At 39.9% G+C, this 72089-nt stretch overlaps 5 protein-coding genes across 7 annotated transcripts in view; 3 read left to right on the top strand and 2 right to left on the bottom strand.

The window, feature by feature from the left end:
* Positions 1 to 1763, top strand: part of LOC125273167 (interferon-induced protein 44-like) — a 3254-nt gene extending 1491 nt beyond the window's left edge. Inside the window, exon 5 of the mRNA XM_048198432.1 lies at positions 678 to 1763. Coding sequence (XP_048054389.1) covers positions 678 to 866 — 189 coding nt within the window. The 3' untranslated portion in view covers positions 867 to 1763. The remainder of the gene's footprint in view (positions 1 to 677) is intronic.
* A 27469-nt stretch (positions 1764 to 29232) lies between these two features.
* Positions 29233 to 33144, top strand: LOC125272816 (interferon-induced protein 44-like). Its single transcript, XM_048197953.1, has 7 exons — positions 29233 to 29392; positions 29649 to 29682; positions 30815 to 31016; positions 31124 to 31270; positions 31359 to 31530; positions 31877 to 31977; positions 32095 to 33144. The coding sequence occupies exons 1-7, from the start codon at positions 29350 to 29352 to the stop codon at positions 32263 to 32265; spliced, it is 870 nt and encodes a 289-aa protein (XP_048053910.1). The 5' UTR covers positions 29233 to 29349; the 3' UTR covers positions 32266 to 33144.
* Positions 33145 to 36550: 3406 nt separating this feature from the next.
* LOC125272815 lies at positions 36551 to 45069 on the bottom strand. 2 transcript variants are annotated; one of them, XM_048197951.1, is made up of 3 exons: positions 44931 to 45069; positions 37730 to 44843; positions 36551 to 37642 (listed from the first exon to the last, which is right to left on the bottom strand). In XM_048197951.1, exon 2 carries the CDS (start codon positions 44217 to 44219, stop codon positions 38418 to 38420), a length of 5802 nt encoding a protein of 1933 aa, XP_048053908.1. In that variant the 5' UTR covers positions 44220 to 44843; positions 44931 to 45069; the 3' UTR covers positions 36551 to 37642; positions 37730 to 38417. The 2 variants fall into 2 exon arrangements, with proteins under 2 accessions (XP_048053908.1, XP_048053909.1); XM_048197952.1 differs by having other exon boundaries at positions 36584 to 37642; positions 37730 to 44812; positions 44931 to 45030.
* A 4892-nt stretch (positions 45070 to 49961) lies between these two features.
* Positions 49962 to 64715, top strand: LOC125272814 (interferon-induced protein 44-like). Of its 2 annotated transcripts, none has more exons than XM_048197950.1 (7): positions 49962 to 50190; positions 55211 to 55244; positions 57172 to 57373; positions 61548 to 61694; positions 61818 to 61989; positions 62258 to 62358; positions 64318 to 64715. In XM_048197950.1, the coding sequence occupies exons 1-7, from the start codon at positions 50076 to 50078 to the stop codon at positions 64411 to 64413; spliced, it is 867 nt and encodes a 288-aa protein (XP_048053907.1). In that variant the 5' UTR covers positions 49962 to 50075; the 3' UTR covers positions 64414 to 64715. The 2 variants fall into 2 exon arrangements, with proteins under 2 accessions (XP_048053907.1, XP_048053906.1); XM_048197949.1 differs by lacking the exon at positions 64318 to 64715 and adding an exon at positions 62559 to 63071 and having other exon boundaries at positions 49964 to 50190.
* Positions 64716 to 64717: 2 nt separating this feature from the next.
* LOC125273166 (uncharacterized protein K02A2.6-like) lies at positions 64718 to 68652 on the bottom strand. Its single transcript, XM_048198431.1, has one exon. It carries the CDS (start codon positions 68537 to 68539, stop codon positions 64718 to 64720), a length of 3822 nt encoding a protein of 1273 aa, XP_048054388.1. The 5' UTR covers positions 68540 to 68652.
* Between the last annotated feature and the right edge of the window lie 3437 nt (positions 68653 to 72089).

Raw genomic sequence — 72089 nt, 5'->3', positions numbered from 1 at the left:
CACAAGGCTATTGCTCCGACATAACAGCTTATTTTTATCAGTTCTTTTGTATTTGGTTTGTTATATTTCTCACAGGTTTCTGCTTGTTCTAAATCAGATACAGATAAAGTAGTAAAGATTACATTTATATGAATGCATTAGCGAGAGAGTGATTGTGTGTGTGAATTAATTCTACCTGGGAGCATCTCTCTACTAATAGTGAAACAGTGGGTTTTAGTTACTAAAAAATGTGTGCTAGAACTTTTCAGTTTCTAAGCTATTTTATTGATAAATCAGAACAGTGTTGACAATACATTTCTGCGCTACTGAATGTTTCTGTGTGCATGCAATCTGCACATGATGTGCAAACTATTAGTTCAGAACATTGATAAACTTACATGTACATTAAGCTGTTTAAAACGTGCATTCACCTAATCAATTTTGAGCATCCAGATGGTAAAATAAAACATATCTTGTGGGGTGCTCTTGGATTATGCATTTATTTGTCATTTTAACTGTTGGAAACAGAGCATAAAAGTGGACTTCAAAGATATCTTATCCTGTTGCAATGTCGACGATAAGCTTAAAGTGTTATGGCAGAGCATTAAAGTTGACTAGTCTGTGCAACCCCATTACAAGTGCAGTTTTGTCTAATAGCCACATCTAATTTTCTGACCTAACATTCTATTCCTGTCCAGATGGAGACGTGCAGCGCCGAAACAGGTGTGCCATTGACAAACATCTTCCCAGTGAAGAACTACCATGAGGAGATTGACACAGAGGATGACATTGATGTTCTGATACTGAAGGCACTTGAACAGATTGTTCAGATTGCCAATGTTAGATTGAAGGACAGCAATGATAAAAATGATTCTGTGGTGAAGTAAATTCTACAGAAAAAAAACAAATGTATTTTCTAACTGAATAACTTAGTTCAGGCAAGAATTAAAAAAAGGGAAAATTCTATAATAGTACTCAATTTAAGCCTGTAGAAATTAAAGTGTAAATATCAACATTATCAAATAAAGTAAAACTACTAAATGTTCTGATAATGGTGTTCCCATCATGCACTCGGCCATGACTAATTAATAAGGTTGCATTTTTCACTGTTTTCCTGTATTTATGCTGTTTTATAATTGCTTTTGTTGTTAGGTTTAGCAACTTTTTGTTTTGTGCATCTAGAGTTCATTTTCTACTCAAAATGACACATTCATATTCAAATGATCCATCGAATGTTATTGTTATTGTGTACCAAGTATTGAGGTCTCTGTGTTCAGGTGGGTAACACATTCTGTTATGTAGATATGTTGTCTACACAATATCTACTGTATTATTTATTTAGATGTTTTAAGTGTTATATTGTTTGAGTAAAATGTACTTGAGTATTGCAAAGTAAACTTCAACTACTCAAGTAGAAATTACTTAAACTTTAATTGGCCTAGTTCCATTTCGATACTACACTCGTACTACGCAATGAAAGAAAACTCCTTTTCTCAGATTTCTGAAGCCTTTTTCAATCACACAGTGAAATTGCACTGCCATTGGTTCGTGAAGTTGAACAAAAACGAACCAATGACGACTCACTATGGTGAGCGAGCTCGTCCGTGCCCGCCAAAAGGGGCAGGGTATTAGGCTATATAAGTGAGCGTCTCACCTAGGCAGACAGATTCATTCTCCTTCAGCGACGGTGATCACTTCTCTTCACTGGATCTTAGGACTTGAAGCCGTCTTCACCTGCAAGCAGCCAAAAGCTTAATCAGCATAGTGAAGCCTCTCATCCATTGACATCCATTCAAAAAACAGCCTCTGGTCTCCTTCCCTGCGTACAGCCAGGGGCGGGGTGTTAGCATTAGCCATTACGTTTTTAGGCTGAAAGTTGCAGGATTGCCTTCCAGTGGCTTTGCTTACGTCACGCTTCAAGTTACGTCAAGCATGAACTCTCAACACTCTCATGCACGCGCAGGAGACAGTTGGTTGAAAGTTTAAAATTCTAAAATATTTGGTATTTTTCTTACAAATACGCATTGTTTCACTTCAGAAGACATTGATTCATCCATTGGGGTCGTATGGATTACCGTGTTTGTGGATTACTTTAAAAAAAAAAAAAAAAAAAAAAAGTGTTTACTTTCCAGTAGATGGCAGCAATCGTCCACTAAACCCAGGCACATTTTTCATGTCTATCACTTTGAATGAAATTGAGAAATGTAGATCTTTTTTGAAGTGGTTTTAACATAAACATTTTCCTATTTTATATAAATATATACTTACTATATACAATTATTACAAATTGAGGCAAATGAATAACAAAAAAATACCATAAATCCCCCAAAACTGCACATCTTTACAGTAAAAATATTAAAGTGAGTGATATCACATTTGGTTAAAAAAGTTACATTATGTTACAAAAATCACATTTTACTGTCTGGTTATGTAAGCTAGTTGGACAGAAAAATGAATATTGTTTCCCAATGTGTAGCATATTAGCAAGAAACATAGCATAACATAAATGATAGGCCCTATATTTTATTATTTGCCTACTATTACGATATGAGAAATAGCTGCATACATGCCTTTATCTTTTACATGTTTCCCTTCTTCCTTTTTATATATTTAGGCAACCTAAATCGGCCTCCGGTGGCTTAGACCATTTTTCTTACCATAATTTAGTGTTGATTTAGAACTTGTCCCGCTCCCCTCCCGCTCTCCCTACAGACGTCAACTCGATACTTTTGAGTGAGAGTTCTTCTCCGGGCACATACTCCGAGTCCCTCCCGACCTGGTTAACTGACCCACAAGGTGACATGATATCATTGATGTTATGTGCAAATGAACGGTAAAAACCCGAGCGCGCATTCGTTTTTTTTTTTCTTGCGCGGGTGCCCCGTGCCGCCCCCGGCAAGATGCCGCCCTGGGCCGTTGCCCATGTTGCCCATGCATAAATCCGCCACTGACTGGTTTTAAGGAAAAAGGTACTCAGCTTAGTACATTTTCAGTGCGTTGACAGTTTCTAGAGCATCCATATTTCAACCCAGTGCCATGACAACACCTGCCCTTATGGCCAAAAAAACAGACCAGCCCACCGGGAATTCTCCCGGTGCTCCCGATTAGCCAATCCGGACCTGTACAAGGAGCACACTCGGGCCTTAAAGGTATCAGCCAGAAAAATGGATCACAGCTGGAAGAAAACAAAACTAGAAGTTTTTCGTATTTCATAGAGAGAGAGAGAATGATTGAGTTGAGAAAGGCTTTAAAAATGGCTAGATCTGCCTATTTTTCAAAACTTTTAGAAGAAAATAAGCACAACCCTAGGTATTTGATACAGTGGCTAAATTAACAAGAAATAAAGCGTCAACTTCTGATTAGCGTTCCAGTAGTCGAACGTAAGCGAACGTAAAAATTACCAGCATGTGTGAAACGCGCTATACAAATAAACTTGACGTGCCTTATAAAGTCTAATAACAATCACAAACTGTGTTAAATAGAAATTGACGTGCAAGCAAAAAGGTTTCTGTCCTACGGTGTTTTTTCTACTTTACCACAGTAAATAATGCGCCTATAATAGGCCTAAATGCGAATGAAAGAAATGTTTATAATCCCCTGCATGAGTGAAGATTTGGGAAAAGAAACAGATTCCATGTTCAGTGGAATAACTAATGAAATATTGTTAAATTCTCTGCTAATCAGGTGACCAGATCGCGATTCGCAAAACAGAATACAAAGCTTAAATTTATGGACTCACGTCTCGGCATGAAACCAAAATGTTTCCATGGCTGCGATGTCACATTTAATTGCTAACCTATTATTTATTTTGTAAACAAAGCTTTGTGCTTCACTCGTGTCATATTAAAGTAAATACTGCCACAGTCCTATCAGTGGGTACCGAATATACCCGGATTCTCTGTACTACCGGTACTACAGAAATGCGGGTATCGTCACATGTTCAAAATTTCAGTACCGACTTGGTACCGAAGTACCGATACTTTTGACAACACAACTTCTGATGTTTCCAAAGAGCACAGCAGTAATGACTTTATGAACTTCTTTACTTGCAAGATTGGCAATATTAGAGAAAAAATTATAACCATGCAACCGTCTACTACAGTATCACGTCAGACAGTGCATTGTAGTGTCCCTTAGGAAAAATTAAATTCATTTACTGTTTTAGGAGAGGAAGAATTGTCTAAACTTGTTAAATCATCAAAATCAACAACATGTATGTTAGACCCTATATACTGACTAAGCTATTGAAAGAGATGCTTCCAGAGGTCATAGATCCTCTTCTTAATATAGTTAATTCGTCTTTATCACTAGGATACGTACCAAAAACTTTTAAGCTGGCTATTATTAAACCTCTGAATAAAAAAACACAACTTGATCCTAGAGAATTAGTCAATTACAGGCTGATTTCAAATCTCACTTTTCTGTCAAAAATACTAGAAAAGGCAGTTTCATCACAACTATGTTCTTTTTTAGAAAGAAATAGTATCTGTGAGGATTTCCAGTCAGGATTTAGACCGTACCATAGTACTGAGACTGCTCTCATTAGAGTTACTAATGATTTGCTCTTATCATCTGATCGTGGTTGTATCTCTCTATTAGTGTTACTGGATCTTAGTGCTGCTTTTGACACTATCGATCACAACATTCTTTTAAATAGACTTGAAAATGATGTTGGCATTAGTGGAACTGCATTGTCATGGTTCAAATCATACTTATCTGACTGTTATCAGTTTGTAGTAGTAAACGAAGAGATGACATATTGATCACAAGTTCAATATGGAGTACCGCAAGGTTCAGTACTAGGAATGTTGCTTTTCACTCTGTACATGCTACCCTTGGGAAATATCATTAGGAAGCATGGCGTTAGTTTTCCCATTACCTGCACTTTGTGAATGAATCCTTTTACACATCCAATCACACTTGATGTTTCTTTATCCGTTTCATACACTGGAGCAGGTGGTATGGTACCCACCGTTCTTCCCACAAACCGGTAATTTAGAGCCTTTACTAAGTCCAAGCCTAATAGCGCAGAGCCTGCCTGAACAATATAAAATGTAGCAGAAGTGGTCACTTTGCCTAGCGTCACTAAAGTGGGCATACAGCCAAGTACTGAGATGTTATCCTTCAAATAGGTGGGCTTTCGGTTCCGTCAAGGGGCATTCAAGTCAAGTCACCTTTATTTATATAGCGCTTTTTACATTGCAGAATGTGTCAATGCAGCTTTACTGTGATAACTGGTATATAATTTTGGGTGATGGGAAATCCTGGAACACTGTGAATTTAGCTGTTTGTCCAGAAAAAAAAAAAAAACAGATGCCTACTAGAAATGAGTAGTCCCAGAAAAACAAGACATAAGAAGACTCCTGGATGGCTGAAGGATTTTGTAACAGTTTAGGCGAGGAGTATGGGGATTAAAAATTGGTAGGCTATTAGTCTATGAAACCATATATGTTGCGTGGTTACTATTTAACTGTTGTTGATTATTATTTCTTTGATGTAAGATTGTTTGAATATCAAGAAGGTTACAGATTTGCAGAATCCTATTATGTTATTGATATGGAGGATATGGGGTTATTCTAGCTTGATTGTTAAATCATTATTATACACTGTGTTTTCTATTGCTTTGCTTATAGTGTGTGTACACCCTATATAATGACTGCTTGAGTTTTAGTTAATTCTAACGCAAGTGTAAATGCTTTCCAGGAAAATAGAATATGTTGTGTTGAGTGTTCTGAAATACTGTATGTGGCCAGAAGGGGGAGTTGTAAGATAATAGGCTAAAAATTTTAAAATAAAGAAGAAGAAGAGTAAGTAAGGCTGTGTCCACATGTTCTTGGCTGATGTAGGTAAAAATATAACAGCCAGCCTGAAAAGCTTCTGTTGAAAATTCACTTGTTGGTGTGGTGGTATTTTCAATTTTCTGAGGTAGCTTTAACAACATCAGTAGTGTAATACTTTGTTTCAATCAGAATATCGTCAGTTAAATAGTCAGGCATAGATTAAATGAGAAGAAAAAGAAGTTTAAATTTCAGCATAGTGACTCAATGTTCAGTACACAGAGTTGTTATAAAACGACGTGACTTACCTGTCATTATCAGGCTGCAGCTTCTTTCTGTTGTCTTTCACTGGACCATTAAAATTTGAACTGTTGCTGTGGGAATGGTATTTAACCCAACAATTAAAAAAATTACCCAAATATTAGGACATAACCCAACACAGTGACCCAATATGTGTAACCCAGAGGTGAAAATATCAATAATAATAATTTACTGATGCAGTGATTTTAATCAGAAAATCTGATAAAATGTCTTTCATAAAACTTGATAACTTATTGTTTGAGTGGATTGTAATTTATATAAGGTTTTAATGGAATGAGAATATGAATGCAGATTTAAGTCAATGTTTAAAGAACAGTTTATATAGGCTATAATATAAAAGAGCTTCAGAAATGGTAGATTTGGTATAGAAATAAAAGTACATATTGCAAAAATACACTTAAAAAAGTTATGCGTGAGGCATGAAATATATTTTCACATATGTGCATATTTACACATGCAACATGAAGATCAATTTTTAAGTATTGTTTTATGCATTTTCAAAATATATATTTCAGTATATTCAACAGTGTTTCATATATATGTGAATATAATACATTTCTGGAAGGGGACAACAGCTGCATCCCTCAGTGTTCTTCCTCAGAAAAATACAATGAATATGAAATATAGTACATATGTTTATCAAAATGTTCTCTCTAGAGTTCATTTTTGAACTTGAATGACCGCGATCTGTCATGCCACATTAAATAATTGAAAAATTTGTTAAAAAGAGCGAAAAAAGATAAATGCTGCTAGTTATTTGTTGTGTAGTTCCCTTTCAGTCGGTCACGTTCGACGTACGTCAGTAGTGACCGACGAATTGGGATATCGCTAGAGAGCCCCTATCAGCTTCGAGAAGACTAAAACAAGCCAATGAACATTGGCGTGCGATATTTGCATAACGCACCCCTCCCCATCCGGGGCATATAAAAGGGGGAGGAGATGCAATCGCACTCTGTCTTTCGCTTCGGAGCCAAGCTTTGGTGTCCTACGGCTGAGAAGATCTTTATAAAAGGAAAAACAGCACACTCTTACCGTGTTTGGCGCTACGACACTGCAGCGAGTCCATGAGTTCCGGGTCCGGGCAGCAACATCGGCTGTGAGACAGCGTTCCGCTGTAATTCCAACATTGTTTGGTCTGCGATTTGGCCGGGTCCCGTGTGTGTGTGTTTACACACTTCGTGACACTCCCTGTGTGTCTCATTCACAAGAGAGCTGTGAGTTTCCCCCTCTATTAGACTTTACAGACGAACTCTGCATCTGGGGAGATGGCATTTCGTCTGTGCGCTACTGGATGTGGTCGTTCCCTGGTCCCTGCTGATGGGCACAATCGCTGTATCACGTGCTTGGGCGTTCAGCACGCTGAGGCCGCGTTTGTAGATGGTTCATGTTCTCATTGTGGGAACATGACTATCGCGGTGCTGAGGTCGAGACTTTCGTTCCTTGGTTCTCAGGGAGCGGGGGTCCCCTCCCCTATGCCCCGTGCGGCTGTTTTCTCTGGCTCCGGTCGGAGTGACGGTTCGTCGGCGTGTAGGCAGGGTGACTTGAGGGTCACAGTTAGGGCTTCCCCGCCGAGCGTTGCTCCGCGGGCCCCTGCCGCCTCTACAGCACCGCAGCCAGTGGTGTTACCGCCGTGTCATGCCGGGCCCTCTTCGGAGCGTCCGGTATTGTCCTTCGGTGCACCTGCGGAGGACCAGATGTCGATCACGGTATCGGAAGGCGAGCATGAGTCCTCGGGAGAGGATGACTCGGCTGAGCCCCCGTCTCATGGCGTGGCGGCTGTGGCCGAGTCGGATCCTGAGTTGATGGCTGTGCTTTCCCGGGCAGCCGAGAGCGTCGGGCTCACGTGGAACCCTCCACCCTGTCCCGGCCCCTCTCGGCTTGACGATTGGTACCTCGGGGCGGGCCGCGCTGGTCCTCAGCGTCCCGCCCCGATGCCTTTCTTCCCGGAGGTGCACGACGAGGTGACCAGGTCTTGGCGGACGCCGTATAGTGTTCGTTCGAGACCAGGCCCCTCGTCCGCCTTCACCACCCTGGATGGCGGAGAGGCTAAAGGCTATACGGGGATCCCTCCAGTCGAACGGTCTGTAGCGATGCAGTTGTGCCCTACGGCCGCCGGCTGGCGTGGTGACCCGCGCCTTCCGTCCCGGGCCTGTAAGTTTTCTTCCTCTCTGACGGAGAAGGCTTATAGAGCTTGTGGGCAGGCCGCCTCCGCCCTGCATGCCATGGCCCTTTTGCAAGTATACCAGGCAAAAGCGTTATCGGAGATGCCGCAGGGTGGTCTTGACCAACATCTGTTGGGGAGTTGCGCGCTGCCACCGATCTCGCCCTCCGGGCGACTAAAGTGACAGCACGCTCCGTTGGTCAAGCGATGGCTACTATGGTAGTCCAGCAGCGCCATCTATGGCTAAACCTGGCTGACATGAGGGAAGCCGATAAATATCGGTTCCTGGACTCCCCCGTGTCCCAGGCTGGCCTATTCGGCGACGCGGTGGAGAGCTTCGCCCAACAGTTCTCCGCTGCCCAGAAGCAGGCTGAGGCGATTAAACACGTCTTGCCCCGCCGGCCCGCTGCTGCCTCCACCCCGCCGGCGGCGCAACCTCAGCCTGCTCGTCGCCGAGGGCGCCCACCCGCGTCGTCCTCCACCCCTGCTAAGTTGGCCAAGCAGCAGCCTCCACCAGCCAAACAGCAGGGAGCCGGCGCCGGCCGGGGCGCCCAGCCCGCTCAAGCCAAGCCAGGTGGCAAGAGGTCGAGGAAGTCGCAATCCTGAAGCGGGCGACCTGGAGGAGGAAGTTGCAGCTCTTCGGGGGGGGATTCCATCTGCCCCTCCACTCCCGGGGGAGGGCCGGGAGAAACTTGTTGTGTCTGTCCCGCCGCTGGCTCTCCGGAGTCCAGCGGTACCCACCTTTTCACAGAAAGAGCTGTTTCCCTTCCATCCTCCAGGTCACAAGAGGGCGCGGTTGTCAGGACCCGGGGCTCTGCCTCGGTGTCCGCAGCCCCCTCTCATTTCGCCAGTGGGGGGCGCCCCGATGGTGCAGGCCGTACCACGTGTACTGTCTCCCATCGGTGCTGTCACCCCGCAGAATCTGACTCCACTTCGGGCCGCTGCGCTGTCCGAGTCGAGTCCCAGTATTCTGCCTCGCTGCCCCACTTCCGGTGCACCTGTGGTGCCCTTGGTCCCGCTCGTTCGGTGTCTGGAAGCCTGGTTAGCGCTTCCCAGCCCGTCCCGCTGGCTCATCCGCACTATCAGGCTCGGCTATGCGATTCAGTTCGCCCGGCGTCCCCCGGTGTTCAGAGGTGTCCACTACACTCAGGTGTCACTGGACAGCGCTCCTGTTCTTCGGGCGGAGATTGCTGTCCTCCTGGCGAAGGGTACAATCGAGCCGGTCCCTCCAGCCGATATGAAGTCAGGGTTTTACAGTCCCTACTTCATTGTACCGAAGAAAGGAGGTGGGTTACGGCCAATCTTGGATCTGCGAGTCCTGAATCGGTCCCTTCACAGGCTGCCGTTCAAGATGTTGACGCAGAAACGCATTTTTCAATGCATCCGTCCCCAAGATTGGTTCGCAGCAATAGACCTGAAGGACGCATACTTTCATGTCTCGATTCTGCCTCGTCACAGACCCTTCCTACGGTTTGCGTTCGAGGGTCGGGCATATCAGTACAAAGTCCTGCCCTTCGGGCTGGCCCTGTCTCCCCGCGTCTTTACGAAGGTTGCGGAGGCGGCCATTGTTCCCCTCAAGGAACAAGGCGTTCGTATTCTCAACTATCTCGACGACTGGCTTATTCTAGCCAGTTCGCGGGAGCAGTTGTGCGAACACAGGGATCTGGTGTTGGCTCACCTCAGCCGGTTGGGTCTTCGGGTCAACTGGGACAAGAGCAAACTCTCCCCCGGGCAGAGGATCTCTTATCTCGGTATGGAACTGGACTCGGTCGCCCTGACTGCGCAACTCACAGAGGAGCGCGTCCAGTCGGTGTTGAACTGCCTGAGTGCGCTCAAGTGCAGGACAGCGGCCCCACTGAAAATGTTTCAGAGGCTCCTGGGGCATATGGCATCCGCAGCCGCAGTCACGCCGCTCGGATTGCTTCATATGAGGCCGCTCCAACACTGGCTCCACGGCCGGGTCCCGAGATGGGCGTGGCAACGCGGCACGTTCCGTGTTTCTGTGACACTGAGCTGCCGCCGTGCCCTCACTCGATGGTCAGACCCCTCGTTCCTGCGGGCAGGAGTTCCCCTCGAACAGGTGTCCAGGCACGCTGTGGTTCACACAGACGCCTCGACCTCAGGGTGGGGCGCCACGTACAACGGGCATGCAGCCTCAGGTCTTTGGACGGGGCCTCAGCTGCATTGGCATATCAATTGCCTCGAGTTGCTGGCAGTTCGTCTTGCGCTGGGCCGCTTCAAGGAGCTGTTGTCAGGCAAGCACGTTCTAGTCCGCTCAGACAACATCGCGACCGTAGCGTACATCAATCATCAAGGTGGTCTACGCTCCCGCCGCATGTCGCAACTCGCCCGCCATCTCTTGTTATGGGGTCAGAAGCATCTGAGGTCGCTTCGTGCCATTCATGTCCCGGGTGTGCTCAACCGTGCAGCCGACGAGCTCTCACGGCAGCCTCCACTTGCGGGCGAATGGATACTCCATCCCCAGGTGGTCCAGCTGATTTGGCATTACTTCGGCGAGGCTCAGATAGATCTGTTTGCCTCCCAGGAGAATGCTCAGTGCCAGTGGTTCTATTCCCTGACCGCAGGTACCCTCGGCACGGATGCACTGGCACACAGTTGGCCCCGGGGTCTTCGCAAGTATGCGTTTCCCCCAGTGAGCCTTCTTACTCAACTCTTGTGCAAGCTCAGGGAGGATGGGGAGCAGGTCTTGCTGGTGGCCCCTTATTGGCCCACCCGGACTTGGTTTTCGGACCTGATGCTCCTCACGACAGCCCTTCCTGGCCCATTCCTCTGAGGAAGGATCTTCTGACTCAGAGAGGGGGCACCCTGTGGCACCCGCGTCCCGACCTGTGGAACCTCCACGTGTGGTCCCTGGACGGGATGCGGAGGTTCTAAGTGATCTCCCGCAAGCGGTTGTAGACACTATCACTTCCGCAAGAGCTCCTTCCACTAGGAGTCTCTATGCGTTGAAGTGGAACCTGTTCGTTGACTGGTGCTCTTCTCACCGAGAAGACCCCCGATCATGCTCGGTCAGATCCGTGCTTTCCTTCCTGCAGGAGGGTCTGGAGCGAAGGCTGTCTCCCTCCACCCTCAAAGTGTATGTTGCCGCCATTGCCGCACATCACGATGCAGTTGATGGGAAGTCCTTGGGGAAGCACGATCTGGTCGTCAGGTTCCTGAGGGGAGCGAGGAGACTGAATCCGCCTCGTCCCCCCTCCATACCCTCTTGGGATCTCTCCTTAGTTCTTTCATCCCTTCGGCGTCATCCCTTCGAGCCCTTGCAATCAGTCGAGTTAAAAGTACTGTCCCTTAAGACCGTCCTCCTGGTTGCATTGGCCTCGCTCAAGAGGGTAGGGGACCTGCATGCATTTTCGGTCGACGAATCGTGCCTGGAATTCGGGCCTGGTGATTCTCACGTTATCTTGAGACCCCGGCCTGGATATGTGCCCAAGGTTCCTACCACTCCCTTCAGAGATCAGGTAGTGAACCTGCAAGCGCTGCCTTCGGAGGAGGCAGACCCAGCCCTGGCTTTGCTCTGTCCAGTCCGCGCTCTGCGCGTTTACGTGGATAGAACTCGAAGCTTCAGGACCTCAGAGCAGCTCTTTGTCTGTTACGGAGGCCAGCAGAAAGGGAAGGCTGTCTCCAAGCAGAGGATGGCCCACTGGATTGTGGATGCCATCGCCCTGGCTTATGATTCCCAGGGCGTGCCTTGCCCGTTCGGGTTGAGAGCCCACACCACCAGAGGAGTGGCCTCTTCCTGGGCGTTGGCGCAGGGCGCCTCGCTGACAGATATCTGTAGAGCTGCGGGCTGGGTGACACCAAACACGTTTGCTAGGTTTTATAGCTTACGTGTGGAACCGGTTTCTTCCCGTGTACTCGCTTCCACGAGCCGGTAGACGCGTTGAACCTGTTCTATGTGTCGGCTTGCAATGCCATTCCCGCCCTCTGGGCTGGATACGTGCATCTTTGACTCCAGTCGTGTTCCCCGATCGGTGAACCCTGTCGAGTTCCTCCGCCTCCCCTTTCGGCTCGGACATTGCGGAGTGTCTGATGCCAGACCAACATCCATCTTCGATGTTGTCTGTTGGTTGGGTTCCATATGTTGCAATCCCTCTAAGTGAGTGACTCCATATGTGTATTGTCCACGATTACTCCCTACGGTGAGCCCGTGTCTTCCCCTTAGCAGAGTTTCTGCTGTCACCTGCCAGATGAGTCTCCCCCTACTCAGGTGGAGCCATCCCAGGGACTCATATGCGTTCTGCCCTTCAGGCCAGGCCATATGTTCCACGTAAATTCCTTCCCCACTGGGTGGGTAGTGGCTCCGCAGCGCCCCCCTACGGGTTCGCTTCCCCAGTGTAGTCTAGTTTTACTTAGTGGGTATATCGGAACAGCAGTAGACTTCCCGGCGTAAGCTCGCCCCCTTCACCGTCCCAATTGGTGCGACGGGCGGCTGAGCTTGCGCTGGGCACTGGAAGGGGTTCGTAACTGTGGCGTTGTATTTGGGATCCCAATTCGTCGGTCACTACTGACGTACGTTGAACGTGACCGACTGAAAGGGTCTCGGTTACGTATGTAACCCTCGTTCCCTGAAGGAGGGAACGGAGACGTACGTCCCGTCGCCACAGTTTCTGTACCCTCGCTGTTGTGCGGACACCAGTTGTCTCCTCAGCGAAAAACAGAGTGCGATTGCATCTCCTCCCCCTTTTATATGCCCCGGATGGGGAGGGGTGCGTTATGCAAATATCGCACGCCAATGTTCATTGGCTTGTTTTAGTCTTCTCGAAGCTGATAGGGGCTCTCTAGCGATATCCCAATTCGTCGGTCACTACTGACGTACGTCTCCGTTCCCTCCTTCAGGGAACGAGGGTTACATACGTAACCGAGACGTTATTTGTATAAAGAAGCTCTTTATTTTTTTTCCTCAGTTTTTGCTGTGGCAATGTATACATGTATTGTGAATTATGAAAATTTAAAAAAGGTTTTTTTTTTTTTTTCAAATAAACATTACAAACTGGAATATTTTTATGTGCACTTTGGTGTACTCATTTTATAATTTGATTATTGTTTATTATTTGGATATTACCTTCTCTTAACTATTTTTCTTATAAACCTTAAATGTTTTGAATTAAATCATACTGGGATGTTTGCTGAAATAGATCTTCAGCCGCCACATTCTTGCATATTCAGTAAAATCGGGACTGGGCACATTTCTTATTTTTTTATTTCTTATTCTTATTCTCATTTCTTATTCTTTTTTTTTTTTTTTTTTTTATGTTTTTGACACAATAGCTAGGACACATTTCTCAGTAATTTCTCTTTAATATGTCGTAACAGATTGCTGTAGTGCTTTGTTTGACAAAATGGTGGATTCAGCAATATGATTGGTTAGATCGGTTGTCAATCAGACTCCCGGCGAAGGGTCAACTGGCAGAATTCCACCACGAGAGATAAAGTCAAAAGATGTAGACTAGTTGGCAGTCGGCCACCCTTACAAAGAGAATGATCTCTTACATAAGCAACACCTGCAGTTTAATTGGTGAAGTGATCATTGCGCCTGCTGCACCCATGATATGGCAGCAAAGTTTCTTGGTTATTATTACGGCGGAATGAGAGTATAGTTCCTAGCCATATCGGCCTAGAAAATCGCAACTTTTCATTTTCCGTCAGTCTTAGTACACGATGTAACTACAGAAGAGTCAAGTTTTAAATAGGAAAAATATCAAAACTCTTTGGTCATTTTTGAGCAAGATGCTAACGGTCTAATCAGATTCAATGAACTATGCTAAGCTATGCTAAAAGTGGTTCCGCCAGACCTGGAGATTGCCTGAATAGATTCGAAAACGGTAAAACTCAACTGTGTAACTGTAGGGGAGTTGGAAAATTAGCCTATTTTCAAAAAAAGTGGTGTGTTCCTGTAAGACAGGAACACACCATGCCGACGGTCAGGCAGTTTTTGTTCGTCAGCCGACTAAGTTTTCTCAGTGTGTTCCGCGCTGTCGGCTGAAGTTGGTTCTCATCGCTTTTTTTCAGCTGGTTCGACATGTCGGCGTCGGCTTTGTGTATTCCTGCCTTTATGAAAAGGAAAGGAAGGTTATCACTGTTGTTCCATAATATCTGTTTAATTAATCTAATTATATTAGCCATCTATATTGTTAAAGGAAATATATTGATGTTAACAAGTTTTCTAAAGTGTGTGTACAATTATTTTTGATAAATTGTTTTGAATTTCTGATATTATTTGCACGTTATATATGTTTCATGTGGCTGAGTATATTTTTTTGTATTTTATGTTGTGTTTAAGATTTATTTGTGTATTTTATTGTTTTTTTTGTTCCTATTTTGAATACATCTCGCATTTATTTTTGTCTGTTACATGAGTTTGTAAGCAATGAGCATACTATTGAGTTAGCTATGGTTTTAACTTTGTTGTTTCCCATTATGGATTCTTCTGTATTGTAATTTTGAAGTTAATTTGAAATGAACACAGTCTTATTTCATTTATGAAAAGGCTGTCATCCTGTTTTCCTTTGAGAGTGGCTGAACTGGAAAAGAAGCCTAATAAAAGAAAGCTGCTCAGCATTGACTCTACCAGCGACTTTGGTGTCCAGCGATCTGCCATCGTTTAAAGTCCTGTAGTGTAAACTTGGCTTGACATGTCATGATGGGTTTTGTCTGAGGAGAAAAAGCTAGTGAAATATTTTTATTTGGAAGAGCTTGAGAGTTAAGATAAGATCCATCCGATCTGCTGAGCACCATCTAGGGCTGCGTTCCACTCCAGTTTTAGACACGCACTTGCGAACTTCCCTAAGCACTTCCTATGGGAATCCCTGCCTCCATTTTGAAGTGTGTTCCACTTCGTGAAGTGGATGAGGAAAGTTTATATGTACAGACCCTCGCTCCCTCGATTTTGACAGAGGGAGCGAGTCTACTTCATATGTACACTTCAGGCAGCTCCATAACCCACAATGAAACACAATTGTGACATCACCGCATATCACGTTTAATTTACCCCACCACAAACAACTCTATGATATAATAATTATTTTTTTAATATTTAACAATTTTGTAAGGGGAAAAAAAAATTAATAATAAATAATCTCCATAGCGGATTCCAAGTGATCAAGGGCTTAGGACGTTCCAATTCAGCCCATTTCAAAGGTTCCACCAGCAGTGGGCACTCATGCAATGTAAGCAATGATGTACATTCAAGTCAACGAGACCTAGAACATGCCTTCCTGTTTGAAAAAAAAAAAAAAAAAGTTGCTTTCTTGTGTGAAAAAAAAGTTGCCTCCCACATCCTGTGCTGTTTGCTCTCAGTAAGTGTGGTCTGTAGAAACAGCTGTAATTTTTTCAAACAAAGCTCCCAGTGTATTTTTATATAAATGTTGTCTGCTTCTGATTAGTTGGATGGCAGAATGTTTGCCAGTGATTGGCTTTTGGGTTTGTTCTGAGTATCTCAGTGATTTTCCAATAAGTATGATTAACATGCTGTCCTTTGCAACAATATACTGTAGATAGCCTTTTTCTTCACTTAAAATAATGTAATAAGCCAGTCTCATTTTCATTGTTGTTGTTGGAAGCCTGTGCATAAAGCCCTGTCCATACATACATAACTTAACCCTAACCTTATCAGAAGAAGTTCTGCATTTTTACCTTAACAGTTTTTTTTTTTTTTAAACTATTTATTTTATTTTGATGTTTTTACAAATGAGGATGTCTGCAAAAAGAGATTTTGGGAGTTTTTGTCATACAAATTTGTCCTCAAAATATGGTTAAGTAGGTACACACATGCATATGCAATCAAAGAAAGTTGTTGCATGTGTGAAAAGGACTTGAAATCTATACATTACCTCAGAACAATTAGGACATCACATGCAGTTTTGCTTTCATTTACCATTTAATGATTACAGTTATTCAAATAATGCCATATAAGGAGAACAAGAAGGAACCGCACACAAACACCAGCTTCTTGCATGTCTCTTTATCTGGTTTGAAGATAACCCTATTTATTTCCGACCTAAAACAGGATGCTGCTTGCTGAATAACACACACTGAAGAAAGTAATATATCAGTCAATTTACAGGGTGATGGAACATTTTCTCTTAACAGTGCTGTGAGACTGCAAATTGAAATGACACAATTTGTCATGTTATTGTTAGATTTGATATTGCATTTCATTCCATTCATTTTTTACACAATATATGCATTTTAATGTGCGACAATAACAGCTTGCATAACTGAAAGTGAAATTATTCTTCAATTATTCTTTGTGTTGTGCCTAACAACACCCTTCAGCTGTGACTTATTCACCATACAGCACAACCTCTCACACTTTATTGCTTCTAAGTGTGAATGCTGAAGGATGATGGTGGCAGCATCATGCAGGTCAGTGTCGATGGAAAGCTGAATGCTACAAAATACAGAGATAACCTTAATGAAATCCTTGTCAAGACTGCTTAGGACTTAAAACTGTGTTGAATGTTCACAACAGGACAATAGGGTTTGAAGCAAAGCTCTCTGTAGTGTTTTATTTGATGTACAGTTGTCTGATTGGTTGGATGGTAGAATGATTGTCTGGAGCTAAGAACTGATGACGGCTTGGTTGACCAATCAGCAGAAAGGGGCGTTTTATTCCCGCCCATGTAGAGACTGAATATTCAAGCTGTTTGTCCATTTTGGTTTTATTGTTTTTCAATTTGCTGGATTAGAACAAAGTGTGATTAAAACAAAGATAAAAATATGAAAAAACAATTTGTTATGCTCATGAGGAGGGTCGAATATGTGATAAATGAATGGTTTATTCGTTTTTCCGTTTAGGGGACATAAACGAGAAAACAAAGGTACACTGACCCAGAGAGTATAAACCAACAGATTTATTAATTTTAATTAAACAATTAATTAATGAGAATGCCAGCACTTACTAAATTTTCTTCCACTTTTAGCAATAATTTAGTGTAACAGTCTGAAACACAGGAAAACAACTTGTTTGTCATTCCAGTGTTTAACCCTAAGAGACCTATATACTGTATGCATCATATGGAATACTCATTTGCTATAAGTCACTTAACCCTTTGAGCGATATGGTCCAACATATGGGATTTAGAATGTTCAGTGACGTCACATAACTGCCAGATTCAAACTGTGCTTTCGCGTCATATATCACAGCAATGCAGTGTTTTCAGCCACATATTGTTGTTATTAAGGTTTCAGACATTTAAATACACATAAGCACCAGTAAAACAATATATTTAGAGTTTATAAAATACACACTGATGTCAGACATCAGTGGAAGCAGCAATAACAATCCATTCAAATATAATTAGCCTACATTTATTCATATCAGACACACATAATGGGCCTATTATTCTTCCAGTTCACCAGCCACTTGCTTGTATTTCGGGAGAAACTGATGAATTCACCTGCTGTAAATCCAACTGACAGGACTCTGAGAACTTAAAGTTTATTGAAAGTATGTTTTTTATACATATTAAAAGTTTGTTTCTTAGCAAAAGCAAATAACTATAACAGCCATGTTTTGGCAAAAGCATATAACTCCACATTTCAGTTAAACAAAACCAAGTAGGCTAATTGCTTTGTAATTGCATTTAAAACACACTTAAACAAACGTTTGCACACAAATGCACACACACAATAACAGATCGGCACACACATACACACACACACAGGCATGCATGCACGTACGTGCACACACACAAATGCAAAAGAGCAAACAAGGTTTCAGCATGTAAGACATGTATGGTGTAAATGTACTTGCAGGTGTCGAAATTATAAATCCTCAATCACTTTTAGTCAGCTTTGATGAAACTTCCCTTAGCTAGCGTGTCTGAAGTGACTAGAAGCCTTGTCACCTGACCTGAATACTGAGTGCTGATTCGCTAAAACAGACTTATCAGTTTCTGTACACAAACAACAAGGGCACTTGTCGGCTTCTGTAAAATGTGAATTCGCGATGCTTTGACAGTGGACAATACCGGCTTTTCTGACAAAACGGATTTATAGTTCAGAACATGCTATATGTGGAGAATAATGCACAGCAGTTAGTTCATTTTTTAAAAAAGTGCCGTTTATCATTTTTTGCAAATGAACACTTCACTTGCTATAAGATAGTAGGCCTTAGCAGGCCTCCCTTCAGAGTGAGTCCCCACCATGTTGGGCTCAGGAGCTGTCAGGTAGCTGGCCTTAGTAGGCCTCCCTGTGAACAACCCCAGTAAATGGGTTTCTGGTTGCTATTTTAATTGCCTTCATATAGTAGGCCTTAGCAGGCCTCTCTGTGGCGAGCCCCATCAGTGTGAATGTTGTAGCAACAAGACATGCTCTGGGTAGCTGGCCTTAACAGACCTCCCAGTGAGCGAGTCCCCAGCACTTTAGGTACCCCTATGGTTTGGGGCTCTTAGCAGCTAGCAATGACTTGCTTTCGGATAAGTAGGCCTTAGGAGGCCTTTTTGTGAGCGAGTTCCCTATTGTGTGGGTACTTTTTAGTGTATTTAGCCACATAGAACTGGTTACCAGGCAGCTGGCCTTAACGGGCCACCCTGAAGGCTAGTCCCCCAGCAGTATTGGGGTTTCTGGAAGAGGTGCATGGGCTTGCTTCAGAATGTAGGCCTTAGCCTTAGCAGTTGCTGGCTTGGCTAACCTATTTCACCTTCACATTCTAGCCTATGGGCTGTGAGCATTCCCCTCGTGAGGGTACTATTTTTAGAGTGCACGGCCTCCTTAGCGCCTTAAGATAGGTGCTTTGTAGATCCTAGAATCGAGCAGATATACTCCCCTCGCTTGCAATGGTCAATAGCACTTCACTGAGTCCTGCTCTCCAGGATGCCCATCTCTAAGATCCTTTCTGCAGTCTGTTTTTCTGGATGTCTCTTCGTGAGAATTCTGTGTCTAGAGACTCTGTTTCTGAGGAAACAGACAAGTTGTTGGCAGACTAGGTTACTAGTTCAGCTAGAAGCCTGGTCAGCCTCCCTGGTTGCATTTGGGGTTGACTTCGTCCCCCTGAGAAGTGACTGACTTGGGTTCCTTTGGGCCACCTACCCACGCTCCCTTAAAGGGACCCCTTCTGTTGAAGTTGTTGGTTCCAGGCCTTTGTGCTGCCTTGGCAGGCCTTCATACAGTGGTGTGAAAAAGTGCTTGCCCCCTTCCTGATTTTTTTTTTTTTTTTTTTTTTTGCATATTTGTCACACTTTAATGTTTCAGATCATCAAACAAATTTAAATATGAATATGATTAAATATGAAAGATAACACAAGTAAACACAACATGCAGTTTTTAAATGAATATTTTTATTATGAAAGAAAAACAAAATCCAAACCCACATGTCCCTGTGTGAAAAAGTGTTTGCCCCCTGCCGGTTTATCACACCTGAGTTCAGTTTCTCTAGCCACACCCAGGCCTGATTACTGCTACACCTGTTCGCAATCAAGAAATCACTTAAATAGGACCTGCCTGACAAAGTGAAGTAGAACAAAAGATCCTCAAAAGCTACACATCATGTCGACATCCAAAGAAATTCAGGAACAAATGAGAAAGAAAGTAATTGAGATCTATCAGTCTGGAAAAGGTTATAAAGCCATAATGTTAGGTTATATAGCCTCTTGCTGGAAAACCAAACTTTGCCATCAGACATCACACACATGCCCTCAAACACACACACACACACACACACACACACACACACACACACACACACACACACACACACACACACACACACACACACACACACACACTACATCATAGTCTTACACACTGGTGCAATAAATTCAAAACAACATTTCCAAAACTGATAACAGAGTAAAAAAATATATATAGGTGGCTGCATAAACCCTCATTCCCACATCACAATATATAGTATAGAAAGTGACACATACCTGCACATAATCATGGCGGAGATCCTTGACCCTGAAACTGTTCCTCTCAAATGGGACCCTGTACAGCTGCTTCATTCTGAAGTTATGTTTCTGTACAATGCAACTTAGTGTAGAAATGCTGACCCTGTTGATATTGTTGAATACATTTCTATTTGCAATTATGTGTTGTTGCAACTCATGAAGTCAGATTGCATTACTTTCTTGCAACATTTCAATGATGGCAAGGTCTTGTTGTTGAGGGAAGAGCCGTTCCCTTTCACTTTGAGGAGGTCGTCCAACCATTCTGTAGAAAACGCCACCACAAGATGTCATTGGTTAGGGTCTTTTTCACATACTGTACTTTCAAACTGTACTTTACAGTTTTTTACAGACACTAGGACACATTTCTCAATACTTAGGTCACTTTTGCAAAACTCTTCACACAGTGAGCACAACAGAAGTCTATGTGGGCTAAACTGAGGATCAATTATCATTGCTCTGGCACAAAATGCATTCAATGACTACATCTCTCAAATTTCATGAATTCTTTTCTCACTCAGACACAACAACTGCCAAAACTCTTTGTACATACAGGCCAGTTTGCACATGCTTGCATACTGTTTTCAAAACTGTTAAACTTATGTTTAAAACAATAACATAATACAAAACGGAATAACCCACATGGAAAAAACCTATATAAACATATATGTTTTAATATAGGTTTTGATATAGGTTTTACATATATGTGACATATATAAAATTGGCCGTTTTCCTATATTATATGTACATATATGTACATATATGCACAGATATATATACACATATATGCACACATATATGCACACATATATGCACACATATATGTGTACATATATATATATATATATATACACATATATGTACATATATGTAGACATAATATAGGAAAACGGCCAATTTTATATATGTCACATATATTAAAAACCTATATCAAACCTATATTGAAACATATATGTTTATATAGGTTTTTTCCATGTGGGACCAATTTCACGTGTTCGTGTAGCGGTGTGTTTTCTGCGTTGTGTCGTAATCAAAGACAGACTGCGAAAAATCTTGCCATCAGGTCCTCACTTTATTCTGTATAACACAAATGGCAATATATGAGGACTTGTGCAGCATACAAACAGCATGTGGCAGCAACGCACAACGCTGAGAAAGAGAGATATTAAAAGTAACTTAAGTAAAGAAAAATAATCAACGAAACATCTGAATGTACATCACAGAGGGGTTTACGATTACAATCATACAAATATATCATGTGAATTCAGCTGTTACATGAAACATGGCCTTAATTGAATCACCGCAAAAACTTTGTGCGACCTACCGCTGTGATGTCTCATGCAGACTGGGAAGCAGCAAAGTGTGTCAACACCCCAAGTCAGCATGGCGGCAGGAAACCCCAAATATGGTCATGACAAGTGGAATCACAAAATAATTGTCTAAATACATAACTGCTACATTCGCACATACGTAAGTTCTTGCATAATTTTTTTCGTTAATTCTTAGTTTTTGCCTTGATAATAGAAAATATGAGCTAGGCATCATGTATGACAGTCAAAAATGAGATATGAGCTACAAAATGACCAGATCCTGCCATTAGCTATATAGAAGACATATCTTGTATGTATAGGGCATATATATGGATATGAAGAAGCAATACAGGAGACCTATATTTCCTGTATATGCACATATATGCACCTCAATTTTGCCTATATGTGGCATATATACACATATATGCAGTATATATACGCATATATATAGCATATATGCAGTATATATGCGCATATATGCAGCATATATATAGCATATATGCAGTATATGCGCATATATGCAGCATATATATTATCATATATGTGCATATATGCAGCATATATGTACATATACACTGCATATAGGTTTCATATATGCGCATATATCCACATATAGGTTCTTTCCATGTGGGAAGACAGCAATTTGCTACATTCCTACAGTAATATTTTAATGAAATATATTTTAAATCTTAAAATTAAATGCTATAAAAACAATTGGACAGTTGGACCAGCCACAGCTGATTCTCATTGTAGATGAACATCTACACAGGTGTTACGCTTTCAATTTCATTACAAAAGGAGACAACATAAAATATTGACGAATTCTGCAACATGTCTGATTCATTCCAGTAACATATATTGCAGTGAATTATAAACAGAGATGTGTCCTTGTTTTACACAAGAAAACATTGTATAATGCTACGTGTTGTTAGTGTTTTTTAGGTCATTGTTTTGTGGGTGACAAAGTGTGTTTGTCGGCTGTCAACCTTTGCTAGTGTTCTGGAAGAATGAGTTGATTTGAGACCTGAATAAAGTGTTTTGGTAGTTGTAGTGCATTTTGTGAAATGAACTGCTTTGCCAAGCTGAAAGTTGGTTAGGAAAACTGTGTGAAGAGTTTTGCAAAAGTGACCTAAGTATTGAGAAATATGTCCTAGCGTCTGTAAAAAACTGTAATATAATACAGAATCATGTGACACATACAGTAGTTGTGTGTGTGTATATATATATATATATATATATATATATATATATATACAGTACAGTCCAAAAGTTTGGAACCACTAAGATTTTTAATGTTTTTAAAAGAAGTTTCGTCTGCTCACCAAGGCTACATTTATTTAATTAAAAATACAGTAAAAAACAGTAATATTGTGAAATATTATTACAATTTAAAATAACTGTGTACTATTTAAATATATTTGACAAAGTAATTTATTCCTGTGATGCAAAGCTGAATTTTCAGCATCGTTACTCCAGTCTTCAGTGTCACATGATCCTTCAGAAATCATTCTAATATGCTGATTTGCTGCTCATTAAACATTTATGATTATTTTCAATGTTGAAAATAGTTGTGTACTTTTTTTTTCAGGATTCCTTGATGAATAGAAAGTTCAAAAGAACAGCATTTATCTGAAATACAAAGCTTCTGTAGCATTATACACTACCGTTCAAAAGTTTGGGGTCAGTAAGAACTTTTATTTTTATTGTTTTGAAAAGAAATTGAAGAAATGAATACTTTTATTCAGCAAGGATGCATTAAATCAATTAAAAGTGGCAGTAAAGACATTTATGTTACAAAAGATTAGATTTCAGATAAACACTGTTCTTTTGAACTTTCTATTCATCAAATAATCCTGAAAAAAAAAAAAAAAAAAAAGTACACAAATATTTTGTACAATTGTACACATTACAGTTTTCTTCAATTGCTTAAGCACAATTTTGAAAACAGGGCCCGTTTTTTTAAATCCCTTCACGCAATTAGCACAACACTACACCAAAGTAGTACAACACCTCAAATAATTTGCAAAATGGAACACTTTTGTCAAAACTATACAATGTCTTATAAAAACCTTATTTTGTTGTCATAACATAAACCACCATCATATGGTCCGATTCTGTTTGAATCAGTTAAACACTCCTGCGCTCAACCTAAAACACTTTTAGCATTTACACTGAAAAAGTGTAAAAATAAATTCACCAACACCACATGACACCAATTGTGCAGACTAATGAAAATATTTATTTCTATTCATGTCCTCAAGTCAGTCAATACTGAACATTTGAACAAAACATTCATAACAAGACATTTTCCAGTTTTCATACAGAACATTACTGAATGTACCATTGTACTGTAAGATTACAGTAATACTGTAACAATATACATATCCAGTTCAGTACTGAATTAAAAAAAAAAATAAAACTAAACATCTCTCCGCCTAGCTGGATCTGGCCACAGGGCCTCGTCAACATCACAGGATATATTTTCATTTGCAAGGCAACGTGGGAAGAATCTTTTGGAGTGACGAATCCACCCTTGTATGGATGCTGCTTCAATTTGATCACATGCTTCCTCCATAGCTTGAATGAGGGCCATCTGGACATAGGGCCGAAGATCATAAACCTTCCACCGCCATGCTGAGAAGAACTCCTCGATGGGGTTTAGGAAGGGGGAGTATGGTGGAAGGTATTTAACTGTAAATTGTGGGTGTTGATGAAACCAGTTTTGGACCAGAGCAGAACGATGGAAAGCTACATTGTCCCAGACGACAATGTATTGCATCTGGTCCCTTTGGTTTGCTGCTGTGATAATCTGTAATCTGTCTCTAATCTGTACTTCCTCTGCATCCATTTGCAAAACTCTCTGAAATACAGCAAAATATCACATTGTGTAGATCAATATACTGTAGGTCTGCTATACAGTAAAATTACATGTACAGTAAAGAGGATATGTGTGCAGTACACAATAATACAGTCAGTGAACAAAACGTACCACCACATATTCACGCCGCAGGACTTTCACCCTGTCAGAATTTCTTTCAAATGGCACTTTATACAGTTGTTTCATCAGAACTTGATGTTTTTTAAGGATTCAGGCTATTGTTGACAGAGAGACCTGTTGGACATTATTGAAAATTTGGTGATCATTGACAATATAGGCTTGAATTTCTCTAAGTCTGATTGCATTATTGGCCAAAACGAGGTTTATGATCTCTCTCTCTTGCTCCTGTGTGAATATGGGGCCCCTCCCTCCTTGATGTTCTCGACGTTCAATCCTATGTTGGCCAAACAAAATACATGAAGCTTACTGTAAAACGATACACAAATACATACCAAAACTGCTGATATAGTACATGCAGTAAGCTATAGATTTTCTGTTGACAGAAGATAAGTTTCTCACCTGTGCTCTTGACGAAATGTCCGAACTATTGATGCCACCGTGTACCTGCTTAGGTTAGGCTGTAGTCTCAGTCCAGCCTCCCTCATTGTTAATCCGTGGTTTATTACATGGTCCACAATTGTAGCACGAATTTCGTTACACAGATTTGGTTGTCTTCTTTGTGCATGTCCTACCCCTCCAGGTCTCCCTCTCCCTCTCCCTCTCCCTCTCCCTCTCCCTCTCCCTCTCCTTTCACCTTGTTCTCTCTGGATTCACCCTCTCATCGGGATTCCTCCTCTCATCCACACTCTCCCTCTTCCTCTGACACCGTCCATTTTTGTTGAAGACAGGTGAACTTACCTGTTGCCTTTTTATAGTGCTTAAACCTGATTGGTGTGTCTACAATTAAGCACCAGTGTGTGTGCACACCTGGTGGCTGTGTTTAACCAATTGGTTCATGGGGTGTGTTCATTTGAAAGCCTTTTCTTTGAAATTGCAAGGAAATGACATCATGATAAATTTCTGTGTCAAGTGTTTTTAGTGTTTTGCAAATCACTGTGTGTAATGTTTTGCAAAAAGTGTGAAGCTGACAATGTGCTTACAGTTGTGCAAATCTAGGTCTGTGTTTTGCTCCTTGAGTGTAAGGTTTTGCTAATTGTGGGGAAGTTTTAATTTTAGTGTGTAAGCAATTGAAAAAAACTGTAAATGTTTCTTGAGCAGCAGATCAGCATATTAGAATGATTTCTGAAGGATCATGTGACACTGAAGACTGGAGTAATGATGCTGAAAATTCAGCTTTGCCATCACAGGAATAAATTACTGTCACAGATCCCTTGTCTCCAGTACTCCAATTCCCATGATCCTCCTGTTCTCCACACCTGCACTCACTTCCCTCGTCATCTCCTCATCATCACAGATCATCGTCACCTGGACTCCCTCGTCAGCACTCCCCATATAATGGACTCACTCCCTTCACTCCCTGTCGGATATTGTTGTTGTTCAATGTATGTATACTGTGTGTTATCTCCTGTGTTTCTGATTAAATATCCTGACTTTGGATATCTGTTTACATCTCATCACTACAACACCAGCGTACCGTAACAGAAGATCCGACCCAACTGCTGGATATCCAAAAGTGAGAGATGGGTATTTACCTGATCCCCGAGTCTCCAGAGTCTCTCAAGGCGGATGAAAGACTTTGCCATTTGCGGCAGGGTGGCAGGCCGTTGGAGAGGTATGTGGAGGAGTTTTTGGAGGTTTCCAATTTGGTGAGCTGGACTGATGCCTGTCTTAACGTTGTGTTTCTGATGGGACTGGACAGGGACGTGGTTCGTTATAACGAACCAGCCTGTAATTTCTCCTTAGTCGATTCTCTAAATTTTAATTCTCTCTTTAAATGGTTCTAACTTTGAAGTCGATAAAATTCAAAGGAACCAGAGTCCCAGTCCAGCCCCATCAGCAACGTATCGGGCATCGCCAGCTCACCTCACCCCAGAACCCTGCACATACCGCTTCAATGGTCCTGCCCACACCTGGCCGCCAGCCGCCGCCGCCGAGCCCTCTGCTCCAGCCGCCGCCGAGCAAGCTGCTACAGTCTCCACAGAGCCAGCCCCAGTGCCTGTGGGGATTTTGATCATCTTTGAGGGGATGGACTGGACCCCTTTTCCAACCCTCTCCGAGTCCGCTCCAGCAGCTGCCAACGAGCCCGTGTCTCCAGTCTCAGCCGCTGAGCCCGTGTCTCCAGTCTCAGCCGCCGAGCCAGCCGTTCCACGCGCCGCAGCCGAATCAGCCGCTCCACGCGCCGCCAAGCCAGCTCCATGCTCCTCCACCCACAAATTCATGATATTTCTGGGACCCCTCTTAATTATCCTAAACCTCCCCAAGTATTTTTTTGGGGGGGGCCAAGTACCCGTGGGCGGGGGACATGTGGGGGACACATGTGGGTGGGGCTTTGCCATGGCCGCCCAAGGCTCCTGACCCGCCATGGCTGCCCGCTGCACCTGACCCGCCGAGGCGGTCCGCGTCTCCTGACCCGCCGAGGCGGTCCGCGTCTCCTGACCCGCCGAGGCGGTCCGCGTCTCCTGACCCGCCGAGGCGGTCCGCGTCTCCTGACCCGCCGAGGCGGTCCGCGTCTCCTGACCCGCCTTGGAGACCTCCACTCCTACCCATGCCTCTCCCTGCACCGGCATGAGGTCTCCAGGGCGCCCACCCCCCCTCCCTGGTGTTCCATCTACGGCGTGAGGTCACGCCTACCGGGAGGGGGAGGAACTGTCACAGATCCCTTGTCTCCAGTACTCCAATTCCCATGATCCTCCTGTTCTCCACACCTGCACTCACTTCCCTCGTCATCTCCTCATCACAGATCATTGTCACCTGGACTCCCTCGTCAGCACTCCCCATATAATGGACTCACTCCCTTCACTCCCTGTCGGATCTTGTTGTTGTTCAATGTATGTATACTGTGTGTTATCTCCTGTGTTTCTGATTAAATACCCTGACTTTGGATATCTGTTTACATCTCATCACTACAACACCAGCGTACCGTAACAATTACTTTGTGAAATATATTCAAATAGAAAACCGTTATTTTAAATTGTAGTAATATTTCACAATAATTTTTTTTTTTTTTTTTTTTTTTTTACTGTATTTTTAATTAAATGTAGCCTTGGTGAGCAGACGAAACTTCTTTTAAAAACATTAAAAATCTTAGTGGTTCCAAACTTTTGGACTGTACTGTGTGTGTGTGTGTATGTATATATATATATATATATATATATGGATATATTATGAAGATATACCTGTTCTCCAGTCGGAATGTCCTTATTATCGATGCGACTGTGGTTAGGGTGGACTCTTTGCCCAGCCTCCCTCATGGACAGGCCAAGATTTATCACATGGTCTACCAGAGTAGCTCTGATGTCATCTGATACATGACTCCGCACTGGTCCACGTCTTTGTCCTCATCCTCTTCCACATCTGACTCCTCTCTCTCGTTGTCCTCCTCTTACTCTGACTCTCATTGCCTCCATGCTTGCAAAGTTCTCAAAGTGGCTTACCTGAGGCCTATTTTTAGTGCTAAGGCTCAGACCGATTGGTGTTTTCAGGTGTGTATGTAATTGCCTACAATTGCCAGATGAGTTTTACATTTTGAAGTGTTTTCCCACTGATAACAGGTGATTTCGTTTTTGAACAAAGTGTCTATGTAAGTAAACGTGTGTAGTGTTTCGCAACAGAATTTGCAGAATTGCAAACAAAGTGCAAAGTTGACAATGTGTTTAAGCTATGGTTACACTGTGTTTAAGGTATGCTACAAGAAGTTTAGGTATTGCGGCTTTGGTCTAAGCATTTGGTTTTAGAGTGTAAGCAATAGGCAAAAACTGTATTACAGTAGCATAGTGCAACAGTGTATGTGTTGTCACAGCACAGAGTAAAGCACTCAAAAGTTACTCTACAGAGAAGTCTTACTCTGAGTACACCTACCTGTTTTCCTCCCTGAAGGTTCTGATGATGGAGGCGACGGTGAAGCGACTCAGTTTGGCTGAACTCATTGCCCAGCCTCCCTCATAGTCATACCATGGACAAGGACAAGGTCAACTAAAGTGGCTTGTCTCCTTGCCCTTTGCCCTTCCCCTTCCTTGTTCTCATCCTCCTTCTCCACCTCATCTTCCTCCTCCTCTCCCTCCTTGACCTATTCCTTTATTTCTCTGTGGATCCACTGTACAAAACTCAATGAACTGATTCAGGCTCTTTTATCTATTGAAGGATCTGACTGATGTATGTTCAAATGTGAGTCTTAGTGTTTTCAACTGGGGAATTGTGTGCTAATTGAGCTGAAGCTGTGCTGACTTGAGTGAACAATATTGAATGCTAGTGCTTTTAAAATGACCACATGGTCTTGCAATAAGAAATTAAGGGATTTGTGTAGAGTTCTGCAGTGACAGCTCAACAAATCTGACTCATGTGTCAAAACAGGGGAGTAGTGTTCATAGTTTAGGGAAATGGGTGTGCTTTTTGATTATTTTGTTTGTTTGAAATTTTAGTTCAAAAGCCTTGTTATAGTGTTTTAGCAATCGAGAAAAAACTGTAAAGGCTCATTATTATGATTTATTATGATTTACAATTTCTCATTTTTCCTATATGGTGTGGTGTCCACCACTTGAAAGAATGTAGAGGGAACACTTTAGTAGCCTACTGGCTGTCTCAATGTGTGTATGGAAGTTACTATTTGTGTTTAGACCATGTATGGCACTAAATATATATATATATATATATATATATATATATATATATATATATATATATATATTTAGCTTTAGCATTATGGGGTCTGATGTGAAAAGAACAAGAATGGATGTGGGCAGATTTAATTATGCATGAAAGCTTGCAAAAATGAAACTGAAACTGAAATAGATATGTGTATATATAGGTTGGTCTGATTTTACTTTCTTAAAGGGAGATACAAGTCAACAGTGTTCCAGGACTAATATAAATATATTGAAGGGGGAAAAACAAACACAAAATGGGAACATTAAAGTCAAAACCAGACGATCAACCAAAACCAGGTGAGAGGGACTATCTTCTATATTATATATATATATACAGTAGTCAACATTTGAAGTGGATCAAAAAAGTTAATCAAAACTGTCCTAAGAACTAAGTTGAAGGTTTTAGGACAACTTTGATGAAAGGTTTTGATCCACTTCAAATGTTGACTACTATACACATACACACACACACACACACACACACACACACACACCATATTTACATTCTAAGAGAGATACTACCAAATTATTGTTCTTGCAACTGTTCTCTTAGAACTGGATAAACCATGGAGGAAATTTGACTGGGGGTAAGCTATACATGTACATAAGCTATTCTGTCTAAGTACTTTATTCTGTTTTTATTTACAGGCTTTCTTATTTATGTGCATAGCAGTCAAAATACTGATCTGTTCTGATAAATGTGCAAATACTGTGTAAGATAAGAATTTTATTTCCCTGTAAAATATTACTGGTATTTCTCCCCATACATTTTATAAATGAGAATTATTGGTTGTTGTTGTTGAAGGACCACAGTCTTGTGCATGACAATATATCTGAAGTAATTCTGCCCAAATCTTCCGTTGTTGCTTCAGAAAGGCATTTTACTTGCTTCAGAAAGACTCAGCACTCAGAAGTGTAAAATTATGAATGGCCATGATCATGTGTGGTGTAACTTTTTAACAGATTATATTATAACATTCATAATTTTATTAATTTAGCATGAAAAAAACATTTTACTGAAAATGTTTTGAAAATTACCCATTTTATCCCTTAGAAGTTCATATCAATAATGACAATATTGGCAATGAAACTGTCAGATATACGATATCAGTCCCTTCAGTTGGCTATACCATACGTTTTGAGCTCAAGTTTTTTTTTTTTTTTTTTTAATAAATGTAATAAAAGTATATTGTACATAGTGGCCTAATGAATGTTTGAAATAATAGTTGGATCATTTCAAAATATTAAATAATAAATTAAATTAAATATTAAATATTAATATAATATTAAATTAAATATTAAATAATAATAAATATTAAAATGTATATTTTCTGAGAATTTTCTGAGATTCTAGAATTCTTTCACAGAACACTTCTGCCATCTTCTGCCCATTATTGTCATAACATGATTTTGACCTGACATGAAGTTATTTCTCTTTTTCACCAGATGGCAGCAGTTTGGCCCACAAATATGAACATTTATCTTGTGTCACCAAGTGTAAATTTTTATTTTAAGATTTATTTATTTTATTTTAAAATCCTAAAAGAAGTGCATGATTTTGTTCTAAAAGGAAATTAGCATTTTATAATTTAATTTTAAAAAGTGTAGTGTGGTTATGCTATTCCAAATAAAGCCAGCAAGATTCTGTTGTGCCACATAGAACAAAATCAGATTAAAGTAAAGTTCTGTAGGGCACAAAATTGTATTTTGTTTTCACAGACAGAAAGAAGCTCTGAAAAAGAAGCTAGAAAACTTCTCTCTGAGTGATCCAAATGTAATGGACATCAAGATCCTGGTAGCTGGACAAGTTGGAGCAGGAAAGTCCAGCTTTATTAACTCCATCGAAAGTGTCTTTCAAGGACGGATCTGCTCTAGAGCGCTAGTTAATTCATCTGCTGTTGGTCATAGTTTCACACAAAAAGTAGGTATTTGTGACCTATACAGTTTTTTTCTGAAAGACCAATAAATGTCAATTTGGGAAATTATTCACAAATATTTGTGCTTCTATATTTTGGTATTCATTTGTAGCTCAAAGGATTCACCATCAGAAGTGGGGAAAAAACTTTGCCCTTCGTCTTCAAGGATATAATGGGCTTAGAACCTGAAGCGTTGGCTGGGTCACAACCAGATGACATCATCAATGCTGTGTTTGGACATGTGAAGGACGGCTATAAAGTAACAAACCATTATTATTTCAACATTAAGTTTGTATGTGTGCAATAGGTTTGATGTTTAACATATTTTGCTGAATTTCCAATCTTAGTTCAACCAGGAGCAGGCACTCACTCATAAGGATCAACATTACATCAGTGACCCTACCCTCTCCGATCAGGCTTTCTGCCTGGTTTACATCATAGATGCAAATACAGTCCAGTTCACATATGATAAACTTATTGACAAGTTGAAGTTCATCCGCCACAGAATCAGTGATCAGGGTAAAACTGACCCCTGAATGTTTATGATTTTTTTTTACGAGTTCACATACATTACATTACATGGGAGAGAGAAGTGGGCATAAAGTGGGTTGGGTTTGTGTGTGTTTTTCAGTGTGTAGGTGGACAAAATCCAGATATACAGTCTGCAAGTGCATGGGCATTGTCAGGCTCAATATTTCTGACCAATTTTTTATATGACCAGACAATGTATGTGGGTCAGTTATGTAGATATGTAAATACCTTTTAGCAAACTGCCACAAATGCTCTAAATTTTGTTGAGGGGGAAAAAAAACTTGTTATAAAAACTTGTTATAAAACCTTTACATTGCCTCTGCATTTGCTGTAGGGATTCCTCAAGTGGTTGTCATGACCAAAGTGGATGAAGCATGTCTGCTGGTCAAACAAGATCTAAAGAAGATCTACAGTAGCAAGAGGATCAAAGAGAAGGTATGTGATATCATCAAAAGACATACACGTATTTCACTTTTACGCATTGCAAGTACATATTGCCAGTGTCGAACAGCCACATCTAATTTTCTGATCTAACATTCTGCTCCTGTCCAGATGGAGTTGTGCAGCACCACAACAGGTGTGCCAATGTCAAACATCTTCCCAGTGAAGAACTACCATGATGAGATTGACACAGAGGATGACATTGATGTTCTGTTATTAAAGGCACTTGAACAGATTGTTCAGATTGCCAATGACAGATTGTTAGACAGTGGAGACAACTGAAAAATCACATATATACAGTTATTAATGCATGTAAATCACATCACAAAATCACATATAAAATCATTCTTTGAATTTCTTCATCAGAGGAACATCATTTTTAGGAAGATCATGGATTAAAATGACTACAGAGAGGATTATGTTTTGTGTTTAGTTTTACAAATATATATCTACATTGGGGTTCAAAGTCAATGCAAATCTGGGACTCAAAAACTAATGTAAACCTGAAAATTAATAGAAAGATTCATAATTTGAACAATGTTTTAAAAAAGTTATTGTTAGGTTTTTGCTCCTAATTCGTGCCTCATCCCAGACCTTTTATTTGGCAATTGAATGAGCAATCACTCAGCGCTGAGGGAGAATATAGTCTCATTTTATTGATAAGAAAAGAGAGAATATATAGAAAGAGTACAAGGGGTGTAGTATAGTTTCAGCCAATGAGAAAGAGAATACATCATATAGCTGATGGTATAGGAATGTGATACATATAGAAAAACAAGTCTAAATATGGTCATCTACTGGTCAGGTACCCATGAGGTCCCTTAGCATCCCAAGGACCTTCTCCTAAGCAGGGACCATTCCCTGTTTCACATTCACTCCTAGTAGAGCCTTATATGGAAATGGTTCTGGTACATAGAAAACCATATGTTTAAAACATAGTATACAACTTTGACAGAGGAAAAAAAAAGGAGCCTCAGTCCACATACTTTCAGTGCTGAGACCAACATAAAATCTATCAGTTATGATGTAAAATCTTTCTCCATTTAACAACATTTAAACTATTAAATTGCATAAATAAAATGGGACACTGCATTTTGGATTCTTAAAAACATTTATGAGCAAAATAAATTTGGCTTATTGAGATCTGCTGTATAAATCCTATATAATCTTGAATTGTTCATTTTTCTTGACAATACATGTATTCAGTCTGTACTAAAACAGTGAATTGGGGTGTCTGGACCAATGGGTACATTCAGATTGAGAGAAAGCATGACTTTCTTGAAGTGAATGTTGAAATATATTGTCTTCTTGGCATTTTACCTCTGTTCTAGTTTGTTTCCCAGTAGCTTCCTAATACATCTGCCACTGTTTACTATGAAAATTGTTGGTGTAACAAATTGCTTATATGTCCCTCTGAGATGATGTGGAAAAAAGGGCATGCTAAATGCATCAATATAAAATGCATACATTTAAATTGATTAACAAACATAGCTATGATATGAGGATTTTAGTCACAAGGATTTATAATGAGCATCAGTCATTCATTTATGATTGAGGAAACATTTCTGAGGGGGTAAAAAAAAATCCTAATTTTTAATGTAACACATGCAGTAGTTCAGTTCCTGGATGCTGCTGATTGGTCAGACATGAAACAGACTGAATTCTTCAGCTGTGAATATCACTGCACAGCACCCATAGAGGCCACAAGATCGATTTCATTTGTTTGTAATATTGCATACAGTAATGATTTTCCACAATGAATTACAGTTTTTCTCAATTTCTTAAACACTATAAGCAGGCTTTGTGAGTTTCTGGCCTACACCATTAAGGCCCCGGTATACTTCAAACGAAATCGAAGAACGAACTGTGACGTCATTTCGAACAAAATCAGGCCAAAACGAAGTTTGTTTGTGTTCTTTTTGGAAGTTCGAAACGGCTTGCTAAAGCGAACTATCAGGAAAAGTTCGCTCCAGCTGCAAAACACCTTCGTACTGCCATTGGTCCGTGACAATAACGTAATAGGAGGTGTGCGCCGAGGCTCCGCCTTCTCTCGCGTGGGACGCGTCTTTGACTCATTTCGTGTGTTTGAGTTTGTTGAGGTAAGAGCTCCGGGTGAAAACATGAACACAATTGGATAGCCGTTTTATAGTACAAAATGAAGTTGTGCTTGTAAAAAACTGAGGCACTAACACTGTTTTTCATGTTTGATACTGTAAACCCAGCTAGCCTAACACAGTTACGTTGTGACAACGTAACTGGACCGGACCATATTCGTTGTAGCCACGTACCAAATAACGTTCTAGGGACGTAACTTTGTGATTCCCATATTCGTCGTGGTGACGTTATAGTGGTATGTCTCTGTAATGTGAGGAGTACGTCTCAACGATCAAACTGGCACACTGTAAAAACGTAACCGGATCGGCTCGTATTAGTCGCAGCCATGGGCGTCGGAACCATTGTATGTGGGTGGGACAAGACCCACCCACTTTTTAAGACCAATGATATTGGACCCACTCACTTTTACCGTCTCTAATTTGTCTAATCCCCCTAAGGTGATGCTACTCCACAAACCACCAACAGAGCATAAAAAATACCAAAAATAAAAATATTTTTTAAAGCATCGCCAAGTAAAACGCTGCGTTTATATAGAACTGTCTCTTTACGACCACAACAAACGGGACACTTTTCAGACGCGCATTCCGACTTCGCCTCAGCGCCAGGCGCAAGTCAAACGAGCGCGGAAAAGGTAGCTTCAGCTGAACAACAGTGAACTGTGGTCAGATGAGATGTTGTCAGGCTATGCCAGTTAAACTCCAATCAGCTGTTAGGCTATAGCCTACTGTGCTCGAGGCGCGAACTCAAGAATTGGGGGGGGGGGCTTCTGAGGGGGCTGAGGGGGCATATTCCCCCTCATTATCATGTTGATTTGTTACACTGATGCATATGCTGCGCGGTAAAATGCAACAGCTGTTTTTAGACTTATTAGTTTGATTATTTCACGTGCTGCGCGTAGCTTCTGCTGTTATTATCTTTGCGCGTGAGAGTTAGTTATTATGCGGTGAGTGACAATGTGAGGCGGCACCCGAGGCTTCCTGTTTCCAGGACGCGCATCCCAGCAAGCAATTTTATGTCTATTAGACGTCTAATAGCCGTCAAAACATAGCCCGGCCGTCTAGGCTAAAACCAGGCAAAATTTGGGCTGTCAGTGAAAATCTAATAGACGTCTAACCATAACCCAAGAGTAGACTAGTCATCAATTAGACGACTATTAGACAACTACATATTTATGTTTAAAAGACGGTTAATACGGGTCTGGGCTAAAATAAGGCAAAATTGGGGCTGTCAGTGAAAATCTAATAGACGTCTATCTATAACCTAAAAATAGACTAGTCATCAATTACACTACTAATGAATGATTACATCTATACATGCATTAGACAACTAAATAATGGCTAAAGGATTCTTTTCACTTAAATATAACAGGTTCTCATAAATGACAATCCGTCCAAACAAATTAAATATAAAAGGTTTTATTTAGAAAAAGAACTCAAGATAATGCACAATGATAAAAAAAAAAAATTACAAATACAATACAAATAAACATTAAAAGAAAATTACAACGTGTAACAATAAAAATATATTGACAAAAAAAAAATAACATTGACAAAAAAAAAGTTAAATAAAAAATGTTAACAATATTTTTTTGGTTTATAAAACAACCTGATTAATTTTCAGTTCCATAAATTCCATGTTTTATGAAAAGCACTCTGAATTACCTTGAACATTGTTGTTGAAATGTGCTATACAAAATAAACTTGCCTTGCCAAATCAAAAACTCATATTTTTATTTCATAATGATCAAAAGATTAAAAGATATACAAGGCTTCCATAACAAATAATAGTAGGGTGCACAGGTTTCATGTTTACCCCCTTGTATTTAGATAATTACAGAGTTTTAGGGCACAAGGAAACACTACAGTACATGTGCATGTATGTTAATCTAACCACGTTTTACTCTGAGTCTGCACTGTTACCCGCTAAAATGTCACGGTTCCTACACATAATGTACATAAATAATAAACACGTCAAAATGAAAAACACAGATACTTACAAGACCAAAAGCAAAGAATTTGCTTTAACATTTGCTGTTGCTTGCTCTCCGTCTCCAACAGTTGTAAAATGCGGAAATGTTTATCGCGAGATCTGGCAACAGTGATCGAGAGTCAACGTTCAAGTCTCGCGTTGCCAGTGGTCATGTCTCAGTAGAGCCACAGTTGCCATCTAGCGGTTGAGAATTGTAAATTTTTATTTAACTTAAAATTAAATACAGTCATATATGTATGTGGTATATAATTATAATTAATATATGGCTTGGCTATACCCTGATATATATATATATATATATATATATATATATATATATATATATATATATATATATATATATATATATATATATATATATATATATATATATATATATATATCATCCATATATATATATATATATATATATCATATATATATATATATATATATATATATATATATATATATATATATATATATATATATATATATATATATATGATATCGTAGAATGTAGGATTGTGTGACAGCAAAAATATGCTGTTTCAAATATATACTTGCATATAAATGTATAAATGCAAGTATATCAAGAATCCCACAAGCTTTGTGGTCGAAAATGACTTAACACTATTTTGGTTAGACTCATTGCTGGTCTGAATCAGGGCTATAGCCAAGCCGTAAAAACTAGACTATAAATTGCCTCGATTTCGCTGGGTGGACTAAAAGCAGACTACACATAGCCTATCCAATTCAGAGCTAAATCGTGACTACATATAGACCATGTCATGAAATGCCACTTAAATCTTGTAGAAATCATTGACATTGCGAACATGATGAGATATCAACCATCTCAAGCACTTCCTGTCCAAAAACTACAATAAATCAGGATTGACTATAGGTGGGCTACAAATAGCCGGTCTGACTATGAGCTAAATCGTGGCTACGCACAGCCTACACAATATAACATGTCATAGATGTGAAACCAAACACCTTGTAATCACTGTTGACTTCACTTACATGATGCAATAACATACAACTCGCAAGTTATTTCGGCAAAAACGACATGTAACCAAATGAAAGATTGTTTTGGCTAAAAGTGGGTTACACATAGCCGGACTATATCGGGTCTATAGTTAACCGAGACGGTGAAATGACGGCTATTGCTTGCTGGGATCTCAATGCAGTGAAATCCGGTGGGTGCTCGGGCTCCTAACTCTCCATTCGTTTTAACCAATAAAAAGTCGTTAGAGAATCAAGAACCTCTGACTGCAGCGCACACAGCTTTCTTCTCGTCATTATACTTAATTTGAGGCAGTTTCCGTGGCGTTATTTGCTCTCGCTCAGATATTGCGTGCGTGGCTGTGCGCGCTCAAACTTTGTTATATGTAAATCAAACATGCTTTTTCTTTATTGTCTTCTCTCCTGGATTTAATGTTGCTAGAAGCTATTAACCATCAAACTTACATAACTGACTGTAATTCCTCCAGGTACCAACAGACACAAGTGGCTTTCTCATACTGATGGATTTATTGAATCCAGCTTAGTCAGGATCATAAACACACCGTGAAAACTAAAGCACAGAACAAACAATAATTAGCTTAAAGAAAGAAAACTAACAGATAAAACTATTTTGACAAATACAACATACAAAACATACCTCGTTGGCTGAGTACCGAGAGAGGAATTAGTTTAAGTCTTTTTCTTCTTCTTTTTGTTGATCTTATTTCTCTTATTAGCTTAGTGACCACACTTTAGTCATGCATCTTTCTTTCTCTAGAGAGATCGCTTCTTTCTCTAGAGAGATCGCTTCTTTCTCTAGAGAGCTCGCTTCTTCTTCTTTATTAACCTCTTCTCTGCATACGAAGCTCGCTCTTAAGCTACAGCGCCCCTAGTGGCACTTAACGGTAATAATAATAAAATACAGAAAATGAATAGAAACGCAAATGTGGCAGTAACACTCCCACCAATCTCACAACTCTTACTGTGGGATTTCTATGACTTACACTCAGTCTGACAAACTGAACATGAAAATAAACACAAACCCTTAGTCTGCTTCTAGCAAAACAATAACCTTATGAATAGGTCGTTCTAATGAGACTGTCTTAGTCACAAGTTTACTATGCTTGTCATATGTCCTTTCACTAACCAAAAGTCGAACCTTTCTCACTTTGTTATCAGTTCCTGGATAGACATCAGTGACTTTGGCAAGCTTCCATTCATTACGTGGTGCCATGTCATCTTGTAGAAGCACTACATCATTTATCTTCAGATTCCTTCTGTGTACATTCCACTTCTGTCTTGGTTGCAAGTTGAGCAAATATTCTTTCCTCCAACGAATCCAAAACTCATTGGCTAAATATTGTACTCTTCTCCATCTTTTTTGAAGATACAAATCTTCTTTCATAAACTCTCCTGGTCGGAGGTTGAACAATGGTTGACTTCATAGTGAGGATGTGATTGGGCGTTAATGGCTCAGGACCTGTTGGATCACTTAAATGCTCGATGGAAAGTGGCCTACTGTTGACAATCGCCATGACCTCATACAACAAGGTTCTCAAGGATGTACTGTCGAGTCTCTTTGCTGACTGGTCAAGGATGGCTGAAAGAACACTACGGATGGTCCTGATCTGTCTTTCCCATATTCCACCCATATGGCTTGCCGAAGGGGGAATCATGAGAAATTCACATCCAAGCGCTTTTACCTTCTCCGGATTCATTTCTTTCATGAGATCTGCGAGTTCTCTCTGGGCCCCAATGAAATTGGTTCCTCTATCACATCTCAGTTGACGCACATTTCCTCTTATTGCAATAAATGCTCGCAGAGCATTTAGAAATGCGTCTGTACTCAGGTCGTCTACTACTTCAATATGTATGGCTCGTGAACATAGACAGGTTAGTATGAGTCCATATCTCTTGAGCTCCTTTCGTCCATCTTTGACGTATATTGGTCCAAAGCAATCCATCCCAACATAAGTGAAAGGCGGGGTAGACTCAGTTCGTTCTACTGGCAAATCTCCCATACTTTGATGCTCCGTTTTCCTTCTGTATTTGCGACATCTGACACATTTGAAGATGTATGATGAAACTGCACGGCTGCTCCCAAGAATCCACCAACCATTTGCACGCAACTCATTCATAGTCATTCCACGACCTTGATGTTGAACCTTCGTGTGAAAATGTCTGATCAGCAAAGTTGAAATATGACTGTCCTTGGGAAGTATGGCTGGATGTTTTACATGCGGGTGTAGTACAGCTTGACCCAAACGTCCACCCACTCTGAGGATTCCTTTTTCGTCCAGAAACGGACTTAGTTTGTACAGATTATGATTTGTGGTCTTGGAGACTATTTTCTTTGATTTTAGACTCTTTATCTCTTCTGCGAAAGCTTTCTCTTGAACAATTTTGATGATAAACAGTTCTGTTTGTTTTCTTTCTTCCAAAGTTGTACTTTCTTTGATCCTTTGTATATCACCCTTGTGTTCCTTGACCCTTCTTCTCAAGATTGCAAATGCTCTTATCAATCTGGACCATTCTGAAAACTTCTCAAATCTGCTGAAAATGGTTTGCTCTTCCTTTGCATTGATGGTATACACAGAGGCTTTGCGAAGTTCTGGATCATTTTCCCTGATCTCTCCCACCTTAACATCTCTATCAGGAATGTTCTTCTCCCAGAGAAATGCTGGCCCCTCAAACCATTCAGAGGACTTCAGTTGTTCTGCGGTTAAGCCTCGAGAAACGTAATCTGCAGGGTTCTGCTCTGATGCGACATACGCCCATTGTTCTGGCTTTGTGCTTGACTTGATCCTTTGTATCCGATTCGCTACGAAGACTTGAAACCTTTTGGCATCATTATTTATGTAGCCGAGAACAACGGTGGAGTCGGTCCAGAAAAACTCAGTAACGTATGGGATTTCAAGTTCTGTCCTGAGTAGATCACTGACTCTAACTGAAACAACTGCTGCTGAGAGTTCGAGTCGAGGGATAGTTGTGACACTAGTAGGTGTGACTCTTGACTTGGCCATTACCAAGCAACAATGGACTTGATCTGATTGGTTAATGGCTCGCAGGTAAGTACAAGCACCATATCCATTGACACTGGCGTCTGCGAAGTGATGAAGCTCGTAGCTTTTAACCTGACCGAAATCTGTAGGAATGAAACATCTTTGAATCTGCATGTTAGCTAAACTTGGAAGGTCTTTAATCCAGGATTCCCACTGGGGTTTTAAGTGCTCTGGAAGCTCGTGGTCCCACCCAACCTTATCCTTGCACATTTGCTGAAGAATCTGCTTTCCCAAGAGGACGAACGGTGCAATAAACCCCAGGGGATCGTAAATGGAGGCGACAGTAGAAAGTAAACCTCTTCTTGTAAGGGGGTTCAACTTGACTTGAACTCTGAATTTGAATGTGTCTGAAGTGACGCACCATTCAACTCCAAGAGCTCTTTCAATGCGTGGTAAACTTAAAGACAAGTCAAGGTCTTTCACTGTGGCACACTCTTCTTCTGGAATAGTGGACATAACTCTCTCACTGTTACACACAAATTTGTGGAGTCTTAACTTTCCTTTGGAACAGAGCTCTCTTGAGTCTTTGATGAGCTGAATGGCTTCCCTTTCAGTAGGAACGCTTGCCAAACCGTCATCAACATAAAAGTTTCTCTGTATAAAGTGTATGGTGTTTTCTTTGAATTGACCTTGTCCTTGGGCAGCAAGGTGTTTCAGGCCAAAGTTGGCACAGCCTGGAGAAGACGCTGCTCCAAAAAGATGGACCTTCATACGGTAAACTGATGGTGATGCTTCCAAATCTCCCTTCTCCCACCAAAGAAACCTTAAGTAATCCTGGTCTTCTTTTGTGACATGGAACTGGTGAAACATCCGCTCTATATCACACATGAATGCGACAGAACTTCTGCGGAAACGACAAAGAACACCAACCAATGCGTTTGTCAGGTCAGGACCAGTTAAGAGGTGGTCATTGAGAGAAGTATCCTGGTACTTGGCCGAGGCATCAAATACTACTCTGATTCTTCCGGGTTTGTGTGGGTGATAAACCCCATGATGTGGGATATACCATGCAGGAGTGTTATTCAACTCTTTGTCAGGGACTCTTTCAGCATCTCCTCTTGAGATGATGTCATCCATGAAGTTTGTGTAATCATTGTAATATGATTTGTCTTTCTTTAATCTCCTTTCAAGACACTTTAGGCGATGCATTGCACATATTCTATTGTCTGGTAATGTGGGTCTTTCGTCACGAAACGGTAGTGGCATCTCATAGTGGCCGCTCTCATTTTGTGTGATGTTTTCTTTGAGTTTTGTGAGAAACTTTAAATCTTCTTGTGATACAGGGTTGCCCTCAATGGCTCTTTCAGAGAAGTCTCCTTCAAGTGCTTTGATAATGTCCGAAGGGGTGATGTCCTTTACTGTTGTCCTATTGACATAGTGGACTTTGTTCTGAAGCTTTAGAGAAGGCTTAAGCTCTGGGATGACTTTCTTGACAATAATGCGATGACTAATTCCAATTGCATCTCCATAGTTCAGGCAGTGATTGGTTTGTCCAACTATACTCCAACCAAGATCGGTGCGTTGAGCGTATGGCTCGCCTTCCTTGCCTGACACAATCTCTCTCGGCAGAAGAGCTTGTGAGCAGTTGTATCCGATCAACAATCCTACCTCGCAATCTTGCAAAGGTGCGATTTCTGATTGAAGGTGTTCCAGATGTGGCCAAGCTTTGGCTGTTTCATTAGTTGGAATGTGAGCTTTGTTAGCTGGAATGAATTCTCGTGTGTATGTAGGAGGTAAAGTGATTCTTTTACTTGAGTAAAGGCCACGAACTTGAAGATTTTGAAGTCTGTCGGACTGAACAACTGTAGTCTGGGAAGACATAGTAGACAGTTCTAATTTAACAGGTTCTTGGTTTGTCTCTAGTAACTTTGCAACTTCACTGAGAACAAAGGTTGTATCGCTTTGCGAATCCAGTAAGGCATACACAAGAACTTCTTTGTGTTTTGTGGAAGATGAAAGCCACACAGGAATGATTGCAGCTGTCTGTGTGTTATTTTCTTGACTTGCAACTCGGTTAGTCGTAGCCATGGCTGTAACTTGTTCTTGAACTCGGTCGCTTTGACTTGACCTATCGTTGCTTGGATTTAGATTAGCTATTGGTTGCCTTTGTTCTCCTTTGTCCTTAACTCTATCTTCATGAAGACAAGTCGGATGCCCTTTACTGCACCTTTCACAAATATTGCGGTTGGTACAGCTCTTCGAATGATGGCCTGGTTTGAGACAACCAAAACATAGCCTTTCTGACTTAATAAAGCTGACTCTGTCTGACACAGCCTTTTCCAGAAAACTTCTGCATTTGTGTAAACTGTGCTTAGGTTTCTTACAGAATACACATACCAGTTGTATCTTTTCTTGTGAAGTTGTCATCAGGGTTTTAACTCCAATTTCTTTCTGTTTTGTAAGCTTCGGTTTGTCTGATTTGTTAGGCTCACATTGTTTAAGTGACTGTAAAGATGTAACAGGATTACAGGCTATCTTGGCTTCTCTCGATAAAAACTCAACAAACTGGCTGAAAGTGGGAAACTGATTTGTTTGTTCTTCAATTTCAATAACTTTGCGGTTCCAACTAGCAGCAAGCCAGTCTGGAAGTTTGGAAAGTATCTTTTGGTTCTCATTGCAGTCATTCAAGATCTCTAATGACTTGATGTGAGCTGTAGCAGCTTCACAACTGCGCAAGAAATCTGCAAAGTCTCTTAGTTCGAAACTGTCTCTTGAAGTAATTTTGGGCCATGCATGCAGTTTGTCTCTAAAGGCTTTCGCGATTGTGAATGGATTTCCATATCTTTCATCCAGAATCTTCCAGGCAGCAGCATATGCAGATTCAGTTCCAAGCAGGAAATATCCTTCAACCGCTCTCTTAGCCGGTCCATTCACATATCTCCGAAGGTAGAATATTTTCTCCTTGTCTGGGATATTTTTTTGGTCTATCAGCGTTTGAAATGACAGCTTCCAGTCACTGTAACTTAAGGAATCCCCAGAAAACACAGTAGGTTCCGGAACAGGGATACGGCTAGCACTTAATGCACTTGCTAGCACTTTAACAAGATCTGATGTACCATCACTTGTAGGAGTGACTGCAGCTTGGGGTATGACTTGTTTAAGCAGAGATGGGAAGCTTACATGTTCAGCGACTTTCATTTCGTTGTTAATCTTTGTTACATCGATCTTTTGCGCTTCTACTGCACTCATTTGGTCATAAACCTGCATCTTTGCTTGTGCTGCCTTTAGATCTTTGACCTTTTCCAGGTGCAGTACTTTTCTTTTCTTTTCATCAAGTGTTCTCTGCAGAGCTGCATACTCTGCTTCTTGTTGAGCCTTAAACTTTGCTTCGTCTGCTTCTCTCTGCATTCTTAATCTAATTTCTTCTGTCTCTCTTTCTAAGCGCTTTTGTCTAATCAATGTTTCTTGTTCTACTGCTTTTTTCCTGACTTCAGCTTCTAGTCTTTCTATCTCTTGCTGTTCCGTTTCTTGTTCTTCTAATATTTTGAGAACAGCTTGACTCGCTGCTGCTTCTGCTGCGGCTTCTTGACGTTTTATAGAGGATCTATGTGAATGCTCAGATGAGTTCTTAGTGGTGTTGAAGGAGCTTGACTTATTGCTTACAGTTTGAAAGAGGGAGCCTGTTTCCGGCCAATCTTGTTCCTCTTTTCCTTCCAATCGGCTGGTTGCTTTATTCACGAGGAAACCTGAGATCTCCACACACAGATCAACTCTGCGACGTGACTCCTGATCCGGTGGGGTGAGCTTACGTAACTCTTCATAAACTTTTGTGACATCTGCACAAAGACCTCTAACATCACCAATAATATCTTCAAGTATGTCTTTATTCAAGGGTTCTGTTTGAGAGAGGGGTAACTTGGATGCTTTTGCACGTGTTCTCCACTTTTCATAGTTGTAGTTAAATCTTTGCTGGAGTCCTTTAATCCTCTCATCCTGCATTTCTCTTCCCTTTTCTGTGAGTGTTTTCACTCTCTGACTTCTTCTAAGTTGTACTGATTCTTGCTGCTCACTAAGATCAGTACATTGGGTTTCTTCAGACTGCATCTGGGGTTCTGCACTATTTAGTGGTATATTTGGATCAGTCATTTTAACGTCTTGTCACTTGTCACTAAACAGCAAAATCTTTACGTTAACTAAAAGTCATCCCTGTACTGCAGGCAGTTAAAATATAAAGGCAGAATAAAATAAAAATGTAACACTGAATCTTAATGCAGTAATATGAATGTAACTTAAATTACTGTCAACTTAAATATACCCAAAACGTATTCGAATAAGAGTTATTCACATTTAAACCGTTCACATAAAATACAGAATTTTACAAATAGCCCAATAAAACAAAACTAGGAATAGCAAAACGTTACTTTCACTTTTCACAGTTTGATTAATCAACCATAAACTTGTGTTTTGTTTTCCTTGTTTAGACAAACCCTTAACTTATGAGTGTCCACAAATCTTATTGTCTTATCTTAAAGTGTTGCTCTTCAAATCGTGTGCTTTGGTCCCGTGCGCGCTCCCTGCTCTGTTCACGTGCCGATCACGCTGTGGCAAGACTGCTGCTCCTTTGATCATGCCGCCTCGCCTCCACCCGCATGCAGATCAGTACGAGTTTTCACTGTAATTCCTCCAGGTACCAACAGACACAAGTGGCTTTCTCATACTGATGGATTTATTGAATCCAGCTTAGTCAGGATCATAAACACACCGTGAAAACTAAAGCACAGAACAAACAATAATTAGCTTAAAGAAAGAAAACTAACAGATAAAACTATTTTGACAAATACAACATACAAAACATACCTCGTTGGCTGAGTACCGAGAGAGGAATTAGTTTAAGTCTTTTTCTTCTTCTTTTTGTTGATCTTATTTCTCTTATTAGCTTAGTGACCACACTTTAGTCATGCATCTTTCTTTCTCTAGAGAGATCGCTGCTTTCTCTAGAGAGATCGCTGCTTTCTCTAGAGAGCTCGCTTCTTCTTCTTTATTAACCTCTTCTCTGCATACGAAGCTCGCTCTTAAGCTACAGCGCCCCTAGTGGCACTTAACGGTAATAATAATAAAATACAGAAAATGAATAGAAACGCAAATGTGGCAGTAACACTGACTGTTAAAACAACACCTATAAATTGTAAAGAAATTAAGTAGCCTATCTTTTTATATAATAACTCCATGTACAAATGATATCATTTTCAAACTTAGCCTACTTTAGTCAGTCAGCTATCTAGATATTTTTATTATCTATTTATTATATATATATTTTAAAGTTATAAAAAGTTAAGCTTATTGTAGCCTAAATGCTTATTGAATTATTATATTTAGCGAACCACTACTGATCATCAAATAGTACAATATCAGCATGAGTGTAATCAAAATGGTTTATGGTCTGGTCTATGTATCCCTGCCTCTGCTGAATTATTTTTTTATCCCTGGTGGGATAAAAAAAAATATCCCTCCCGGGTGATGCTACTCCACAAACCACCAACAGAGCATATAAAATACCAAAAATAAAAATCTTTTTTTAAAACATCGCCAAGTAAAACGCTGCGTTTATATAGAACTGTCTCTTTACGACCACAACAAACGGGACATTTTTCAGACGCGCATTCCGACTTCGCCTCAGTGCCAGGCGCAAGTCAAACGAGCGCGGAAAAGGTAGCTTCAGCTGAACAACAGTGAACTGCGGTCAGATGAGATGTTGTCAGGCTATGTCGGTAAAACTCAGAAAAAATAACACGACTGTCCAATCAGTCATTATACTGTGCTCGTGGCGCGCACTCAAGAATTGCATGCGCAAATGCGCCGGCGCTCGCTGCATAATTACTTTATTATAGCTAAAATAAAGCGCAATAGAAACTACGAGCAATGACCGTCGTTTGAAAATGAAATTATCAAACATGCGATTAAAGCTGCCTCAAAACTGTGCATGCATGCATGTATTTGTTGACATGGTTTTAAAGCTATTGTTATCAATTATCCAATTTGTTGGTCTTAACGTCTTAAAAATGCACATATAAGTTTATGAGTCACATTCTTCCACTTGAGTGAACTTCGAATGAACTGTCGCTACTTACATATAATTATTAAAGAATAAAACAGAAAAAACAACATGAAAATCACAACAGTGGTACTTGGGGAGATCAAGTACCACAAGAATCAGGTGGAGTTTGTAGAAAATTTGATTTCATATTTTTATGAATTTTTAAAATATGTCTGTATAGCGAGGTAGTCTATGACTTTGACATACAATTATTAAAGAATAATACAGTAAAACAACATGATAGTCACCACAGTGGTACTTAATTGGGAACATGTATAACAAGAATCAGGTGAAATTTGCAGTAAACATTTTTTTTTATTTATTTTTTTTTATGAATTTTAAAAATACTTTTTAGCGACATTAAACACCTACCACGCAACCTCATTTTAAGCATAGATGGCGTGACCGCATACAGGTCGCGGGGCAGGCGGGTATAACCTCGGCAGGTCGAGTGACAGGCGCGTTTATCGGCAGGTCGACTGACAGGCGCGTTTATCCGTGGCAGGTCGAGTGACAGGTCTCAGTGGCAGCTGCCCCTGCCACGCAAAGATTTTACCCTGCGGTATCGGTTACCCCTGCTACTGCGGTTTTCCTAACTGTCAAAAACTAATGGGTAACTAGCATGGATTAGCTGCGGTCGTTAACCAAGGACTGAAACAAACCAGCGTAACCAGAAATATAATTTCGTAACATTCAATGTCATAAAACACATTCTTACTTGTGAAATGTAATCCCTTGCTGTCTGGTTTTTAGATTTATTTCGTTTGAACATCCATACGCAGCACAAAAGTCCGCCATCGTCCATGAATTCAAAGTACAGGCGGAGATAACAGCGTTACCTAGCTACTTCCTATGACAAGACCCCTGTTCCAAGATGGCGGCGGTTTTGACGCATGCTTAGAACCCCAAGGCGACATCTAGTGTATATATCTATGCTGAGACATGACCACTGGCAACGCAAGACTTGAATGTTAGCTCTCAATCACTTGCCAGATCTCGCGATAAACTTTTCCACATTTTACAACTGTTGGAGAGCAAGCAACAGCAAATGTTAAAGGTGGTACAGAGGATATTTTCGTCGACTGAGAAACCAAAGACTGTTAATGAGTTTTTGAAATGAGCGCATACGTAAGAACAACCTCCCTCCTTCACAGCTCATTTCGAGGGAACGCCTCCCAAAACTCGTGCACGAGTATTGGAACACGAGTGTTTACCACTGGCATTCGCTGTGTCGTGTTAGTGGATTCATTATGTCGGACTCACCGCAGGTAACTCATAATCTGCTGTTGTTACTCCTGTCTCCTGACAAAAACATTGCATGCGGCGCCTGTAGAGTGTGGAAAGTTACTGGAGCGCGCAGCCGCGCACGTCTCGCACGTCTTTCACAAGGAACGTAATGGTAGTGATTGACAAGCCAGAGGGCTAATCGTTTACGCGATGATCGCGTAAACGATTGGCTGATGTTTTTAAGGCCCTACCTCGTGCACAGATGATGTATATTAATATTATTCCTTTCAGTGCACCTAATAAATAGTCTTTTATCAGTTAGTAAAGACAGTTTCAAGTAATATTGCAAAAATGTATAAAACAAAACATCCTCTTTAGCACCTTTAAAGCTAATTTCCTTCTTTTGGTCTTGTAAGTATCTGTGTTTTTCATTTTGACATGCGTCCATTATTTATGTAGACATCATGTGTTATCATGCGTAGGAACCGTGACATTTTAGCAGGTAACACTGCAGACTCAGAGTAAAACGTGGTTAGATTAACATGCTACATGCACATGTACTAGTGTTTCCTTGTGCCCTAAAACTCACTATTTTCTAAATACAAGGGGGTAAACATGAAACCTGTGCACCCTATTATTATTTGTTACAGAAGCCTCATATATCTTTTAATCTTTTGATCATTATGATATGAAAATATGAGTTTTTGATTTGGCAAGGCAAGTTTATTTTGTATAGCACATTTCAACAACAATTTTTAAGGTAATTCAAAATGCTTTGCATAAAACATGGAATTTATGGAACCAAAAATTAATCAGGTTGTTTTATGAACCAAAAAACATTGTTAACCTTTTTTATTTAGGCCTAACTTTTTTTTTTTGTCAATGTTTTATATTTTTATTATGGTAAGTTGTAATTTTTTTAATGTTTATTTGTATTGTATTTGTAAAATTTAATTTATTATTTTTTTATTATTGCGTATTATCTTGAGTTCTTTTTCTAAATAAAACCTTTTATATTTAATGGATATATTTGGACGGATTGTCATTTATGAGAACCTGTTATATTTAAGTGAAAAGAATCCTTTAGCCATTATTTTGTTGTCTATTACATGTATAGATGTAGTCATTCATTAGCTGTATATTTGATAACTAGTCTATTTTTCGGTTATCGTTAGACGTCTATTAGATTTTCACTGACAGCCCAAATTCAGCCATGTTTTAGCCTAGATCCATTCAGTGTCTATTAGACATAAATATGTAGTCGTCTAATAGTCGTCTAATTGATGACTAGTCTACTCTTGGGTTATGGTTAGACGTCTATTAGATTTTCACTGACAGGCAAAATTTTGCCTTGTTTTAGCCTAGACGGCCGGGCTATGTTTTGACGGCTATTAGACGTCTATTAGACATAAAATTACTTGCTGGGTAGCCGTCCACTCTTTCTCCTCAGGGAAAACTCTAACCAAGTTCCTCAAAACCATCAACTTTCACACTGTAAACATAGTAAAATGTCTGTAACTCACTCTTTGTGCAGTATACAAGTACATCTACTATCACACACATTAAACTTGGTGTTTTACCAGTTCCTAACGTGACAGTCACAGCGCGGTTCTCACTCATGTCTCTCCATCTTCTCTCTTTTTTTTTTTTTTCAGACTCCCCCTCCTGCTTCCTCGCGAACTCTCGCCCTGACTCCTGATTGGATCTTTCTTACGGGTAAGTTATTTTTACTACTTAATTTTTTAACACACATATACATTATTAAAACTTTTTTAACCTCATGAAGAAAGAAAATAAATTAAATAAAAATAATGATTTTAAGAAATACCCAAAATTCCCATAGGGCTACATATGAATTATGTTTTGCGTGTGTCAAATGTATTTTATGAATATATAATTTTATTTTGTGCACGTAAATTGTTTTTGTGCACGTGAATGGTTTCACACATGTGAAATTGGCTACGCATGTGTGAATAATGTTTTTTGCGTGAATTATTATTGAGACAAATCTGTCTAAATCACTCCATACAGATTTGTGTCCTCATAAATCATCTAAAAAAAACACACACACACACACACACACACACACACACACACACACACACACACACACACATAGACGCCAATATTTATTTGTATTCCAGGTTATCTTATGTTTTTACAAACAAACAAAACATTTTGCTCAGATACAGCTTTTAACAATCCTCCTTGGGTGCCCTGTAAATTGGACTTAAGTTTATGCATCATACGATCTAATGTGAAAACTGTCAATTTATGGCATTCATCTTTTAATATTGTGTCATCTTTTCTAAAATCTTTGTAAAAATTATTTTATTGTATTTTATGTATTACTATTACTTAATTTATTTTTATTATTATTATTATTATTTATTTTTCTTTATGTATTTTATTATTTTTCTTTTCTACCAGGGGGTGGGATGGGTTGGGATGGGTTTTTAAATTTGCACAGTTGCTTTTTGTTTTATACTACTGTTCACAGAAGAAAATTCAAAAAAAGTTTATGCATCATACTTAGGCAACACGCTGTTTGTTGTTCTGTATTTAAAAGTGAAAATGAAAGTGTACAGGGCTGAAGGTACGCCCTCTGATGATTAAGATATATAGAAGAACACCATCGGAGCAGTTCTAGTAGTTCCTGCCTTTCTGAATTTAAAACTTTGATGCTTTATTATACAGACTTTGTATTTAAAGAGAATAGAAGTGAAAAAAAGGAAGACAAAAAAATGGGAGGATGGCAGTCAACCACATCTGATCAACCAGTCCAACCAGATTTAGGTGAGTTTTGTCAAGCCTATATGTATGTCAAAAAGCTTTGATATACAAAATTAATGGTTTTATCTGTGGTATTTTCTGCCTTCTTCAAATCTTTAATCTCTCCAAGAGAATATATATTATTGCTATTTATATTTTCATTATGTTAAAACACTCCCATTCAGCAGCATGGCATGGCACATTCTTCCGATATAAGACACTTTTTAGGGCATATGCACACCCAGGGCCTCATTTATAAAGCGTACGTATGCACGTATGATCTTAGAGTGTGCGTACGGGGTGTGCCTCATACGTCCTGAATCAAAATTAAAAAAATAAATCACGCTTCAAATACAATTTTCTGAAAGATGGTTTTGGTCATTTAAGGTAGTTGTTATCACGCTGATATATATTCAGTTGTTCATTTTGTTATTAGTTTGATTTTAGCTAGCAATTTGATGTTAGAAATGGGGCGTGTCGTTATGATTGACAGTTGTGACTGACAGCTTCTCTGAGAACTGTCGGACCTTCGAGGGGAGATTGAAGATATATAACTAACTATTAATTTTAAATTTATTATTTTATAGGTAGAATTTTAAATTGTGTATAATTTATATAGCCTATTTAAAATACATCAATGATGAAGCGGTCGTCTGGGCGGAAGTTTGATACCACGACTCCGCCTCCGGGCTCCACTGACAATTTCTTCTGCGCATGCCCAGGCTCCAAACTGACGTTTTTGCGTAACATCAAACAAATCGTAACATCAATGCCCATCGTCATAAGTTTTACATTCAGTTCATTACAATGGAAGGAAGCGGCATCCATCTTTTTTTACAGTCTATGGCGTGTATGCTTCCACGCCAATGCTCATATTTATAAAAATGGTCTTTGACGTGGAAAAGTGCTTATATAGCCATGTCAGGGTCTGAGCAGACATAGGCCTACACACTTTTCCTGGTCATCTGAGAAATGATCTTAAAATCAAATTTAGGATGGTTTCTGTGCAACAATTTATAAATGAGGCCCCCAGACACTTGTGATAATATTCATGGAAACATGGAGACTTAAATAATTCATGGAGACTTAAATAATATTTATCCACCTTTTTTCCTAATGAGCCTACTTATGGGTGGCACTTTCAGTTTAGGGATCTTACACTCAAAAAGATTAAAACAAACAGTAAGGTTGCTCTACAAATAATGGGCTGTAAAATGACATGGCATGATATATACAGTGGGTACGGAAAGTATTCAGACCCCCTTAAATTTTTCACTCTTTGTTATATTGCAGAAAATCATTTAAGTTAATTTTTTTTCCTCATTAATGTACACACATCACCCCATATTGACAGAAAAACACAGAATTGTTGACATTTTTGCAGATTTATTAAAAAAGAAAAACTGAAATATCACATGGTCCTAAGTATTCAGACACTTTGATGTGACACTCATATATTTAACTCAGGTGCTGTTTCTTCTGATCATCTTTGAGATGGTTCTACACCTTCATTTGAGTCCAGCTGTGTTTGATTATACTGATTCGGACTTGATTAGGAAAGCCACACACCTGTATATATAAGACCTTACAGCTCACAGTGCATGTCAGAGCAAATGAGAATCATGAGGTCAAAGTAACTGCCTGAAGAGCTCAGAGATAGAATTGTGGCAAGGCACAGATCTGGCCAAGGTTACAAAAAAAATTCTGCTGCACTTTAAGGTTCCTAAGAGCACAGTGGCCTCCATAATTCTTAAATGGAAGACATTTGGGACGACCAGAGCCCTTCCTAGAACTGGCCGTCCGGCCAAACTGAGCTATCGGGGGAGAAGAGCCTTGGTGAGAGAGGTAAAGAAGAACCCAAAGATCACTGTGGCTGAGCTCCAGAGATGCAGTCGGGAGATGGGAGAAAGTTGTAGAAAGTCAACCATCACTGCAGCCCTCCACCAGTCGGGGCTTTATGGCAGAGTGGCCTGACGGAAGCCTCTCCTCAGTGCAAGACACATGAAAGTCCGCATGGAGTTTGCCAAGATGGTGAGAAATAAGATTGTCTGGTCTGATGAGACCAAGATAGAACTTTTTAGCCTTAATTCTAAGTGGTATGTGTGGAGAAAACCAGGCACTGTTCATCACCTGTCCAATACAGTCCCAACAGTGAAGCATGGTGGTGGCAGCATCATGCTGTGGGGGTGTTTTTCAGCTGCAATCGAGGGAAAGATGAATGCGGCCAAGTACAGGGATATCCTGGACAAAAACCTTCTCCAGAGTGCTCAGGACCTCAGACTGGGCCGAAGGTTTACCTTCCAACAAGACAATGACCCTAAGCACACAGCTAAAATAAAGAAGGAGTGGCTTCACAACAACTCCATGACTGTTCTTGAATGGCCCAGCCAGAGCCCTAACTTAAACCCAATTGAGCATCTCTGGAGAGACCTAAAAATTGCTGTCCACCAACGTTCACCATCCAACCTGACAGAACTGGAGAGGATCTGCAAGGAGGAATGGCAGAGGATCCCCAAATCCAGGTGTGAAAAACTTGTTGCATCTTTCCCAAAAAGACTCATGGCTGTATTAGATCAAAAGGGTGCTTCTACTAAATACTGAGCAAAGGGTCTGAATACTTAGGACCATGTGATATTTCAGTTTTTCTTTTTAAATAAATTTGCAAAAATGTCAACAATTCTGTGTTTTTCTGTCAATATGGGGTGCTGTGTGTACATTAATGAGGAAATAAAATGAACTTAAATGATTTTAGCAAATGGCTGCAATATAACAAAGAGTGAAAAATTTAAGGGGGTCTGAATACTTTCCATACCCACTGTATATTTAGACAAACAAATGTTTTGTCAATAAAATACAATCATTAACTTTTCATATAAAACTACTTTTTTTTTAATAATTAAATGCAAACTAATTTTGAAGCTTGACAATAAACATTTCAAAACACAGCTATACAGCATAGTTCAAAACTATGTGGGCCAACAGATGAAGAAACATGTTCAGACATTCAACACAGCTGAACAAAACACCACTTCCTCCTTCCACACACACCTCGCTGAAGAGGAGACAAATAGACTAGCTAGAATGCTTCAAATTTCTTGAAATAATATTTTCTGAACATTTAACATTGACTCTCAGTCTCAATTCACCTGTTTGATATGGTTTCTCAATAAAATTCATAAAAGTTGTATATGTAAACTGCATTGCTAACATCACAGAATAGCATAGTTATAATAGTGGGTGAGTTAGTTCAATGGGTCTCACCTACACAACTGGCTAGTGTCTTCTGCTAGTTAGCTTAGCATTAAAGATCTAAACGGATATAGCAGATTTGTCTCATTTTAAATAAACACTAAAAACTGAGATGAAAAATTAACTTCAGTAAGAAATTTACTTTTGCCAACAAGTGCATTCGAAAAGTATTCACAGTGCTTCACTTTTTCCACATTTTGTTATGTTACAGCCTATTCCAAAAGGGATTAAATTGATTATTTTCCTCAATTCTACAAACAATACCCCATAATGATAACGTAAAAGCAGTTTTTTTGAAATCTTTGCAAATTTATTAAAAAGAAAAAGAAAAGAAAAGAAAAGAAAACGTATGTACATAAGTATTCACAGTCTTTGCGCAATACTTTGTTGAAGCACCTTTGGCACCAATTACAGCCTCAAGTCTTTTTGAGTATGATGCTACAAGCTTGGCACACATATTTTTGGGCAGTTTCTCCCATTCTCCTTTGGAGGACCTCTCAAGCTTCATCGGGTTGGATGGGGAGCGTCGGTGCACAGCCATTTTCAGATCTCTCCAGAGATGTTCAATCGTGTTTAAGTCTGGGCTCTGGCTGGGCCACTCAGTGACATTCACAGAGTTGTCCCGTAGCCAATCCTTTGTTATCTTGGCTGTGTGCTTAGGGTTGATGTGCTGTTGGAAGATGAACCTTTGCCCCAGTCTGAGGTCTAGAGCGCTCTGGATGAGGTTTTCACAAATAATGCCGCTGAAAAACAATCCCCACAACATGATGCTGCCACCACCATGCTTCACTGTAGGGATGGTATTGGCCAGGTGATGAGCGGAGCCTGGTTTCCTCCAGACATGACGCTTGCTATTCAGGCCAAAGAGTTAAATCTTTGTTTCATAAGACCAGAGAATTTTGATTCTCATGGTCTGAGAGTCCTCCAGGCGGGCTGTCATGTGCCTTTGGCTTCCATCAGGCCACTATACCATTCAGGCCTGATTGGTAGAATGCTGCATGGTTATTCTTCTGGAAGGTTCTCCTTTCTCCATAGAGAAACGCTGGAGCTCTGTCAGAGTGACCATCGGGTTCTTGGTCACCTCCCCGACTGAGGCCCTTCTCCCCCGATCGTTAAATTTGGCCAGGCTCTGACATGCACTGTTAACTGTGGGACCTTATACAGACAGGTGTGTGCCTTTCCAAATCATGTCCAATCAACTGAATTTACCACAGGTGGACTCCAATCAAGTTGTATAAACACCTTAATGATGATCAGTGGAAACAGGATGCACCTGAGCTCGATTTTGAGTGTCATCGCAAAGGCTGTGAATATTTATGTGATTTTTTTTTTTTTTTATGTTTTTAATACATCTGCAAAGATTTCAAACAAACTTCTTTCACATTGTCATTATGGGGTATTGTCTGTAGAATTTTGAAATTAATCCCTTTTGGAATAAGGATGTAACATAACAAAATGTGGAAAAAGTGAAGCGCTGTGAATATTTTCCAGATCCACTGTATATGGTTAAATAAATGTTCTTCCAATCTTCCAAAGATTTTTATAATAATTTTATAATAATAATTTTATTTTTCTCTACATAGTGTTGATATGGCAACTAATAAATGCAGTTTTGTCATGCTAGTATGTGTGGAAAACCATGTGAAAACTTTTAAATCATGTGTTACAACTAGCCCACGTCAGCTTGTGCCCCACTCTCCCCCACATTTAATAGTATTTTTTGATAAGTGAAGCTACACATGAACAGACTTCATAAATTACCCTTATTGATATATGAATCACATTCTTTTTACAGAATATAGCAAACCATGGAGGAAAACTCCCTGGGGGTAAGTGAAAAAAAATATATCAACATTAAAAGGTAAAATTATAAATGTTAATACACAAAAAATGTATTTTTCTGAATAGGACAGAATTTAAGAATTGTCCCCTGTTCAATTCATGAGTTAATTTAAACTAAACTGGCCTTAACAAAAATGTTAAAAGGTCTGTACTGTTCTGAATCCAGTGAAATTGACATTCTCTAAACATTTCCCCACCCTCAATTTATTAAAATTGTCAAATATACACTATATTGCCCAAAGTTTTGGGACGCCTACCTTTACATGTGTTACGGTATGCTGGTGTGAAGGGATGAGGCCGACACGGATTTCCACAATACATATACTTCTTTACTTAAACAAGGCAGGAGGCACCAAACATACACTGTACATACCATTTAGAGTAACATTTAAGACGGACAAGGAGTGAAGGGAGTGAGTGCAATATAAAGGGTGTGCTGATGAGAGAGTCCAGGTGCAGGTGATCCGTGATGATGGGGAGATGACGAGGGAAGTGAGTGCAGGTGACGAAACAGGAGGATACTGGGAAATGGAGTACAGGGGAACAAAGGATCTGTAACAACATGCACATGACATTTAATAAAATCTCATTCTTAATCTGTAGGGTTTAATATGGAGTTGTCCCCCTTTTGCAGCTATAACAGCTTCAACTCTTCTGGGAAGGCTTTCCACAAGGTTTAGGAGTGTGTTTATTGAAATCTGTGACCATTCTTTTAGAAGCTCATTTGTGAGGTCAGGCATTGATGTTGGACGGCCTAGCTCGCAGTCTCTGCTCTAATTGATCCCAAATGTGTTCTATCGGGTTGAGGTCAGGACTCTGTGCAGGCCAGTCAAGTTACTCCACACCAAATTCACTCATCCATGTCTTCATGGACCTTGCTTTGTGCACTGGTGCACAGTCATGTTGGAACAGGAAGGGGCCATCCCCAAACTGTTCCCACAAAATTGGGAGCATGAAATTGTCCAAAATGTCTTGGTATGCCGAAGCATTAAGAGTTCCTTTCACTGGAACTAAGGGGCCAAGCCCAACCCCTGAAAAACAACCCCACACCATAATCCCCCTCCACCAAACTTTACACTTGGCACAATGCAGCCAGGCAAGTACTGTTCTCTTGGCAGAGAACATGTCTCCACTGCTCTAGAGTCCAGTGGCGTGGTGCTTTACATCACTACAGCTGACGCTTTGTTCGCATTGCACTTGGTAATGTTAGGCTTGAATGCAGCTGCTCGGCCATAAAAACCCATTCCATAAAGCTCTCTATGCACTGTTCTTGAGCTAATCTGAAGGCCACACAAAGTTTGGAGGTCTGTAGCTATTGACTCTGCAGAAAGTTGGCAACTTCGCTCTGTGATTTTACGTGGCCTGCCACTTTGTGGCTGAGTTGCTGTTGTTCCTAATTGCTTCCACTTCGTTAGAATACCACTAACCGTTGACTGTGGAATATTTAGTAGTGAGGAAATTTCACAAATAGACTTAATGCACAGGTGGCAACCTATGACGGTACCACGCTTGAATTCACTGAGCTCCTGAGAGCGACCCATTTCTCAAATGTTTGTTGAAGCAGTCTGCATGCCTAGGTGCTTGATTTTATACACCTGTGTCCATGGAAGTGATTGGAACACCTGAATTCAACGATTTGGAGGGGTGTCCCAATACTTTGGCAATATAGTGTAATAGAAAAACCATTTAGCATTTCAAACATTGATTATTACAAAGCAGTTATTAATTTCTTTCAGTTTCTTTCCATCTTAATTCTACTTCCTTAAATTGAAAGTTGAATTATAATTCAACATCCTTTTTGCTACATCAATTTTAAATTAATGAATTTAATTGGAATGTTTAAGGCATTTTCAGTTTAATTCTGAAGGGCACACAAGCTTTGCTGTTTACCTTTACTACTTGGCTTTTGAACAGAGAGGAAAAACAGTTGGATAAAAGTCTAAGAGAGTTCAAGCTGACCGTTCCAAATAGCAAGCATGTGAGGATCTTGGTAATTGGAGAAGTTGGAGCAGGAAAATCCAGCTTCATCAACTCAGTCAATAGTGTTTTCCAAAAAAGAATCACAAATGAAGCCCTTGTTAACAAAATATCTGACAGCACAACCTTCACAAAATTAGTAAGTATATGAGCATGTATGAGTACGAGTCATTTCATGAATTAAAAAAAGTAGTTTACAAAATTACATATGCTGTATACACTGTAATACAAAATTAAAAGCCTTATATGACCCATCATCAATTTTTCACTCTTCCTCATTAAACTGTTTCTAAAAAAACAATGGACACTTTTTACAGAGCCCAGTTATTTATATATATATATATATATATATATATATATATATATATATATATATATATATAGTTGATCAATGTTAATATGTGAATATAAGCCAATATATAATGTGTATATATATATATATATATATATATATATATATATATATATATATATATAATGTGTGTGTATAAACATTATGCACATTGCCATAAATTACAAAAAGCTAGTTAGCACTGCTGCTAGGGTGTTTCTACAACAGCTGAAGGAGTAACAGTACATTTGACATTTTTTTCTATGCCATAATCAATCTCTCTCTATTTTTTTCTTTTTTGGGAAGTCATGGAAATGCTAGTGTTTGTTGTTTTTTTGTTTTGTTTTTTGTTTTTTTTTTGCTATTGGAGAAAATGGCATCATAAACAACAACAACAACAACAATCATATTTACTGTACACTCTTAAAAATAAAGGTCCCAAAAGGGCGTTTTCAGTAATGTCATTGAAGAACCATTTTGGGTTCCCCAAAGAGCCTTTCAGTTATCAGTTCTTATGAATAATATTTTCTTAGTGTGAAAAACATTTTATGGCTACACTTTATTTCGATAGTCCACTTTAGACATTCTAACTATACTTTGCAACTACATGTAAACTAACTCTCATTAGAGTATTAGACTGTTATATTAAGTGTTAGTTCACCCTAAAAAAAAAATTCTGTCATTAATTACTCACCATCATGTTGTTCCAAACCCATGAGACTTTCGTTCATCTTCGGAACACAAATTAAAATCTTTTTGATGAAATCTGAGTGCTTTCTGTCCCTCCAGAGACAGCTACTCAACTGAAACTTTGACGCTTCAAAAAAGTTTATAAAGAGATCGTAAAACAAATTCATATTAATTGGGTGATATAGTCAAAATTTTTTGAAGAGACCTGGGCTGGATTTCCCGATAACGTTGTCTCTTAGTGCGCTACAAAGACTCTAAAGGTAGACCTTAACTGAAGATATACCATTTCTAGGCATGTTCCCCGAACTATCCCTTAGGAGGTTGCTTAAGGTATATCTTCTTAAAGGATTAGTCCACTTTTAAACTTTTCCTGATAATTTACTCACCCCCATGTCATCCAAGATGTCCATGTCTTTCTTTCTTCAGTCGAAAAAAGAAAACTTTGACCTCCACAGGTCAAAGTTTTGAACTAATATTTATATGCAATATGCTAGTTCAATAGTATATACCAGTTAGTTCAAACTTTGACCTGTGGAGGGCAGTAATACACTTAGCAGTGTCTACACTGCCAGAATTCTAATAGAGGAGAAGAAGAAGAGAGATAGTTCAAGATGAGCATTTATGGCTAAAACGTATATAATTTTCAATTTTTTTCAGAAAATGAGCGATGGTTTCACTAGATAAGACCATTATTTCTCATCTGGGATCGTGTAGAACAATTTGAAGCTGCAGTGAAACTAATTTTGACCTTCAACTGTTTGGTACCCGCATTGAAGTCCACTATAAGGAGAATAATCCTGGAATGTTTTCATCAAAAACTTTAATTTATTTTTGACTAAAGAAAGAAAGACATGGACATCTTGGATGACATGGGGGTGAGTAAATTATCAGGAAAAGTTTATTTAAAAGAGGGCTAATCCTTTAAGTGCGACGTTACCAGGTGCTGTCCATGGTGGCGGTGCTGAATTGGTTGATAACGATGGCTCGAGAATCGATAATTCACTCTATACAGGGGCTGCTTCCCTGCGTTATGTGAGAAATCAGTGTTCTTTATAAAAATAAGCACTTCAGAGGTAGAAATTGCATTTATCAGGACTCATGGGATGTTATAAAAGTAATTCAAATTGCAAACTAAATATTGTAATTTATATACTGGGGGCAAGGAGCCCCCATCAGCGTGAGTTTAAGTCGACCGTTATTTTAGAACAAAGTTTTCTTGAAGACGCGTCATGCAGCTGGCAGACACGTAGGTATCGTGTTTATATCGTTTTTCATTTTTTATTCAAAATATTCACAAACTTGTTAACTATAGCCTATCATGAATGTTGTGATATATTCCGATGGTAAAATATGTGGAAGTGAATATGTTTTGTTGCGCGATGAGTTTGCATGGCAATTCAGAGCTGTCGGATATACGAAATCGTCCCCAAAATACATAAAAGTATGTGGTCAGTGAACTGGGAGAAGAATAGAGTAAACGTTAATGTTTCATACACAATATGTATCTGATATGAATAAAACACTTCATCAAATTATATAATTGAAAGGGTTATTATTGCAGCTTCCGTAGACATCAGTGTATGGAATTTAACAAACTATAAATGTCTTTTTTATGCAGTAGCTTACTTAATTCAAATGTGTATTTAAATGTCTGAAACCTAAAATAAACCTGATGAAGTTAAAAACACTGATTAGTTGTGATAAGCGCGGAGCACGCGTCTGCTTTAAGCTAAATGCGCTAAAGCACATTTGAATTTAGCAGTGAATCTTTGCATTTTATTCTTAGCCATAATCCTAATCGAACACTGGGTGTATTACAACTTCAGAATTATATTCCTATAGACTGTCAACAATGACACGGTATAGCTAAGAGTGGTCCAGACCAACCTTACGAAAGTATGACTTACAGAAGGTATACTTAACTAAGAACGTTTCGGGAAACACGTATTAACGTTAAGGTCGTAGAGTTAAGAAGGTTTCGGGAAATCAAGCCCTGATTGCTTTTTATGATGAACAGATTTAATTTAGGCTTTTATTCACATATAAACATTGATCAGCGAACATAAACAGAAGATCAACCGAACCTGTTTGACGTGGGAGAATGAACCTCATCTTGTGGAAGCTCAAATGTACTGCATAACAAAAAGAATGAACCTCATTGATTCTTGCATGTCAAGTGAACATGCTTGAGCTTCCGTTTACCACAAATGATCGGTGAGTTGATCAATGTTTGTATGTGTATAAAAGCCTAAAGTAAATCTGTTCATCATATAAAGCAATCGTGTCTCTTAAGAAAATGTTGACTAAACTGCTCAATTCTTATGGATTAGTTTAACGATCTCTTTATGAACTTTTTGAAGCATCAAAGTGATGCTTGCGTAGTGGTGTAGACTATCAATGGAGGGACAGTTATTAAAAATATCTTCATTTGTCTTCCGAAGATGAACAAAAGTCTTACGGGTTTGGGACAACATGAGGGTGAGTCATTAATCACAGAATTTTCATTTTTTGGGTGAACTATCCCTTTATAGCAGAATACGTTGACATTTAGTTGCAAAGTTGCTTATAGTCAGTAGAATGCCTGTAAAGTGTTAGCAGATATTAAGCAAACAGTCTAATAATATTTAAATGGCTGCTAGTTGATATGTACAGTAGTTGCAAAGTTACTTATAGTTAGCAGAATGTCTAAAGTGGGCCCATTTTAATAATGTAAAGAACCTTTTTCCACTATGAAGTACCTTTTGTGCAATGGAAAGGTCCCAGGTTAAAGGTTCTTCATGGAACCATCAACGCAAATAAATAACCTTTATTTTTAGACTCCCATTCACTATAGATGTTTTTCCAACCATGAAAGAGTTCGCTTCTGATAACCCCGTAATATGGTACATGGCCAATTTTTTTATTTTTTATTTTTGCTTCACAATGTGTTTACATTGCCATGTAAACAATCACAGTTTTCTTTGCCAATTCCCACTTGTAACTGTGGTGGAAATGGCTGAGATTCACTGACAGGACCCTAGCTGAAGTGTCAGGGGCCATTTGAATTATTAGAAAGTTTTCTATTTTTATCATTAGAATCATGCACTATAGATAATACCACATGTTGCTAGAATTCACATTGCAAACAAGCACAGCTTCCTGTGCTAGAGACAGAAAACCAGTTCAAATGCCTTTTTACGTTATTCTATGGGCTAGTTGTTTTGGTCTCTGTTTCATATATGTTCACATCAATTACATTGAAATGGCCAAATATTTATTTACTTGGTACATTCATGCTTTTTTCCCTTCTCAGTACAAAACATATTACATAAGATATGGACAATCTACTCTGCCTTTTGTCTTAACTGACACCATGGGCCTAGAGTCCCAGGATTTACATGGCATACATCCAGATGACGTTGTCAAAGCCATGGAGGGCTGCATAAAGGAAAGATACAAAGTGAGACTTATTCATTTACATTTACTCTTGAACATGTGAACTGATTTTTTTAAAAGACTTTAAATGTTTATCAACAATCCTCCATTTTTGCTGTTCTGTCATGCATCCTTTTTTTTTCTTCAGTTCAATCCAGCATCCCCAGTTTCTCCTCAAGATGAGAGCTACAGAAGTAATCCAAGCCTTCAGGACCAGACATACTGCCTGGTCTTTGTGATGCCAGCTGACAAGATATCACTGATGAATGAAAATGTAATTAAGAAGATGAAATATATTAAGAATAAGGCCAATGAACTAGGTGCGTATAAAAGCAAGAAAAAGTCAAAGATCTTCAATATCTTTATCATAGCAAAGTAAAAAAAAATAATTCATGCGACTTAATGACTTTGTCCCAAATTCATAATCACTTCAGTTCCTGTCTGGATATGCATTGTTACAAAGTATAAAAAAACACACTAATCTAGCCATTGACATGTTTATGTAATACTTATAAGTCATACTTCAATGCATCAGCTGTATCACACAATGAATAAACATTTGTATTCATGTTCACTCACATTCAACAGAAATTCCTCAGGTAGTCATCATGACAAGGGCAGATGAAGTGTGTCCACTGGTCAAAGAAAACATAAGGAAAATCTACACTAGCAAGAAGATAAAAGAGAAGGTAATTGCATTTATATTATGTCAAAATGCCCTGTTTGTACTTTATGTACTACAGAATTAAACATGACTCTTTCTTCTGTTTCAGTTGAAACGGGTTTAAAAGTTTACATTTTCCCTAAATAATACATAGCTTGCGAGTAATGCACAGGTTTACATGTGCCTAGCACAACACAGCTTGACAGTGTGTTTGTTATTCTCCAGTTGGAGGAGTGCTCTGAGTGTATGGGTATCCCAGTGAGCCACGTCTTCCCTGTGAAGAGCTACCATGAGGAAATTGATACACAAGCGGACATAGATGTTCTGATTCTGAGGGCATTGACTCATATTGTGCAAGTGGCAAATGATGCATTGACACTGAAGAGCAAGGAAAATACTGAATGAAAACCAGCAGGCCAATAGAAGGCACTAGGGAGTTGCCCTTCCTGAGCCCCCGCACCCCACCCAACACCCCACCCAACTGGCTTATGGCTTATGATTTATCAATATTACTTTTGATTTCATATATTCATGTACTCCTACTCCATATATTAATCCTCATCATATTTTCAAGTATTTACTCTTTATTGTACTCCTTTATTCTTCTTTTATCTTTAAGAGTATGTATATTCAATTGTTCTTAAATTGTTCCAATGTGACAGGTCATGTTGACATGTTTGTGGTTAGATATTGGACGCCTGCCAAGTTTCACCGAAATAAAGATATTCTCAAAATTGATGTTCTTGTGCACATGATGTACCTTTTTCTGCAATTATATTTTGTATTCCAATGAAAGGGGATATTTGAAATGTTTTGATACTATTACTATTACTATTCTGTGGTTCCAACAAAGGTGTTAAGCCCACTCTTTGGGTGATATTTTTACTCTATCTGATAATGTCAACAGTCACAGGACCATAAAATTACCTAATGACTGTTTTGATAGCAGGAAACATAAAATGTCATAATTTCTTTAAATTCTCCAAAACGGAAAGCTGACCTCTCTTACCTATCCAAACAGACCAAAACATGAGTTTGAGTGAGATGTAAGTTTTCATACAAAGTTCAGTCATGAAACTCTAACCGAGCGCTGATTGGGTCTTTCTAAGCCATGGCATCAGCCAATCGGAAGTAATTCCATATCCACGCAACCATATATATCGTACCCTAGCCTGCGATCGACAAGCTGTGCAATGCGAAGCGCTGTTATGAGCAGAATGCTTTCAGAATTTCAACATCTAAGATAAGTACAGGTTTTCTTATGATATTGCACAATGCTTTGAGAAGTATGCTTTCAATTGTTGAAGTATCATACACGAGGTTCAATCATGTCAACTCCCAACCTACTGTGATAACTATATGCACTAGTAGCTAGCGTACATGCATCGCATTTGGAGCAGCAAACAGATGTTGTAAGGATACAGAAAAAATAGTTTGCTAATTTAAGTGTATGGGTTTCACTCCGTTTCACATAAGCTACAGCAATTCCTAATATTTAAGCAGCAGCAACATGCTAAAACAAATATTAGCGGATATCAACAGCATAGAACGCTAGCAGAAGTAAATGTGCGTTTCGCAATCAAGTGACATTGTTCAATTATCTGCTAACCACGATCGATTACTCTTTAAAAACGTACATATTCACTTAGCATATTAACAACGTGAGCAGTTAACGTTACATACACTTTTTTGGGAAATATACACTACTTCATAACTACGGGACGAACGGAGAGTTACGTTCAAGTCGGATACAATTTAAGCATCAGATTTCACTGCTGTCCTTCAGAAAGGTCTTCATTCCACTTACCTAAGTGTGCAAGGTAGCTTCAGTACTTTCAACGAAGCAAGTAACATTACCGGTTGACGCCGTAGGCATTTTACCTGGCAATATGGGTCGCGTGGAGAGCGTTGCGTGTTCAGTTTCTGTAATGTTTGTTGTTCAATTAATGAAACTGTGTCTAACAAAACATCTTTTATTTTACAGAACGGTCCGCACATGGTGCAACTTCACAACATCACTAGGCGTCTCCTTCAGGTAGGACCAACACCTACAGGTAAGTACTTCACTACTGACATCTAGTGATTAAACTAGGTATATGCACATATCATGAAATACTCACTTATCATGACATCTCCTCTTTTTTTTTAGATTTAAGGTTTCACCATTACTGCATTTTAAACTCTTGCACACTCACTTAACAACAACATATTATATAACAACTTAAACATTATGCTCTTTATACAAACCATCTCTTAATTAACATTCAACTGTCATTACTCTCTTTTTGCATAGTAACTACTTAAATGTCTGTTCACTTTGCTAATGCCTCCTTTACAGGTCAAGTCTCTCAGGTGGTTTTACTGTGCGTTTGGATCTTCGCAATTCAGGATAAGTGTGTCTCCTTTTCATCCTCTTTATTGTCTATAACTGGTTCTGTTTCCGATTCTACAGGTGATGTATCCTGTGGCACTGTTTCTTGTGTTTTCAGCAAACTTCTCCTATTTCTTCTCAGGATCTGACCATCTTCTGTTTTCACAGTGTAAGATCTTGGATAAACCTCCTCAAGGACTGTGGCTTTTCTATGCCAGGTATTGCAATCCTCAAGTCTTACTGTGTCATTGTTAGCAAGAGGTCGAAGACTCCTGGAGGTCTTATCATAGTTCATTTTCTGTCTCTTTTTTAGTTGCATTTGTTTCTTTTGCAACCCTTTGATTTTCTTTGGTTGACTCAGGTAAGGCAGGGTAGTACGCAATTTTCTTCCCATTAGCATCTCAGCTGGAGATAAACCATGTTCCAGTGGTGAAGCACGGTAATTTAACAATGCTAGATACGGGTCAGACTTGCTGCTCACTGCTTTCTTCAGTAGCATTTTAACTATATGTACTCCCTTTTCCGCTTTCCCGTTAGATTGTGGATATAGCGGGCTCGATGTCACATGTTTGAAGTCATACTCCACTGCAAATTCCTGGAATTCTTTGCTATTATAACACGGTCCATTGTCACTACAGACAACCTGAGGGATACCATGCCTTGCAAAGATTGACTTCATGTGTGTGATTACACTGGCAGTAGATGTATTTGGAAGCAGAGCCATCTCTGGATAGTTAGACAGGTAGTCCACAACAAGCAGATAGTTCTTCCCATTTAAGACAAACAAATCTGTTCCAATTTTCTGCCAAGGCTCACTAGGCGTGTCAGTGATGATCATTGGCTCTTTTTGCTGCTTTGCTCGATGACTTAAGCAGGTATCACAGGTTGACACCATTCTGTCAATGTCAGCATTAATTCCTGGCCAATAGATGGCTGTCCTGGCTCTCCTTTTGCATTTTTCTGCTCCCAGATGTCCCTCATGCAATCTTCTCAGCATTTCCTTTCTCAGTGCTTGTGGTATTACTATTCTATTCTGTCTCAGCAGAAGTCCTTCTACCACACTCAACTCTGTCCTTATATTGTAGTACCGTGAACATGCTTCCTTTTTCCAGCCTTCATTCAGAAGTTTGATGACAATCTGTAGCTCTCTGTCTTTCGCGGTTTCAGCTACAATCTGTTTAGACTTTGCATCAGTCACTGGAAGAGCACCAGCTATCATGTTCACATGAAGAGTCACGTCAGCTTCTGTAGAGCTCTTGTGATGTGTCTCACTGTCTGAGGTTGCTCTGGACAGGGCGTCTGCTAGCACAATGTACTTTCCAGGTGTATATATCAGTTCAAAGTCATATCTCTGAAGCTTCATCATTAGCCGTTGGATTCTCGGTGACATTTCACTCAAATTTTTCTTGATGATGGCTATTAGTGGCTTGTGATCTGTCTCCGCCACAAACTTTGGAAGTCCATACACATAACTGTGAAACTTCTCCACTCCATACACCAGTCCAAGGCACTCCTTCTCGATCTGGGCATAACGACACTCAGCTTGCGTCATTGTTCTTGATGCATACGCAACTGGCCTCCAGTGTTTTCCTTCTTCCTGGAGCAGCACAGCTCCCAGGCCATCCTTAGATGCATCAGTTGATATCTTTGTCCTCCTAGATGGTTCAAAGAAAGTCAGCACAGGCTCTGTTGTCAAGAGTGTCTTCAGACGTCCCCACTCTTGTTCATGGTTGTTTGTCCACTTGAACTCACACTTGTCATGTAACAGTTCTCTCATGTACACTGTCTTTGACGACAGGTTTGGTATGAACTTGCCGATAAAGTTAATCATTCCCATCACTCTTAACACTGCCTTTTTGTCTGTAGGTCTTGGCATATTGAGTATTGCTTGAATTTTACTTTTGTCTGGTTGTACGCCACCTTCTGTCAGCTTGTCTCCTAGAAACGTGACTTCCTTTACTCCAAACTGACATTTTTGTTTATTCAGCCTCAGTCCATATTTCTGCACTCGCTGCAAAACTTCCATGAGCCTTTCATTGTGCTGTTCAATTGTGGATCCCCACAATATGACATCATCCACATAGACACGAACTCCTTGTATTCCTTCAATTATGTGCTCCATGGCTTTGTGAAACACTTCAGGTGCTGAAGAAATCCCAAAGGGCATCCTCAAGAAGGAGTATCTGCCAAAGGGTGTGTTGAATGTGCAGTAGTGTGTGCTATCTTCATGTAGTTTTACCTGCCAAAAGCCCTGAGATGCATCTAGCTTTGTGAAGAACTTTGCACCTCCCATCTCACTGATGATTTCTTCCCGAGTCGGAATCTGATAATGTTCTCTCTGAATGTTTGCGTTTAGGTCTTTTGGATCCATACACACACGTAATTCTCCGTTTGCTTTTCTTACACAAACCATGGAGTTCACCCATTCTGTCGGCTGTTCCACTTTCTTTATAACTCCCATGGCTGTCATCCTTTCCAGTTCCTGTTTTAACTTATCTCTTAGCGGGGCTGGTACCCGTCTCGGAGCATGGACCACTGGCTTTGCATCCTCTTTGAGCTGTATCTTATAGGTGAATGGAAGCGCTCCAAACCCTTCAAAAATGTTCGGAAACTGTTTTACTATATTATCAACGCTGTTCTGTGTATTGCCATATTTTATGTTGTCTACTCTTTTAACTAGGCCTAAGTCTTCACATGCCTTGTCTCCCAACACTGAATCATGTCCATCTGGAACGACTACGAACACAAGGTGTTGTTCTTTACTTTTCACTTTTACTTTGATTTTGCATGTTCCTCTTGTTTCTATGCTCTGTCCGTTGTAAGCTTTGAGTTGCACAGTGTTTGGTTTAATATGTGGCTTGCTTTTCATTTTTCTTATATCTCTTTCAGAGATCAGATTGGCTTTGGCTCCTGTGTCTAATTTCAGCATTATTGTTGCTCCATTTATTTCTACAGCTGCAGTCCACTTATCCTTCACAAGACTGTTTTCTTCAGCCTGTTCTACCAGGCCTACAAAGAATGTGTCACTAAGAGCAGTTTCTTCCACTGTATGGACTCGTTCGCTTCGACTATGTTTTTTTGTCAAGCACTGCTTTGCAAAGTGATTCTGCCCTCCACATTTAGCACAGGTTTTGCCATAGGCTGGGCACTGCTTTGGTCTGTGTCTTTTGCCACATCTCTTACAATTGAACATTTCTTTTTCATATTGCTGTTTCCATTTTGATGAGCTTTGTTTCTGAGCTCTCTCTGTCACTGCAGCTACTGACGAACTTTCATGTGCAGCAGTCTTTGTATGTTCACTAAATGTTTTAGCATGTTGCTGCGCCACTTCACTGGCATGACATATCCGTACTGCATCAGTTAATGTCAGCTCAGTTTCTCTCAACAATCTCTCCCTCATTTTCTTGTCATTTATTCCAAACACTATTTGGTCCCTGACCATTGAATCATGTAGCAATCCAAAGTTACATGTCCTTGCTTTCAATTTGAGGTCGATTAAGAAACTATCAAATGTCTCTCCTTGAAGTTGCAGACGTGAACGAAAAACATACCTCTCAAATGTCTCGTTCTTTTTTGGTGAGCAGTGTAAATCAAATTTCTCGATCACTTTCTCGAAGCTTCCTTTATCTTCTGCTCGATCAAACACCAGCGTGTTAAATACCTCGATCGATTGCGGTCCCGTGACGGTGAGCAATAAAGCAATCTTTCTTGCATCCGACTGTTCATCCAGCCCCACTGCTTGCAAATACAGTGTAAATCGTTGCTTAAACGTTCGCCACTCACAGTCAATATTTCCCGTCCAGTTGACAGCGTCAGGCGGTTTTACACTTTCCATAACGACTATCTGAACTTCTGACCACTCCTGGTACCATGTAATGTTTGTTGTTCAATTAATGAAACTGTGTCTAACAAAACATCTTTTATTTTACAGAACGGTCCGCACATGGTGCAACTTCACATCACTAGGCGTCTCCTTCAGGTAGGACCAACACCTACAGGTAAGTACTTCACTACTGACATCTAGTGATTAAACTAGGTATATGCACATATCATGAAATACTCACTTATCATGACAGTTGCGGGGTGTTGCTGAGCTGCTTGACGATCACGGAGATGTTCGTTTGTCTGAGTGTCTTCAGAGGTGTTTATTATTATCAGTCAGAATCAATAACTGCTCAATCACATCATTTGTTAACAGGAGTAGAGGCCTAGCAGATTCATTGAGGACATTCCACTGATGTAGCGGCACTCATACGCGCCAACTGTAAAGACTAGTGTTTGCACGATCTCGCAGCATGTGTTCAGTTCATGCTTCTGTAACGAGCGCCAAGCATTTGTGTTTGATATAGCTACTGACTGTGTGTGTATGTGTGCATGTTTGTGTTCGATATAGCTACTGTGTGTGTGTGCGTGCGTGTGTGTGATAAACACCGTGTCGATATACGCAATTTTGAACTACTGCATTTTACTATTATCATGTACTAAAGTGAGAAACCATAATAGTGATTTGATAACCGCCGTGACTCGTGAAAGAAATTAAGTGTAAAACATATTTTAACCTATTTTATGTCATTTTAATCCAAGTTATTCATGTCATTGTTCTAAATAACGAGATAACATATACTGCAACAAGCACATGTAGCCTACTCCAGTCTCAGCTACTGCATTTACGCAGGAGCGTGGTGAATGTGATGGGCCAGATGTAAATTTGAAGATATTCATTCTACAGTTCATTACAGTGAGTTAAAAGCTGCAGGACAGTCTGGTGGTTCTGGTTTATATGGCCCGGTATCATCTCCCTGAGGGCAGAAGGTGGAACAGTTGATGTGCTGGGTGTGAATGATCTTAGCATGATGTTATGCACTCTCCCAGACAGCGGGTGGCATAGACTGCGTTAAGTCAATCAAATGGCATCAGGCAGCATTTTTATTCAGAAATATCTAATGGACAGTTTTTGAGCTGTCTTTCTGGAAGAATTCTGGGTAATTAAATGATTGTATGAGAATTAAATGCTGCTATGAATAGCTAGTGTTGCTTATGGCATTAAATCATAAATTATGATAATGAATAATAGGATAACAATTGAATAAACTATCAAGTCATATGCATATTGGACAAACCACACAAACATCATATTTTAGGGGGACTGTCATATTGAGGGAGTAGATGTTGATGCATCATTGAATATTGCCATATTTTGATTTGGTGCTTTTCACCTCTGACCCTAAATTATATTTATTTACTACTGCATGGGATAGCGATATGGTATACAACTCTCCTGCATGCAAACTCAGACTAATAGATATAATAGAAATATATTTAAAATACTGAGTTCCATACTAAATACGATTTAAACTAACTAAATCAAATATAGTTCCACAGTCTTGGTATCTATTGGTGGAGTGCTTGCTACATAGTAGTTTCTGCTTATCCTCACTAAATTCTGGGAAATTCTGGATTCGGGGCTGGGCAATCACATCTACTGCTTAGCCTTCTACAAACATCAAACAGTGCCTTTGTTTTAAGAGGGTGTTACAGTCTGCATTGACGTGGGGGTAAATACAAGCATTATCAGCAGCTACACGTTCAAATCTAGTAGCAGCAAGCTTTATATAATATATAGCGACTAAACATAGTACATGAGGATGTTCAGAGTAATGGCCTTCTCGCATATACACCTTTAACCGAACTTATTATTTGCTCAACTTCCAACACACTCCAAGGCTAGTTCAGTCAACCTAGTGTGTTCGGACTGGTTCAGCTGAAGCATGTTAGGATATTGCTCCATTATCTCTGTTCTAATGACATAAACTTTCAATGGGACTATACGATTTTCCAATGATAAAGGTTGCCAAATCTTCATACTATTTGCTCAGGTGGTCCGGGAGATTTTTTTCAATCTCTTAGCTTGCAATACGTCCATCTTGTTAAAGCACTTATGCACATTCTAATCGGACACATTCGCACCTTTTGACTGTAATCTAGCCATTAGGTTTAGGCATTCGGTGTTAAGCATTTAGTGTAGCAGGCATACATAGTCTTAAAGGCATTAGAGCCAAGCTTAAGCAAACTTAAAAAAAAAAAAAAAAAAAAATCTGCTTCTTCAATTCACAGTTTCATCCCGGACCCCTGGTTTGACTCTGGACCCCAGCGCACCAAGCCTCTCCAAGTCCCTGCAACCGTCTACTGAACAGCATAGTAAAGACATTCCCAACAACCAAAGCTATTCCTACACACCTGCGCTACATGTTTCACCACTCAGAAGGAAAGCTCTTGATCCACATTCCACACTTTTCTAGAGGCAGTTCTCACAGCTTGTATAATATAAATAAAAAAAATTGTTTGTCTTACATTTAAGCACTCAAAAATGACAGATTTAACAGGTCACACTTTATTAACTAGCATTAATTCTGTGTTTTGCTCTTCTTTCATGTAACAATCCCTGCAAATTCGGAGATGCAGCTGCTCAGATTACAGCTGATGGAAACTGATGACCAGGGCCTGATTCGTTAAAACACCCATGTCATTCACGTGGCTTAAACCTAGAAGTCTACACTGACCACTCATCCAGATTGGTGTAGCAATGTCAGCATTCCAAGAGTACCATCCACTACCCTTAAAGAAATGGGCTGCTGGAATTCGGCAGTCCACAAATGCTACATCAGACATAATTTCAAAGACTTGAAAGGACAAGAAACATCTCTGATTTAAATTATCGGGTGGCGCTGGGCATTCTGGTATTAATTATTCAGATACAATTATTCGATTTAATCATTTGCAGACGTTAGCAACGACGTGTATGCAGCATTTTACAGTATCCGAATCCTCTGCTAGTGGAGGGGAGGATCTCGGCTGCGAGATTTAAGTTTGATGCAGGGGACCAGGGACAAATGTTTTCGGAGCGGTCACCATCCAAAAAAAAAAAAAGCATACCATACACTGCATTAGATAAAACTAATCACATTTTATAGGCATGTCATTTATGCATATGAGCTCTGGCTCAGTATCATTCTAGCTTAGGCCACTAGGTCAGATGCACATTTATAGGTAAGTTCAATAGTGTTAAGCCACTCGGCAAAGCAGGCCCAGGCTCACATAGATAGTCATACGCGCGCCTATAGCTCTACGGAGCAGCAGCAGTACACATATTTTGGCGTTCAGATCTGCGCTGTGGGGGGTATCAGGCCGAAGCTACTCGGCCGCTTTCTTAACTTGGGTAGCACGGACCATGCGGTCCACTGCTTTGAGGGGGTTCTACCATTCTTGCAGCAGCCTTTTCCTTGTTGTTTTATTTGACTAAGCTAAACAATTTGTATTTGCTCAGCAGCAACAGCAGCAGCAGCAGTAACTGCAGCAGCAACAGCAGCAGCGTAGCAGATCTCGTA

Source organism: Megalobrama amblycephala, linkage group LG7 (assembly GCF_018812025.1).
Source record: "Megalobrama amblycephala isolate DHTTF-2021 linkage group LG7, ASM1881202v1, whole genome shotgun sequence".
Taxonomy (NCBI): Eukaryota; Metazoa; Chordata; class Actinopteri; order Cypriniformes; family Xenocyprididae; genus Megalobrama; species Megalobrama amblycephala.
The sequence above is the reverse complement of the archived record's forward strand: the minus strand, read 5'-3'. Positions and strand labels throughout refer to the sequence as shown.

Bases quoted from the DNA above. Each gene is read 5' to 3' on its own strand.
- LOC125272816 (XM_048197953.1), top strand. From the start codon at position 29,350: ATGGGAACATTAAAGTCAAAACCAGACGATCAACCAAAACCAG. The intron at 29,393-29,648 runs GTGAGAGGGACT...CTGTTCTCTTAG, and splicing joins AGACGATCAACCAAAACCAG to AACTGGATAAACCATGGAGG. The intron at 31,271-31,358 runs GTAACAAACCAT...TTCCAATCTTAG, and splicing joins ATGTGAAGGACGGCTATAAA to TTCAACCAGGAGCAGGCACT.
- LOC125272815 (XM_048197951.1), bottom strand. From the start codon at position 44,219: ATGACTGATCCAAATATACCACTAAATAGTGCAGAACCCCAGATGCAG.
- LOC125272814 (XM_048197949.1), top strand. From the start codon at position 50,076: ATGCTTTATTATACAGACTTTGTATTTAAAGAGAATAGAAGTGAAAAA. The intron at 55,245-57,171 runs GTAAGTGAAAAA...GCTTTTGAACAG, and splicing joins TGGAGGAAAACTCCCTGGGG to AGAGGAAAAACAGTTGGATA. The intron at 61,695-61,817 runs GTGAGACTTATT...TTTTTTCTTCAG, and splicing joins GCATAAAGGAAAGATACAAA to TTCAATCCAGCATCCCCAGT.
- LOC125273166 (XM_048198431.1), bottom strand. From the start codon at position 68,539: ATGGAAAGTGTAAAACCGCCTGACGCTGTCAACTGGACGGGAAATATT.